Raw genomic sequence first — 72,089 nt, forward strand, 5'->3', positions numbered from 1 at the left:
GGACTATGTTAACTTTGAAAGAAATTGGCAAACTATCTTTTTAAATGGCTGTAGCACTTTGCATTCCATAAGCAATGAGAGTTCCTATTGCTCCACATCCTCACCAGCATTACTGTTGCCAGTGTTTTGAATATTACCTCTTCTAATAGGTATGTAGTTGTAGATCATGTTTTAATTTGCAACTCCCTAGTCACATGTGATGTTGAGCATCTTTTCATATACTTATTTGCCATCTGTATATCTTTGATTAAGTATCTGTTCAGAGCGATTTTTGCCCATGGTTTTTTTCCTTATAGTTGAGTTTTAAGATCTCTGTGTATATTTGAAATACAAACCCTCTATCAGATATGTGTTTTTGCAAATACTTTCTCTCAGAGTGTGGCTAGTCATTTTATTCTCTTAACAATGTTTTTCACATAAGTTTTTAATTTTCATGCAATCCATCATGTTAATATTTTTTGTTAATGGATTGCGCTTTTGTTATTGTGCCTAAAAAACCAAAGCTACCTAGATTTTCTCCTGTTACTTTCTAGAAGTTTTATAGTTTTGCATTTTGTGTTTAAGTCTATGATCCATTTAAGTTAATTTTTGCAAAAGGTGTAAGGTCTGTGTTTACACTTATGATTTTACATGTGGATATTCAGTTGCTCCAGTACCATTTATTGAAAAGATTATTATTTCTCCACTGAACTGCCTTTGTTTCATTGTCAAAGGTCATTTAACTATATTTATGTGGGCCTAGTTCTAGGCTCTCTGTCTCTTGCCAATAGCACACTTTATTACTATATTTTTGTAGTAAGTATATTTTCTTTATTTAGTATTGTATATCTTCTCTATTACTGTAGTTTTGTAGTAAGTTTTGAAGTTGGGTGGTGTCAGTCCTCTGACTTTGTTTTTCTTCTTCAATACTGTGTTGGCTATTCTGGGTCTTTTGCCTTGATACATAAATTTTAGAATCAGTTTGTTCTTAGCCACAAATAACTGGCTGGGATTTTGGCTGTGTTTGCATTGAATCTATAGATCAAGTTGGGAGGAACAGACATTCTAACAATATTGAGTCTAACTATCCATGAACATGGACTACCTCTCCATTTGTTTAGACCTTCTTTGATTTCCTTCATCAGAGTTTTGTAGTTTTCCTCATATAGCCTTTGTGAATATTTTGTTTATTCATACCTATTGTTTCTTATTTATATTTTTAAGTGATGATATAACTTTTTATTTCAAATTCCCATTGTTTGCTGGTGGTATATAGGAAAGCAACTGTCTCTTTAAGTATTATTCTTGTATCCACTAACCTTGCTGTAATCCAACCTCGCCATAATCAATTGTTGGTTCTATGAGTTTGTTGGAAGCACATCATTTTCTGTTTTTAAAAAAATCAGTAAAAACAGGAAGGAAAAGATCCATTAAAACTTCAAGCAAACTGAACAAATAAACCCACTTGTATTGTGCATGAGTAACATAGCTATCCAGGAGGACAAAAAATGAATTAATCAAGTAACTGCTGAACATGTCATTTAGCTATATATTCTTAGTTGAGGATCAGGGAAACAATGCAAACAATGCTGACTTCTTTTCAGGTTTGTGTATTGTAGTTGTACTGGTGAAGCAATCCGAAATGAGTTTTAAGTGTATGGTAGAGTTAGATACACAAATACGTGGAGGTTATTGTTGAGCCTTCTCCTACCACATCCATACAGATATAAAAAGGGGAAAAGCAAGAAAAAAGAACTCTGTGGAAGTGCATTGGAATTGAAGGCATCAGCATGAATTCATGATTCTAATACAATAGGAATCCTTTTGCCGTGTAAGACAAAGACAGGCTGAAGAGTTATACTGTATTTAGGGAGACTAAAGTAGCATGATGACTAGATACAATATGCGCTCTTGAGGTGGATCTGTACTAAAGAAAAAATATGCCACAAAAGACATTACTGGGTCATGTGACAAATCCGGAATACAGATGATACATGGCAATATTGCATCATTGTTAAATCTCCTCAAATTGCTAACTCTACTGATTATTTTGCGGAATCTTCTTGTTTTTAGGAAATATACTTTAAATTATTTAGAAATAATGGGGCATGACGTGCTATTTACTCTCAAGTGGTTCAGAAAAATCTGCATATATTACATATCTATTTGTGTGCCTGTGTCTTTATGCGCACACGACTCACCATAAATGCATACAATGCAGTAAATGGGGCAAAGGGTTAACAATTGTGAATCTGGGTAAAGGGTGCACAGGGTTTCTTTAAATTATTCTTGCCACTTTTCTATAGCATGAAATTCTTCCAAATAAAAGATTTCTAAAAGGTTAGTGTTAGGCATGCACACACAAAAATAAGGATAATTGAGGTGGACTTTTGAAAGCAGGAGGGAAGATAACATCAACTATTTTGAAGGACTGTCGTGGAAGGAGGTTTAAGACTTATAATTTGGTTAATGATATTTTGTGTCATTCTGCTTTGTGTAATATCATTACAGCAGAACCAAGTACTTATGGCTGAAATAAGAGACAGTAGGTTTAAAGTTTTATGGAGTCTTCAGTATAATTCAGTACAGAGAGGTGCAAAATCATGTGATTCTGAGGGTTCACTGGGTAGTATCAACGAGCGAAGGGGACTGGGTGCAGAAAAATGGAAAATGGTGGGAACTTGAGAGCAATATCTTTTCCAAAAGCTTTCAAATACTAAATACAAATCCAAAAAACACTGCGCAGTAATCCCACGCTGTGTCCAGCCTGTGAGTGGCCAGCCGTGACCCACAATCTTATCTAATCCTTTTGTCAGGTAAGGAAACAGGTACCAAACATCATAAAACACGGTGTGTAAGAGAATGAGAGGTGTAAGTGGGTGCATATATATTTTTAAAAAAACACAATTTTTAATGAAAGAAACTAATATCCACACATTTGTACTTATGTACAATTGGGGTAATATATAATTTTAAGCTGTTTACAAATAATATGTAATGCTTCAAATATTACATAAGGTTGATAATACATTTCTAGCAGAAATAAATATATTGCACTTAAAAAGAACTGCATTAGATGTTACTTCATAGTATTAGGCTTATAACTTCTTTTCTTCATAAAACATTTCCCATGCCCTTCCCCCACCCCCAGCACACACATTTCATTACAGTGACTGTTCTCACGCAATCCATAAGCAAATGAACACAGCAAACAACAGAACCGTGATGGTGTCTACTAACGAGGCTTTATCCAATTTTATACTGTAGGAAATAAAACAACTTCTTTCACGTTTCTGAAAAGAAGGGAGGAAAAAACCAACTAAACACAATATTTTAATGAACCAGAAGTAAAATACAAGTTGTATTTTTTGTCCATATGTATTTCACAAAAATGATTTTGCTTTCTTATTATCAAGATATTTCATTTGAAAAGGAGAGGGCAGTGAAATTATTTGAGAGCAGGACAGAGAAAAAAGGGCTAGAAAATACATATGAACTATTTACCTATCAAATATTTATAAATGGACCTTTCCATATTTAAGCATTCTGAAGAAAGATAAGTCTTGGAATATTATAATTGGCATAGAATATAAGTAGTAACGAAAGGATTTGATGGTTTTCTAAAATTTAAGAAGTTTGTAACCTTCCCTATGTGTGTTTACAAAGAAAATCTGTACATTCTAAAATAACATTAAAACTTGTATAAAACCCATCCTCCAGCCAGGCACAGCTCTTTAAAGGAGAAAGCTGAAAATCTTATGTTCTGTCCAGGGCATTGTCCAGATTTAGGGTAGAGTACTGCTTTGTTTGTAATAATTATCAGTTTACTACGTGTTCAATAATGACAACAGTTTTCCTTACTTAGTCATTGGAAGATTAACTTGTTTTTCTTGCAATTTGCTACTCTGCACATTACATAACTGGATTTTTTGAACTTTTTAGTTACTGAGTCATGGCTAAGCTTGACTGAGTATTTAATGGGGTGTAAAGTCATTTCATCCTCTTTATTTGAAAGTGATTTTTTCAATATAAGTCAGCTTATATAGGCAGGACAGCCTGAAAAGCTATTGTGAAATACAGAAATGGGGTAAATATCCTAACATCTCTTTGAAAAAGGCAGCATGGGATGAGGATGCTTTACATCTAAGAATATTTGTTCCTTGGCCTTTTAGAGAGTTTTCGTTTTCCTATTTGGTGGGGAGGGAGCAGCTGGAGAAGAAAGGGTGTTGTACTGGCCGGAGACGGAAAATAACAGAGACATGGATAAGGAGGGGAAACCTTGGAATGCCCCAGAAGTCAATGTAACTCCTACTATAATATAGCCCTACACGGTGCCTTTACTAGATGATGACTCACCAGGAACCTTCTTAAAGTCTCTTGCTCTGTCCCCAATGGCGGTAGGCCTTGGGACAAGTTACCATTGTTATTAACTCAAAAGGTCCAGCAATACAATATAAGTTCACTAATTTAGACCTTGTTAACTAATAATCTGTGATGTATTAGACAAGCTGGATATGTCTACCTATATATTGTCAAGAGTAGACAGAGGAGACAGGAAGACTGACGAAATTCTAAAAAAAATTGAATCTACTCAGAATTATTGATGTTTTAAAAACAAATCCCCATTGCAAACCCTATTAAGTTCTGAATTAATTCCTTGGGATTAGACAAAGCAGATGTGGCAGGACCTCTTTTTAGCAGCACTTCCCGTTAGCCAAGCTTTTTGACACCGTAATATACTCGGGGTTGGGGGAGACCCTGACTATATTCTAAATATATTAATTCATGTTCTTCATGATTCAATTGGCTTTCCCATTCAATATGTAGTTCTTGAAATTACTTTTGCTAGAATGGGCTTTGGAATTTTAAATACTAAACCCCCAAGGGTTTAATAAGAATCAACCACCAGGATACCTCAGAAAGGCCCAGGTAGGGAAAATTTCTACCCCTTGGTTTCCATGGCTCAAGTGACTAGGTTAAGCTCTATTTCACCTGTGCTTCTTTTCTCTGGCTTGAATAATACTTAAAAATATACATCCAATTTAGAATTTTAGGTCTGACTAGTCTTTGTTTTCTCTAAACATTCTTATTTGTAGTCTTGTATTGCTTAATTACAAAATAAAATTATAGAGTCAGGAAATACTAGTGTAAATCCATATTTAACAAAAACACACATCTCTTTGAGACACACAGATGGTAGAAACGTCAAAACAGTATGTGTTAAAACAACCTTTTCATCCTCTCTAAAAAGAAAATTCAGACACAGATTCACCTCAGTGGGCCAGAAATTTATCAGGGTTATTGAGTAGCATTATGTAAAACAACGTTTTTTGTTATTCCTTCTTTAAGCAGCAGTACTCTATATTCAAAGGAACACTGGCAATGGACCAGCTATTAAATATCAAACCCCCATCCTAGCTCTACAATAGTTAAACATTACTCACAACTGCTTTTTAAAAGAAATAAGCATCTGTACTTTGTTTGAAAACAAACTACCTGTGGATACTACAGCCTAACATGCAACAAGTTAAAAATCAGCCCACAGTGTTTCCTGTAGGATCGTGAGATGCTTCGTTAACATAGCCCGTGCTTTTCGGTAGGTGAACCGTGGAGTAGAGTGGACGACAGCGAGTGCAAATTCCAACAACAGCATGACCTACACAGGCTGTGCCATGATGCGTCATTTCACAGGCTGAAAGTGCCCAGGGAAGGCATGTGGTATGAAAGAGACCAACATTAAAACCATCAGATGAAATCCTCGGGAGTCTGATGTAATAAGTATATTGCATTTCCTCCCAAATACGCTTCTCCTGTCAATAGAAATAGTTCCCGTGTCTTTTAACAGATTCAATACTTTTGTAGCAAGAAGAGTAGAACAAATATTACATACAAAAATTAAATTAGAGTTTTGCAGAAATTTGCCAAGAGAACAGGTTACATCCTGTAGTTGAAGTGCATTAAATCTAAAGTCGAAAAACTATTAATTTCATTAAATCTCTGTTATTAGGGAAATAAACTGTTGCAAAATGCCAGATGTGTCACCCTGACTGTAAATGCTTATATATATGTTGTTCAAAAACAATACAGGTCCTATAGATACAGGTCATATAGAACTAAAATATAATTTGCTACTATTATAAAGATTAAAAGAAGCTTAAGAAGATAGCAAAAGCTGAAAATAAAGTGGAAGAATGCTTTAGTTTACTTATAAGAACTACCAAGATTTTAGTTATGGAGCCATTACGTTAACAAGCGGTTTAATATTACAGACCTGGCAAAGGGGTAACGGGTCACTGAATGTAACACAGTAAGAAAAAAGGCCACATTAGATGTATGGACACATTTCCACTCAGGGGTACAGGTTAAGTCATGGCCACCCGGCGTTTAGAATGGTCATTCTTTTTTTTTTTTTTTTTGAGACAGAGTTTCGCTCTTGTTACCCAGGCTGGAGTGCAATGGTGCGATCTCGGCTCACCGCAACCTCCGCCTCCTGGGTTCAGGCCATTCTCCTGCCTCAGCCTCCTGAGTAGCTGGGATTACAGGCACGCGCCACCGTGCCCAGCTAATTTTTTGTATTTTTAGTAGAGACGGGGTTTCACCATGTTGACCAGGATGGTCTCGATCTCTTGACCTCGTGATCCACCCGCCTCGGCCTCCCACAGTGCTGGGATTACAGGCTAGAATGGTCATTCTTAAATCCCTGTCACAACAAAGCAGATTTACTGAAAACGGGAATTTGTCTGGATGCATTTCGACATCCATAAGGTCTCCCAAAACCAAAGTGAAAATGAAGGGACCTCTGGCACCAATGGCAGAGAACTCCTTTTGGAAAAGAAGAACATCTTTCCGTCACAGCTGAAAGTGAAGGCAAGCCTCACATAACAACATGCCCAGGCTTTGGAGTGTTCCTCAGTGAATTAGTCAGTAGTGTGTTTAGAATGCAGCCCAGAAAAATCAAACTGCAGTTTTACCATGTAACAGAGAGGCTCTTGCTTCAAAACTGTATATGGAAGATTATTCCTCCATAACTCTAGCCCTAACCCTAACCCTGGTAAGTGTTTGCAATAAAGAGAAAGAGGAAGAAAGAAGACTGAAAACTGAGTTTGTTGGTTACTGGCCCTTCAATGTTACAAACAGAACTTTGTGAAGTCATTACCATGTATTCATCCACAAAACGGGATGCATTAGCATTACCTCAGCTCCTTCCCCAGCAGACTAACACAAAAGAAAACGAAACATGCTTATGCTACATCACTACAAATATTTTCTACTGGCTCCAATTTTCCACGGGGATAAACTGACTTCAGTTAGTCATGATGGTCAGTATGCTATATGGTATGGCCTCTTTGAAGAGTCTTTTATCCTGTGAAAAGCAGAATGAAACCTTATACACAACGATTTTATACATTACTGCATCAACACAGCATTTTAACCATGAGGAATAATGCACCTTAAGATTCATCAGCCTTGTATCATTAAACTCTCAAGCTGGCAGAGAACTTTACATGGATTCTCTCCGGAACCCAACAGCTGTCCCCAACTACAGATGAATCCTGGTCCATGGTGCGTTCCCTCAGTGGTAGGTTTTATTGTGAGTCCAGCTCTCCTCTTTGATAGGTCCCATGTCTCCTGGAAAGCCCCTGCTTCAATAGCCCCGTCCCACCCACCCAGCCCTGTCCTCTATTTCCATACCCATTTGCGCACTCTGGATCTGGATTCTCCCATTTTTAGAAGAGTCATACAAATGGCGTCATCACAGCAGAGGAATGGCGCAGTCCTTGAATGGCAGCATAGGGCCCCTGCTGAAAATAGTGATGGTATCGCGGCATGTGGAATGAAGGGAATGTGGGGCCACTCCCTTGCATGGAGCTGGCAATGGCCGATGGGGTCAGAGGCATTCCCAGTCGGCTATACGGAGGCAGAGAACCCTGGATGGGGTGAGGAATGGGTGTTGCTATGGATGCTGTGCTGGTGCCAAGAGCAGTCAGGGACTGTGGGTGCTGGAACCCAGGAAAACTGGAAGAAGATGATACCCAGGAACTTAGTGACAGATTATCAGATGTTGTAAAGGCTGACCCTGTAAGAAAAATACCCATTAGATTGTAAACACTGTCAATGTACAGATCCAGAATTAAATTATCTGTAAAGATCTATTTGTATTGAAGAATATTTAATATATCTGTCATTTAAAAGGACAAACACACATGAGATTTATCATGAGGCAAATCTACCTAGATAAGAAGATGATATTTACACCCTGCATGGAAGGAGAATTTACTAAACGGAAAAAGACAACTCATTGGATAGCCTGCACACTCCCACAGAGTGGCCGAAACATTCCTGCCCTGCCTGCAGGTAATGACCTGATTCTTTCAAAAGGAGCTGCAAATGCCTCATTTCTGTTCTGACTCTGTAGTGTCATAAGGAAGGCTGAATATTCTAAATCTCCACAAGCTGTCTGGTTTCCAAAACTGCTGTGAAATCTAAGAAAGTAAGTTTTCCTACATTGCAGCATCCAGAAATTTAGAATAGAGTTGACAGTGAATTTTCTGACTATACCGTTGACCCTTGAACAACAGGGGATAGAACTGCACAAGTCCACTTACATGCAGGTATTTTTCAATACAATTTGCACTGAGTGTGCCTGACCCTCTTGCCTCCCACCTCTTCAGCTTCCTCAATCTCCGAGACAGCAGGGCCAACCCCTCCTCTTCTTCCTCTACCTACTCAATGTGAAGATGAGGATGACAACCTTTATGATGATCCATTTCCACTTAAGGAATAGTAAATATATTTCCTTTCTCATTATTTTCTTAATAACTTTTTCTCTAGCTTGATGTATTATTAGAATACAGAATACAATACATGTAACACACAGAATATGCATGAATTGACCGCTTGTGTTACAGGTAAGGCTTCTGATCAACAGTAGGCTATCAGCAGTTAAGTTTTAGGAAGTCAAAGTTATAGACACATTTTAGACCACATGGGAGTTGGTGCCCCTAACCACTGTGTTGTTCAAGAGTCAACGGTAATACTAGTGGCTCACTTGGACTGAGTTACAAGAAATGTCCTACGTTTTCACAGATTATATACTTTCATATCGAGGACATAAAACAATGACAGAGGGCTCTCTCCCTGTGTGAACCTCCCCGTTCCCAGAATGGAGCACCTCTGGGCTCTTTTCTCTGGACTCTCTTCCCAGACGCAGGGAACTGCTCTCTGAGCCTTGGCAACAGAGAAACTTTGTTCAGTTCCAGCACTGGGGCCACTGCCTCTCTCTAATATCCTTCACTAGGACAGTCCTCCTTTAAAAGGATTTTCTAATTTGGTTTTTGATTCTACCAAGTTATTCCTGACACAGATGGAATAGATATATTCCCTGATTTTCAGATTATAAAACCGTGGTTCAGAAGGACTTGGGGACTGCTCCCAAAGTTCAATAGCTCTTACGTACTAAATCATGGACAAGTAACTCCTGATCCCTGACTCAAAGGCTCAATATTCTTTCACTGAAAAAAACCAAACCATAGGAAACGGGCAGGCAGCATCACAGCCTATGACTGAAAGGCGAAATAATGACATGTGTGAGGATCGGTGTCAGGGGCTATCCTTTCCCAGGGAGGCTCCTGAAATCCTTTTTGAGCATCATGTACTCTGAGGACTGGCCGTCTCATCAATGACCTGCCCCCATTCTCCTCTAGGTTTTCTGGCTCCTAGCAATTCCACGGCCTTGGAAGCTGCCTTACCTCGATTTGGAGTTGCCTGACTCTCATCCCCCAAGACATCCTCTTCTCCTCCATAGGTACGGATGGGTGAGCGCGCATAGGAATGCTTTTGAATCAGGCTCTCCACACTTTCCCTAGGTTAGAATGACATATCACAGGTTAACTAAAATGTAAAGGACTCAGAGATAGAGAGAGGTCTTGGAGGTAACTCACTAATCAGCAAAGCCACTTTCGCCGCCAAAATGCAGCCACTGCATGGAAAAATGAAATTCAAAACACGTGCATTTATTCTGTAGTACAGTGACTCCTGAGATGCATGACCTCAGGTGCATGACTGCAAGCAAACATGACTGACTAGGATAAGGACAACCCCTGAAATCCTATAAAATGAAGGGCAAAGGAGTGAATGAAGAACGGCGAAACCTGACCATAGGAATATGGAATTCTGCGATGTGAGAAATAATGAGTGAATGAATTTACCACAAGGAGCTGCAATGACGCTTCTTTTTTTTTTGAGACGGAGTCTTGATCTGTTGCCAGGTACCAGGCTGGAGTGCAATGGCGCGATCTCGGCTCACCGCAACCTCCACCTCCTGGGTTCAAGCAATTCTCCTGCCTCAGCCACCCGAGTAGCTGGGACTACAGGCCACCATGCCCAGCTAATTTTTCGTATTTTTTAGTAGAGATGGGGTTTCACCATGTTGGCCAGGATGGTCTCGATCTCTTGACCTCATGATCCACCTGCCCTGGCCTCCCAAAGTGCTGGGATTACAGGCGTGAGCCAGCGCTCCCGGATGACTCTTCTTACTGATTTTGACAGCTAAGAATACAAAACAGATACTCAGCTGATACAAATTCCCCTGATCCAACAACTGAGGAAATGTTGGCAAAACTTCAAATTATCATTAGTCATCAAAAGACTAATATTCACCAAGAAATCAAACAAATTCATAGACTGCAGTACCATATGGATAGTTTGAATAATGAACACTAAGATCCTTGTTGCTGTAAGACTGAAAACTACAAAAACCCGTGAAGAAAACAGAAATGGTCAACAAGGAGTTTCAGCCCCCAGGTAAACTTGTACGTTGTCTTGTAGATGGTCTTCCTCCTGCAACAGAGTCTATAAACCAAAGAGCGAGGTTAACTTTAAAACATAAAAAATTATTTTGGCATTGGACAATTCGACCTTCTGCTATAAAAAAAAAAAAAGCCAGTGAAATTTTAGCCAATTTCTTGCCAAAAGTGAGTACTAATAGCAGATTAGTCTGCATGGCACACATTTCTGGAATAGCTGTGGCCCGAAGACCAATGCCAAACTGACCGCCAGAGGCCAAAAGAGGACTTATAAAATAAGTATTGAAAGAGGAGTCCAACAAAACACCACATTTCACATTGAGGGAATAAGGAAAGCAAATAAAATGTCATCATAACTTTTCAAAATGTCATCACTTGTTAACATTGCATGTAAACATGCACATGTCAGCTGTGAAAAATTACTACCTACTTCATAGTAAGTTTGGTGTTGTAGAAAGCTTGTATACGCACATAGGAGAAGGTATTTTATCATAATGTACAGTATGACTATGAAGACTTAAGGATATGCCTAAAAGAAAAATTAATTCTGCAACGATTTAAGTTACGTTTTTATTCTCAAATGATTTTAAAGTAAGAATAAAGCACCACCTCATATGGTCAAAATAATTAAGGTCCAGATCTACTGCAGGAACACAGAGCTATCGAGAAGAATGAGGTCATTCCATATGAATAGATATGGAATAATTTTCAAGACACAGTAAGTGAAGGGGGTTAAAATACAGAATGATGTGTAAAGTACGCTACCATTTGTGAAATCAGAACAAGGGATATGTGTATTCATATATGTCTGCATGTGCATAGGATTTCCAGAAAGTTCCAGCTTCCAGAACAAGAAACTGCCCCCTGCTGCAGGGTGAAGCCAGGGACCTGAAGGACTGGAGTGGTGGTTCTTAAGTTTGTCTGTACATTTGAATCATCTAGGGATTTTGAAAAAAAATAAAAACAACTATATTGAGATATGAGTAAAATACAAAATGTGGCACATCTTTAAAGTATACGGGCTAGGTGCAGTGGCTCACACCTGTAATCCTAGCACTTTGGGAGGCCCAGGTAGGCGAATCACCCAAGGTCAGGAGTTTGAGACCAGCCTGGCCAATATGGCAAAACCCCGTCTCTATTAAAAATACAAAAATCAGCCAGGCGTGGTGGCAGGTGCTATAATCCCAGCTACTCAGGAGACTGAGGCAGGAGAACTGATTGAACCTGAAGGTGGAGGTTGCAGTGAGCCAAGATTGTGCCACTTCACTCCAGCCTGGACAAAAGAGAGAAACTCCCAACTCAAAAAATAATAATAACAAAGGGTACAGTTTGATCAGATTGGGCATATGTAGGCACTACTGACACCCTTGCCACAAGCAAAACAACAAAAATATCCAACACCTCCAAAAGCTTCCTCCAGCTCCTGTGCTCTCTGGTCACCATTCCAATAAACCTTTCCAAGGGAACCACTAATATAATTTTGGGTTCTTGCAGATTAGATGGAATCTCATCTAATGTATTCTTTTTTATCTGGCTTCTTTCACTCAGCGTATTTTAAGATTTATCACATTGGGGCATACATTAATATTTCTTGTTCTGAGTAGCATTCTGTTGCATGGATATATTGTGGTTTATTCACTTATTGATGAATATTTGGCTTGTTTCTAGTTTCTGAATGTTGCAAATGAAGCTACTACACACATTCATGCATACTTTTAAAAATTGGACATATACTTTATCTTGGAAAGACACCTAAGGATGAAATGACTAAATTGCATGGTTAGGCATATGCACAATTTTTAAGAAAACTGCCAAACTATTTGTCAAAGTGGTCATCCAATTAATCATTCCCACCGTCAGTGTATGGGAATTCCAGGTCTTCTGTACCCTCACTAACACCTGACGTTCTTTAACTTTAGCTATTGTAATATGCATGTGCTGATATTCCATTACACTTTTAAATGTGTTCTCCTAATGACTATAATGTTGAACATCTTTTTCTGTGCGTATTTGATTCTGTATTTCTAGCTGTTAATACTCTGTTCATTTTAAAAATTAGGTCATTTGTTTTCTGAGTTTTGAGACTTAGTTTTATATTCTGGGCACGAGTGTTTATAGAATATATGATTTACAAATATTTTCTTCTAGGCTGTGGTTTGTCTTTTCTCTTTCTTTTTAAAAGCAGAGTTTTTAATTTTGATAAAGTGCAATCTATCCATTTGTAATACTATGGATCATGCTTTTGGTGCCTTATTTAAAAATCTTTGCCTAATCCGAGACCACAAAAGTTTTCTCCTAAGTTTTTTCTGAAAGTGTTACAGTGTGAGGTTTTATGCTTGTATCTGTGATTCAGATTGAGTTAATTTTATATATGGATGATTTATGAATCATCTTGTGTTTATGGACATCCCATTATTTCTTGGTGAGAAGACTGTCCCTTCTCCATCGTGTACATGTAGGTCTATTCCTGGATTCTCTATTCTATAAATGTGTTTGCGGAACTTGACACCAAAACTAAAGTGTCTTGATTACTGCAGCTCAATAAAAGTCTTAGTACTTTGACATTAGGTAGTATTCGTACTGGTTTTTTTTTCCCCCAAACTTGTTTTGGCTATTCCAGTTCTTCACATTTCCATATGAAATTTAATATTATTTTGTCAATCTCTACAAAAAGGACTACTGTGATTTTTAGTATATATGCCTTGTATATCCTTTGACACAGTTATCCCTAAGTACTTTGCATTATAGCAAATCTTGATTTTTAGGTTCAATTTCTGATATTCATTTATACTAGACAGAAATACAACTTACTTTTTATATTAATCTTGTATTCTGTGATCTTTTCAAATACTTATTTGTTCTAGTGGGTTTTAGAGATTTGGATTTTCTGTAGAGTAATCATGATGTCTGCAAACAAAGATAGTTTTACTTCTTTCTTTCCAATCACAATGACTTTTGTTTATTTTTCCTGACTTACTGCAATGGCTAAAACTACCTGTACAATGTTAAATTAGCAGTGGTAAGAGTGGACACTGATAATTTGTTCTTTATCTTACAGAAGGCATTCAATTTTTCACCATTAGTTATAATACTCGTTCTAAGCTTTTTGTACATACAATTTATCAGACTGAAGGGTCCCTTCTATTCCTAGTTTGCTGAGAGTTTTCAAGAATAGATAGATGTTGAATTTTGTTAAATGCTTTTTCTGTTTGTTGAGATAATCATACAGTTTTTAGTTTCTCAGTATGATCATTATATTGATTGAATTTCAAATGTTAAATGGATCTTGCATTCCTGAACTAAGCTCTAGTTATTTATGACATATTATCCTTTTTCTCAATTTCCTAAAATTCTGTTTAGAACTTTTCCATGTATATTCATGCAGAATGTTGGCCTTTCGCCAGTTTTAGTATAAGGCTAGTCTCATAGAATTAATTAAAACTCTTCCCTCCTCTTCGATTTTCTAGAAGAGTTTGGGTAGAATTGTCATTATTTCTGTCTTAAATGTTTGGTATCATTCACCAGTGAAACCGTCTGGGCCTAGAGTTTTCTTTGTAAAAGGTTTTTAACTACAAATTCAAAAACTGTCAGAGTATCCATTTTCTCTTGAATGAGCTTTGGTAGATTCTGTCTACAAGAAACTTGTCCATTTTGTTTAAACTGTTAACATTTTAGGCATAAGTGTTCATAATATTCCGCTATTATCCTTTCTTTCAATACCAGTAGAATCTGTAGTGATATTGCTCCTTTCATTCTTGATGATGGCAGTTTATGTTTTCTCCCCTTTTTTTTCCTTGATCAGTTTGGCCAGAAAACAGTCAATTTTATTAATCTCTGCTTTTTGTTTCATTCATTTTCTCTACTGCTTCCCAGTTTTCTTTCTTTTCTTTTTTTAAAATTTATGTATTATACTTTAAGTTCTGGGGTACATGTGCAGATGGTGCAGGTTTGTTACACAGGTGTACATGTGCCCTGTGCAGATGGTGCAGGTTTGTTACACAGGTGTACATGTGCCCTGTGCAGATGGTGCAGGTTTGTTACACAGGTGTACATGTGCCCTGTGCAGATGGTGCAGGTTTGTTACACAGGTGTACATGTGCCCTGTGCAGATGGTGCAGGTTTGTTACACAGGTGTACATGTGCCCTGTGCAGATGGTGCAGGTTTGTTACACAGGTGTACATGTGCCCTGTGCAGATGGTGCAGGTTTGTTACACAGGTGTACATGTGCCCTGTGCAGATGGTGCAGGTTTGTTACACAGGTGTACATGTGCCCTGTGCAGATGGTGCAGGTTTGTTACACAGGTGTACATGTGACCTGTGCAGATGGCACAGGTTACACAGGTGTGCATGTGCCCTGTGCAGATGGCACAGGTTTGTTACACAGGTGTACATGTGCCCTGTGCAGATGGTGCAGGTTTGTTACACAGGTGTGCATGTGCCCTGTGCAGATGGTGCAGGTTTGTTACATAGGTACACATGTGCCCTGTGCAGATGGTGCAGGTTTGTTACATAGGTACACATGTGCCCTGTGCAGAAGGTGCAGGTTTGTTACATAGGTACACATGTGCCCTGTGCAGATGGCACAGGTTTGTTACATAGGTACACATGTGCCCTGTGCAGATGGTGCAGGTTTGTTACACAGGTACACATGTGCCCTGGTGGTGGTTTGCTGCACCCTGTTTTCAATTTCTACTCTGATATTTTATTTTTTTTCTTCTACTTGCTTTTGGTCTCATTCACTCTTCTTGTCCTAGTTTCTTAAAATGGAAGAAGAGGGCTTTCATTTCTAAAGGAGAGACATAGCACTACAAATTTCCTGGCAATAATGTTTCAGCAGCATCCTGCAGGTTTTATATGCTGTTTTTTCATTCTTATCTATTATTAGGTACATAAAGATGCAGGACTGAATATGACCTTGAAGAATGGAACCCTTTATTAGTATGAAATTATCTACTTTATCCCTGGTCAGAGTCTTTGCTCTGAATTCTACTTTGATATTAATACAACTCCAGTTTTTCAAAATTATTGTTAACATCCTACTTTTTTTCATTGCTTTACTCTCAACTAATGTCTTTACATAGAAAGCACATTTCTTGTAGGTAGCATCTAATCAGGTCTTACTTTTTAAATCAAACTGACAATCTCTGCCTTTCAATTGAGGTGTTTAGTGTATTTATATTTAATGTGATTATTGATATAGTTAAGTTAAAGTCTGGCTATTTGTTTTCTATTTGTCCCATCTCTTCTTTGTTATCTCTTCCCCCCCCCCTTTTTTTTTGCCTTCTTTGGGGTTTTCTTTAAATGATTTCATTTCATATCCTTTGTTGGTTCATTAGCTATACCTTTCTTTTGTTATTTTAGTAAAGGACTTAGAATTTATAGTAAATATCTTTAAGTTGCCACAATCTACCTTTGAGTGATATTAAATCTTTCAAATTAGTATAAGACCCTCACAATAATATATTTTCATTTTTCCCTTCCACTATTGTGACATTTTTGTGCAACATTTTATTTTTATATAAATTCCACTCTAATTGTTATATTTGTTTAAAAAGTTAACTATCTTATTTGTTTAAAAGGTTAACTATCTTTTTAAAATATTTAAATAATAAGAAAAAAAAACGTAATCTACCTATCCATGTAGCTCTCATTCCTGTGCTCTTCATGCCTTTGTTTAGATTCAAATTGACATCTGGTATAATTTCCTTTCTGAGAGACTTACTTTAACATTTGTAGGGCAGTTTGCTGGTGGTGAATCCTTTGCCTTTTTTATGTCTGAAAAAAATATTTATTTTGCTTTTGCTTTTTTTTAAAAGATATTTTTGCTGGGTAAAGAATTCTAGATGAACAGACTTGATTTTTCTTTCAGTACAGATGGTCCCCAACTTGCATTGGTTCAATTTACCATTTTTCAGCTTTGCAATGGTACAAAAGCAGTAGGTATTAAGTACAGTCCCCAGCTTAGGAAGGCATTATATCTGGACTTGGACACTTTTGACTCATATTTTCAATTTATGATGGGTTTATTCAGGCATAACCTCATTGTTAGTCAAACAGCTCCTGGAGGTTAAGGATGTTGCTTTGCTGCCTCCTCATTCACTTTGTTTCTGATGAGAAATCTGTTCTCACCTTTATCTTTCTTCCTCGTATGTAATAAATATATCTACTGTTCTCTGGCTGATTTCATATTTTCTTTATATTACTAGTTTTATGCAATTTGACTATGACATAATTTGGCACTATTTCTTCATGCTTTTTGAGCTTGGGTTTGTTGAGCTTCTTTGAATTGTGTTTACAATTGACATTAAATTTGGAAAATTTTTAGATATTATTTCTTTGGGTATATTTTTTGTCCTATCTTCCAACCAACCACCTTTCAGGGTTTCCAATTTTACAGATATTAGGCCACTTGAAATTTTCCCACAACTGATGCTCTCGTGTTTAAAAAATTTATCTTTGCTCTTTGAGTTTCATTTTGAATAGTTTCTATCACTCTATCTTCAAGTTCACTAATCTTTTCATCTGCAGTGTCTAATCTGCCATTAATCCCATCAAGTGTATTTTTCATTTTACACATTATAGTTTTCATCATTAGAATTATGATTTGAATTTTTTTGTAAATCTTCTACATCTCTCCTTAATTTTTGGAATGTATGGAATACAATGATAATAAGTGTGTAAACGTCTTTGTTATTAATTGGAATATCTATGTGAGTTCTGAGTTAGTTTCAACTGATTATCTCTTCATTATGGGTCTTACTTTTCTGCATCTTTGCCGTCCAGGAAACCTTTAGTTAGATGTCATGCATTGTGAATTTTGTCAGATGCTAAATATTTTTGTATTCTATCTATAAGGACATAAATATAAGACATGCCTTGAGCTTTCTGTTGGGATATAATTAAGTTACCTGGAAATAATCTGATCCTTTGGGAGTTTACTTCCAAGATATTTTAAGTAGGACTGGAACACTGTTTAGTTGAGGGCTAAATCTTCTTCACTACTGAGGCAAAACCCTTCTGAATCTTTTACTAAATGCCCTCTAAATCACAAGGTTTTCCAGTCCAGCTGATTAGAACAGGCATTATCCCTGGGCGAACACAAGGCATTGTTTGTTTCCCCCTAATCTTTTCAGGTGCTCTTCCCTGAAGCCTGTGGTAGTTTTATAGCATGCATTCCTTTGGCAAATCTCAGCTGAACATTCAAAAGGGATCCTCTATAAATCTTTGGAGTTCTTTAGGGATCCTCTGTAGATCTTTGAGTGCTTTTTCCCATGCAGCTTTCACCTCTCCTAATGTCTGTCCTATCTATGAATTCTCACTGTTTTGGTCTCTGCAAACTCAACTCAGGGAGTCTGGTGGGCTCTGCCTGTATTCTCCCTCCCTGCAGTGCTCTATACTCTCTCAGGAAATAAGCTCCATCAACACTCACCTCCTTTGTTTCCATCCCACAGAGATTATTGTCTTTTGTTGCCTGATATCCAGTGTCATAAAAAAACACTGTTTTGCATATTTTGTATGTTTCTTAGTTGTTTCAGGCAAGAGGGTATAGTTGGCCCCTGTGGCTTTACCTTTACTCAAAACAGTGTCTCTCCAGGGGATCGTCTACAAATTCCAAAGCCAAAGCCAACACCACTCTCCCATACCAATTAAATCACAATCTTTGGGAGTGGGACACAGGCTTCAGTAATTGTTAACGCTCCTCCAGGTGATTCCAATAAGCAGGCAAGTTTAGAAACGTGGATGTGTGGATAGGTGTGTGGATGGATACTTTTCACCATATAATCTTGTATAACTTGAATTTTTGATGTATTGTTTATTTAAAATTAATTTCACATTACAAAATGAGACTATGATAACCTACCAATGAACAAAAACAAAAGAACCTCTGGTCCAACATTGGTACTTTGGGAACCCATTGTAAGGAGTTGGTTAAAAATTATAATTATGCTGATTTTTATGTCAATGTAATTTATGTAAGGTAAGCAGTGCAATATATTGGAAATATCATGGGCTTTAACGTCATTCATCAAATGCATGAATGAATAGATGAGTAGGTAGATCATCTACAAACATTTTCACATTCTGGCTTTGTTACTTTCTCAACCTCTCCTCCTCTGTAAATTGGGGAGCATAACTTCTGCCTCACAGGGCCACTCATTCATCGAAAAAAATTTATAGAGTTACTAGTATGAACAAGGAATTGTAGAGATAGCCAAAAAAAATCCCTGTCTAATAAGTGAGGTGAGTAAAGGGAAAACTGGGAGTCAGCGTGAAAAGTGGGGAAGAGAGTAAGAAAAACATGTAGTATATTAGATGTTGATAATAGTGCTATGGAAAACAAAACTGAGAATAACAATAAGAAGCATTGCTAAAAGGATGAAATGAGAAAATGCATTTGAATTACCTAAAATAGTATCTAGCACATAGAAGATAGTAGATATAAGTGCTTTTAAAAGTATATCTAAAACAGGTAAAAATATTTTATCCTCTTAGATTTCTTTTTCCAATTTATCCTACCTGTCTGTATAATCCTAATTCAGAATAATGTGGTCCAAACGAGGATTTTTCTCAGTGACTGAATGTTAAAGTCAGTGGAGAAATTGACTAGAATATTATTTGCAGTTCTATTATAAAATAATATCTGACATCAAAGAGAATATTATTTGCATATTCTATTATAAAATAATATCTGACATCAAAGAGAAATGTTAAGCTTTAGTGAGTCCATTATCACTTGTTTAAAAGTGTAACCTATTTTTAAAAATCCCTTGAACAGATGTATTGAATCCCTTGAGTTAGGCTTGTTGAAGTGAAACCATTTTATCATTCACTGAGAGGTACTGGTGCAAAGCAAAAGTTAATGGGAAGGGTAATTTGGCATAACAGGGACCCTAATTAATTTACCAGCTGCCATTCATTTTAATCTTTATATACAAACACATGTTGAACCCCAGCAGTCTAAACAGCTGATGTTATTTACTCAAAGACTTAATTCACTAAAGTATTAGAGAGTGACTGTCCTTTGAGGTCATTAAGAAGAAAGTCAGGCGAGCTGAGCAATCCCTAATAAACAACTCTAACATACATTCAAGCTGATATCCTTCAGGTCTGAACCATGTTATACTAACAGTATTTTAAGTGAACATAGGAAAGAATTATTAGGTGGTTATTTTCACATGTAAAGGAACTTGTTTCAATATTTTGGAAAATATTTTTTTTGTACAGTTGTAAAGGATTTGCTCTCCCTAGGCCAAATTCTGGGCGGTGTTTTTCTAAGGTGTACTCCTATTCCGGTAAGTTGCCCATAACTGCTAAATTCATGCACCTACTTTTTTTTTTTTTTAAAGAGTGTAATAGTTACATTTCTGAAAAGCATACTTAATGAGATCATTTAAATATATTTCACATACACACACAAGAAAAAGAATTTCCCAAATAACACAATGAAACACTGTGAAACATTTTGCTTTTCTATAAGAATAGTATATTCATTTTGCCCTTGCTAGACCACTGGTATCATTACTTATGCTAGGCTCTAGGACGGGAAAAGAGGGATTTTATTGAAGTGATTTACTTGTGTCAGGCCTGGAAGTGAACTGAAAGCAATGGCAGTTCTTATATAAAGGATGGCATAATTGAATTATTGCCTTTTAAGTGATTGAAAACAGTGGTGCATATCAGGGCCATCTCTTCGAAGATGTTACAAAGAGTAGTCAGGCCATGTTGTTTACTTTATGTCTAATCCCTGTATCCAGCAGAACGAGAAGTGCAAAGAATTTGTTTAGCCTGGAAGCCCACTGTGAGAATTTCTAAAATGCTGTACCCTGAAAGATGAGGGTGACTCACCAAACAGGTGATTTAGGTTTTGTCACATCCCAATGCAAGAGACTGTAGTTTTAGAAGACTTGCTTCTGGATTTAGTAGGTAGAGAAAATGGGTACTGTTATTGAAGCTCAGTCTTTCTAACATCTAACGCTAAATATTTTTTCTAGGCAAAAAAAAAAAAAAGTGCATCATTACCTTACTGGGTCTTTAAAACATCTGTTCTGACTACATTGTTACCATCAATTTCAGAAATAGTACAGACACAGTCATGGCCAGAAAATGGGCAAAAAAGAGGATAACTGCAAGGATTATAGTGCTCTGCCAAAACATTCAGAACCACTTGAAGTCATTTGGACTATTTATTCAAGCTCTAGACAGGCAAAACCAGCACTCTACGAGTACTGACACTGGCTGCCCTTCTTCTGTCTTTGAAACTAAAGTGCAAATTTCTCTGTGCTCAAAAAGCAAAACTTTCCCTTCCCCTCACATTTTCCTTTGCAACACCACTGTTCCTAATACAGTCCTTTTTTACTGCAATTACTAGATTGACGGCAATTATATGTTTTCAGGTCTGTCTCCACTACTATGCTGCTGGCCCTTGAATGAAAATATTAGTAATGCTGGCCAGGCGCGGTGGCTCACGCCTATAATCCCAGCACTTTGGGAGGCCGAGGCAGGTCAAGAGATCGAGACCATCCTGGTCAACATGGTGAAACCCCATCTCTACTAAAAATACAAAAAATTAGCTGGGCATGGTGGCACATGCCTGTAATCCCACCTACTCAGGAGGCTGAGGCAGAAGAATTGCCTGAGCCCAGGAGGTGGAGGTTGTGGTGAGCCGAGATCATGCCATTACACTCCAGCCTGGGTAACAAAAGCGAAAATCCATCTCAAAAAAAAGAAGAAAATATTAATAATGCTTTCTTTATCGAGGCAAGGGTTCTCAGACTTTAGTGTGCACCAGAAGCACCTGGAGAGCTCATCAAAGCACATGTTGTCAAGCACCATCCCAGCATTTCTGACTCAGCATGTCTCAGATGTGGCCTGAGAAGGTGCTGTCCAATATATTCCAGGTTCTGCTGATGCGGCTGGCCTGGAGGCCACACCTGAGAACCACTGCCCTAGTGAAGTGGTTAGGGGCATGTTTGCAGGCGATCTTGAATCCTAGCTCAGCCACAGCTGTGTGCTCACGGGCAAATTACTTCACCTTTTCATGTCTCCCTTTTCTCATCTGTAAAATAAGGTATCAATATGATCAAGCTCTTAGGGTTATTAAGTGAATTAATACACAGAGAGTTTCATTGGTACCTGACACATAAGCGCTCAATAAATGTTTATAGATAACAAAATTAAGTTATCTTCCTTGTTATTATTGAGCATCAAGATCATGTGCTCCAGAAGCTGTGTACATGATCACAGTGGTTGCAGAGGACTTGAGACTACCAACCTCTAGAACTTGCTACGCTTTGCTTAAACCTTCCTACCTTATACATGTCAGATGTGAAATTAATATTAAATGTTATTGCAAGGTATGTTTTCATTTTCTCTCCTAAATATAGACCTGGTAAAACTGTGTTCAAGGAGGAAATGTCAAATCCATTAAAATCAAATATAATTTATAGGAAACAAAATATGTAAAGTTATTCTTGCTTATTAATTTGTTCATCTTTACGTCACTTCTTACTGAGTCTATAAATAACTTCTTGTGACATTTTTCTAAAGATTGATGCAGATATATTATAAATTGCTGGAAGACAATATATCAATATTGTAGCTTGCACGAAATACTTAATAAATGAAAACTTCAGACAATACAATTTGAGAGGTATTATAAATCATTAATTTTGAGAACTGAAATATATAACCCATTTCGGAAAAACAAAATGGCTCTAACTTAATCTTTTAAAAAGCTTTTAGGCTTTAGTTTATTTTTAATGATTTGACTTAATCCTATTGATTTTTCTTTTCAGTAGTAACATACATTTCTGGTTTTGTATTATCATTAGAAACGTAAATAAGTAAACTGTACCCACTGAAAACACCCAAAAGCTATTATGCTTAGTTTCCTACGTTGCATAGCTGTGACAACTGAGTAGAAAGTCTCTGACGAAGTACAGATGGCTCAGCCTAGAGACAAGCTTCAGTACACTGCGAGGCAGGCCACAAATATTCTTCATAGACAAATAGAAAGACACAAACAAGAAAAAAAAGGAGGATAATTTACACGTATAAGTCAACTGTGAATAACTACTCTATCAGATTGACTGGTCTGGCGCTTCCAGTTCACACAGTTTTGTAAAATAAACGCTCCCTCTAAAAAGCTGTGGATGGAGGACAGGCATTTTAAGTGTAGAATCACATCTTGCTAACTAAAAGAAATTTTTGGTGACTCGTTCTATAATTTGGAACAAAACTAGTTCTGTTAAGCACCATTCCTTCTTTCTTGCTGTTATCAACAGATTTTGATCTTATTAAATTAACATACTTTATTATGAAACACCCAGAAACTATTCACAAGCCATGAACTTTTTTAGCAACTCTGCCAAAATGTTTACTCCTTCATTACGTTAATGTAGATAAAACATCCACGAAGTCCCAGAATATTAGATTTGCAACTTGCTTTCCTAAAGTCTCCGTCCTCACCTAAACTAACAGAGGACACTTCAGCTCTGAGCAACAGGGGCCAAATCCCACTGGGCGTATGTTCAAACTGCGTTTGAAAGTTTTATTCAATGCAAGTGGTTTCAAAATCACTTTTGTAGAGACTCTTAGTATGAATTTTGGACCAATACGGTGATATAAATCTTTATGTTTAATTTCCTGCCCTACTAATATGAACAAGAAAACAAGAGAAACTCAGGAAATGAAGGAAGGTGCCGCCTATCTATTTAGATATTTCAGCCACATGCAGGTAAGGAGCAAGGGCAGCACCAGCCAGCATGCCATCCATCAGCGCACAAGGAAGAAAGATACCCAGGGTGGAAATAAACAAGGCTTCTGTTGGAGCTTCATCAAAACCCCAACTTGGGGCAAATGGGGCTAAAGATGAAAGCAGATCTTTGAGCAGATTTTTGGGGAACAGGCAGCCACACAGCTGGAGTCTAGGAGGAAGGAATCCCACGCCAACCCTCCCAGCCAGCACACAGTGTATTTGGCACACTGAACAGTGTGGGCCATCACCATGGCCAGCTCTAGAGGAGGGCTTGAGGCTGCTGTGCTGGGTGTGGGGACCAGCACGGCCTCAGCTGGTTTCTGGCTGCCAAGGCAGAGAGAGTAGTCACATTAATGCCAAGTCAACACTCTTTTTCAGAAACTGCTTCCTTATCTGTCTGCGACAACCTTCTAACTTAAACAGAATTTCCACATTGGCAAAATGATAATAAATATATTGTCCCCTTTTCAGTCCATACCTGGAAGATCTAAGAAAGCCTCAGGCTTTTACTCAGAATCAATTTCAGCTCCTGATATTAAACAGACGTTCTGTTCTACAGATGAGCTAGAGAAAAATGATTTGACATTACAAAATGTTCGACAGTTCAAAAGAAAAGTCATTTCACAGAGCAGAACAAATGACTTCTTTTGAAGCAGATGCATTGCAAGAAACAGGACACATTTTAAAATCTTTAATTTGTGCTTTTAAAATTTTAGTAAGATTTAAGAAGACCATGTATTAATAAAATAGGGACTAGCAGCCATGAAAAGGAAACAATCTGAGCATGTAAAATTATACTTAGAAATAACACGACAGTAATTCTCACATTTGAAAGGAACTCAGTAAAGACAGTAGACAGAATATTAGATGATACAGAAAACAGAATCAGGAAACTAGAAGATATAAGAAGTTCTCCCAAAATTCAGAGTAAAAATCTAAAGAGAGAAGATAAATGGGGACTAGATTAAGGAGATGCAACAAATGTTTGCATTAACATTAAGAAGAAAGTTTTCAAAAGATGATAAGAAAGGCCAATGAATAAAAATCTAATTTTAAGTCCCATATTATTTAAACAAAATTTTTGGTTGAGGGAGAAGTACAAAAATAAATCTCTATATCCTATTATCTCAGACAACAAAATATACACTTTCAGTCTTGGCCAAAAACAGAGAAATATCAAAAGAAAAAGAAAAGAAGAAAATTTTCCAGAGTTCAGTTAAGACTTGAATTTTCAATCTAAAAGGCTCAATTATATTTAAATGCTAATTTTAAAAAAACTAAATTAAACAGGTATTGGTACAATTTCTGAATTTCAAAGATTAAGGAAACTTTCTAGAAACATTTTATCCAGACACAGAAGAAACAAGTAAATTTCCAACAAAGAAAAGACAATGGGTTTGGCATTAGCTTTTATTCCATAATACTTCAAAGCCAGATGACAAGACTTAAAAGGAAGGTTGAAAGAATTCTAAGCAAAAGGACTGCGACTCTAGTCAGGTTCACACATAATGGCAATGGAGCCTCTTGGTTATGCAAGAACTCATAAAGAAGATGACCCACTTATCCTTCCTCAACCAATTACTCAATGTTTACCAACAACTGACAATAAAGTCAGAACATAATTCCAATAATTGAAGAGAGTACAGAAGAAATGAGCAGTAAACAACGAATATGCCTGCAATTAAATTAAAAATAATTGTGGCTAATCTATCACAATCCTGATGTTTATTAAGAAAATAATTTAAGACAGATGATAAGAGAGATCAAGGCTGAAAATCTGATTTTAAGTCCCAGATTATGCAAGCAAAAATTACTAGTTGAGGGAGTAGTACAAAACAAATCTCCATCTCTGTTTTTATAGGATAACATGATATATACTTTCATTCTTGACAAAAAGAAACAGAAATATCAATTTTACAATGATGTTAGAATTTAAAGGCAATAATTACTAAAAAGAAATGTAATGAACAATAGAGAGAATATTTTGGTTTCAGGTGAACTGGGTTTGAGTTTCAGCGATCACAAATCATGTTAATTTGGATAAAATATTATTATCTCTAGGCTTTCATGATTTCATCTACAAAATAAAAATAACTTCTTTGGTACATGATTATTTTGAAATAAAACATATACATAGCCCACTGTCTGACACATGACACATGTGGAGTGTTGGCCATTATTGTTAAGAAAAAGGGGAAAAGTTGATAAATATAACGAAAGACAGAAAAGGAAATTAAAAACTAAAGCAAATAACTATATTAAACCGAAAGCAGAAACGGTTCAAAGAAACACCACCAAACACATCAGTTATCATAATGCTTGGAAATGGGTTAAGTTCTTCTATTGAAAAATAAAGACACTTAAAAATACAGCTACTCTGTATGCTGTTTTTGTAAAGCATTTTCCTTTATGAAGAAGAATGCTTCTTTTCTTTCTTTAAATTTTCTTTAAATAATCTGGGACTTAAAATTAGACTTTTATTCATTGGCCTTTCTTATCATCTTTTTAAAAACTTTCTTCTTAATGTTAATGCAAACATTTGTTGCATCTCCTTAATCTAGTCCCCATTTATTTTCTCTCTTTCGATTTTTACTCTTTATTTTTCTATTGAAAAATAAAGACACTTACAAATACAGCTACTCTGTATGCTGTTTTTGTAAAGACACATGATTCATTCACTCAACAAACATTTGGGTGCTCACTGTGTGCCAGACACGATCTGGGATCTGGGGATATGGTCAGGAAACAAAATACAAAGGCTTTGACCATTCAGATATGGGGCACAGCACAATCTAGAAGGAAGGCTAAAGACCCTCAGGCTGGGACAGGCCTCACCACGTTCAAGAAGTGTTAGGCAGCCGGGCGCGGTGGCGCATGCCTGTAATCCCAGCACTTTGGGAGGCCGAGGCAGGTGGATCACGAGGTCAAGAGATCGAGACCATCCTGGTCAACATGGTGAAACCCCGTCTCTACTAAAAGTACAAAAAATTAGCTGGGCACGGTGGCACGTGCCTGTAATCCCAGCTACTCAGGAGGCTGAGGCAGGAGAACTGCCTGAACCCAGGAGGCGGAGGTTGTGGTGAGCCGAGATTGCGCCATTGCACTCCAGCCTGGGTAACAAGAGCGAGACTCTGTCTCAAAAAAAAAAAAAAAAGAAGTGTTAGGCAGATCTATGCAGTGAAGCGAGCAAGCAGGGAAGAGGAGGGGAAGAGAGTTCCGAGAGGTGACTGGGACAGGTGGGACAGATTCTGCAGAATGCCTGAGACCTTGTCTGGACTTTGGAATGTAGTCTAAATTAGAAGGTGAGGAATTGGAGGGCTCTGAGAATGAGTGATATGATCCAACTTCCTTTCTTTGGAAAGATTATTCTGATTGCTGTATTGAAGGAAAATAAGGCCAATATTGAATGAAGGCCAGTGAGAGTGGAGGCAGAGAGACCAGCTAGAAATTTAATGTAATAATCTAGGAAAGAAAGGACAGTGGCCTAGTTCGGAGTGGTGGCAGTGAAGACAGTAAGTGGCTGGGCTCCTCTGGACTAGAAGGATTAGTTGACAAGATGTGTTAATTGTTTGGGTGCGTAAAATATGAGAAAAAGAGGAATCAAAGATGACTCCAAGTCTTTTGGCCAGAACACTAGGAAGGATGCGGTTATGAGCAGCTATGGTGGGGACGGTAAGGACAGAGCAGGTGTGGAGGAGTGTAGTTAGGCAACCTGTTGTAGGTGTGTGAAATCTGAGGGGCTCTTAGGGGGACAGGGAAAAGGCAACCTGTTGTAGGTGTGTGAAATCTGAGGGGCCCTTAGGGGGACAGGGAAAAGGCAACCTGTTGTAGGTGTGTGAAATCTGAGGGGCCCTTAGGGGGACAGGGAAAAGGCAACCTGTTGTAGGTGTGTGAAATCTGAGGGGCCCTTAGGGGGACAGGGAAAAGTAAAAGTAAAAGCCAGGACAGGCCGGACCCAGAAATGTAAGTTCAATAGTCATCAGCATGTAATGGTACTTAAAGGCATGAAACTGAGCACCCAGAGACCAAACGTAGACGGAGAAGAGAAGTGGAAGGACAGGTCTGGAACACAGCATGTTTACAGACAGATGAGATGAGGAGGAGCCAACGAGGGACATACGGAAAGAATGGTAAATGGAAAGGAATAAAAAACGGAAGCCTGAGTGGTCTGGGAAGATCAGGAAGGAAAGAGAGGAGAATGAACAACTGTGCCAAGTGCTGCTGACAGGCCAGGGACTGAGAACCAACCACTGGGTTTAGCAATGAGGAGGTCACTGGCGACTTTGGCAAAGGTGGAGTAGGGGGTAGTGGGGATGAACATCTCAGAGGCAGAGCACAAGACAGAAAGGGAGAAAAGAAGCAGGAGAACATATAAAACTTTTTTCTGAGGAACTGTAAGAAGGAATAGAGAACTGGGAAAGTGAGTAATTCAAAAGACAAATGGGGTCAAGAGAGGGTCGTTTTCTCCTTAATGAAAATGACAGGATATTGAGAGAGAGAATATTGCTGTAGTCCAATATATATATATATATATTTTTTTTTGAGACAGAGTCTTGCTCCGACACCAGGCGCCAGGCTAGAGTGCAGTGGCACAATCTCAGCTCACTGCAACCTCCGCCTCCTGGGTTCAGGCAATTCTCCTGCCTCAGCCTCCCGAGTAGCTGGGATTACAGGCACGCGCCACCACACCCAGCTAAGTTTTGTATTTTTTAGTAGAGACGGGGTTTCACCATGTTGGCCAGGATGGTCTCAATCTCTTGACCTCATGATGCGCCCGCCTCAGCCTCCCAAAGTGTTGGGATTACAGGCATGAGCCACTGTGCCCAGTCAGTCCAATAGATTTTCAAAAATTAAAGGGTAAATAAAAGAAAGCAAAAATTTAAAAAGAGTAGCCATATAAGATTAGATAAAGTAGAACCTGAGGTAAACACAGTTAAGTGGGACAGACATTAACATATATTTGACTAATAAACAATTGAACAGTTGTTCAATTTTAAGAAAGTTGTTAAAATAGTATTCCCCAAAACAATATTGTACCCTGGTGAATTTATGTACAAGATTTATAAAATCTTCAGATAAACGATCATTTCCTTGCTATTCAAATTGATTCAGACAATAAAAGGAAGGAAAATATTTCAATTAATTTGAACAAATTAGCAGAACCCAATACCAAAAACTGACAAGAGAAGGTACAAAATCAAATAAGATTGATACAAAAGGTCCTAAATGAAATATAAGAAGTTTAAATCTAGTAATTTAAGAAAAACATATAAAATCCAGGCAGGAATACAAGGATGGTTCAACATAGACAATATGACTATATCATAATGTCATTTAAAAGTAAAAAAAAATTGAAATAATCTCAATAGATGTTAAAGAGTATTTACTATAAATTCAATTTATATTAAGATAAAAATTATTAAGTATGAAAGTATAATGAAGAATATTTGTCAGAAATCAATAGCCATCAAAAGCCATACATAATGAATCAAGAACAAGAGAAAAATGCCAACTATTATTATATTTCAATGGTGTCCCAGAAATTTTAATCAGTGTAATAAAACAAAAAAAAAGATATTTTAAAAAGTATAACTGTTAGAAAGGAAGAGATAAAATCTTCATTTGTGCAAATGATATAGCAATTTGCTGGAAAACACAACAGAATAAATGAAAATTTATTAAAACTGATTTTTTAAGTTCAGTAAAATGGCAGAATGCCAAAGACATATAGGAATCAAGAGCTTTTTGCAGAGTAGGCAGATTTCTACTTTAAAATTCTGTTTACAAAAGTAAGCACCTCCACGAAATTTCTCTAGTGTTTTCCAGTAAAAATGTAATGTGAGTCACATATGCAATTTTAGATAAGCCCAGTTGCCACATAAAAAACATTAAAAATATTTTTATATAACACAATAACCCAAAGTATTACTTCAATCTATCTAATTGATGTTTTTAAATGATTTTTTTCACACTGAGTATTCAAATTCTAGTGACTTTTCATAGTTAGTTAATCTGTTTGTGTGTTGGTACACTTCACAGTATATTTCACATCCTCACTGGCCACCCGTGGCCAACAGCTATGCATCAGACAGAGCAGCTCTCATAAGCCTAGATGTGTGCCTAAGAACATATGTGTAGAACTTACAAACTTGAAAATGGCAAAGTGCTACAGAATACAGGAGGTTTCAGTCAGAGGACAAACATATTACCCATTCATAGATGAGAATAGAAATACGTGTCTTTGAATACTGATACCACTGTAAAGATATCAGTTTTCTCTCCCGGGTTATTATAGAAATTCCACACAAGCCTAATCCAAATTCCCATAACATTTATGTAGAAGACCTGACAAAAAGATTTCAAAGACTGGAAGCATAAAGATCAAAGAATATCAAGAAAGTTTTAAAATGACAAGTAAAAAAGATTGGGATTTGCCATATCAGATATTTAAATATCAAATATTTATAATTTATGAAAACTACAAGAAGATGATACTGGCAGCTTGGGAAAGAGACTTTAAGAGAGAATTTGGTACAGCATATGACAAAGACAGAATGAAAAATAAGTGGGAAATGAATACATTCATAAATACATGTTTATAGTATTTAGGCCACTTGTAAAAAATAAATAGTTATATGTCTATTTTTTTTCTTTTTTTGCGACAGAGTTTTGCTCTTGTTACCCAGGCTGGAGTGCAATGGCGCGATCTCAGCTCATGGCAACCTCTGCCTCCTGGGTTCAAGCAATTCTTCTGCCTCAGCCTCTCGAGTAGCTGGGACTACAGACACGCGCCACCACGCCCAGCTAATTTTTGTATTTTTAGTAGAGACGGGGTTTCACCATGTTGACCAGATGGTCTCAATCTCTTGACCTGGTGATCCACCTGCCTCCGCCTCCCAAAGTGCTGGGATTACAGGCATGAGCCACCGCGCCCGGCCCTATATGTCTATTTTATAATGTTCACCAAAATAAGTACCATACAAGTCAAAGGTGTAAATGAAAAACTAAAAAGCAGTAAAGTGATTTAAAAGTCTATAGTGCACATTTGTATTATTTTGGAGTGAGAAAAGTTTTCTAGGATAGAAATCAAATAACGAGAACAACAGATTTGGTGAAAAAACCATCTATGTATCAAAAGCACAAATAAAAAGGCAATTTTCTAAGTGGCAAAATGATTCCAACATACATGAATAATAGAATACTAATACTCTTGATACATAAGTAGCTTTTACAGCTCATTTAGAGAACAAGGCGAATAATTAAAAAAAAAGAGAGAGAGAGAAAATGACCTCAGGACATAAACAGGCCAATTCCCAAGAGAAAATACAAATAAATGTTCACCTATCAAACTGGCAAAAATGAAAAGACAATGATCATGTCCGATAAACGTGCAAAGGAATGAGGAACTGCTGTGAACAACCTTTCCTGAAGGAAACTTGGCGGTATGCATGAAATGCCTTAAAAACGTATACAATCATGCACCACATAACATTTTAGCCCATGACATTCCGCATATACAATGGTGGTCCCCTGAGATCAGAATGGAGCTGAAAAATGTCTACCACCAGTGACATCGTAGCCATCATAATGCAGCAGCATAACACATCACTCACGTGTTTGCATAAAGTACATCATGCTTGATAATGATAATAAACAACCATGTTACTGGCTTGTATATGTACTAATACTATATTTTTTACAGTTGTTTCACGGTGGTGTACTCCTTACACTTATTTAAAAAAAACAAACCAAGTTAACTGTGAAACAGCCTCTGGCAGATCCTTTGGGAGGTATTTCAGAAGAAGGCATTATCATTAAAGGACACGTGTGTTATCGCCCCTGAAGACCTTCAGTGACAGAAGACGTGGAGGTGAAAGACAGTGATATTGATGATCCTGACCCTGGGTGGGCCTGATGTGTGTGACTATGTCTTAAGTGCCAACAAAAAGGTTTAAAAAAATTAAAAACAGAATAAAGATATAAAGAAAAAATGTTTTTGTACAGTGTACAATGTGTATGTTTTAAGCTAAGTGTTACAGAAGAGTCAAAAAGTCAAAAAAATTTAAAAGTGTAGAAAGTAAAAAAGTTACAATAAGCTAAGGTTAATTTATTCTTAAAGAAAAATATTCTTTATAAATTTAGTGTAGCCTACACTAAACTACACAGTGTTTATCAAGTCTACAGTAGTGTACAATAACGTCCTAGGCCTTCACATGTACTCACCACTCACCACTCACTCAGAGCAAATGCCAGACCTTCAACTCCATTCATGGCGAGTGCCCATACATGTGTACCATTTCTTCATTTTACACTGTATTTTTACTGTCCCTTTTTAATGTTTAGGTGCATAAATATCTACCCTGGCTTTACAGTTGCCTACAGTATTCAGTACAGTGACATGCAGCACAGTATGGCTTATAGTCTAGGATCAACAGGCCATACCTATGAATGTCGTAGGCTGTACCATCTGGGTTTGTGTAAATATACTCTATGATGTTTTCACAATGACAGAGTCTCCAAACAATGCATTTCTCAGAATGCAGCCCTGCTGTTAAGTGACTCATGACTACATATCTTTCCACTTATATGAGGTACCTCAACTAGATAAGTTCATAGATGCAGAAAGTAGAATACAGATTACCAGGGCCTCGAAGGGAGAGTAAATCAGAAGTCATTTTAATGGGTATGGAGTTTCTGTTTGGGATGATGAAAACATTCTGGAAATGGATAGCAGTGACGGTTATGTGACATCATGAATGTACTTAAAGTCACTGAATTGTCCACTTTAAAATAATTAAAATGGTCAATTTTATGTTATGTATATTTTACCACAACTTCTAAAACTTCCAATGTATGACTATAATGTCTATTAAACCATTCTCCTATCATTAAATATCTGGGTTCTTTTCCCAAATTTTTAAGCAATTAAAAATAATACTAAGATAAAAAAATATATCCTTTGACTCAACATTTTTACTTGTGGACATTTACCCTAGGTAATAATTAGGATGTGTAAGGATGTAGATATGTATTTTCCCCCTGGCATTATTTGTAATGCAAAAACTCAGAAATCTAAATAACTAAGCACCAAATGGAAAATTAGAAAGCCATGAAAAATGTGCTGCAGAGATATATCTATTTATATTAAGAGGGAAACGATTAAAAGTAATATGGTTGGCATGATGAACTTTAAAGGAAGTAAATGTTCATACGTGCATAAGAAAGTATCGGAAAGAATATATAATGGGGTTTTGCCAGCGGTTAGCTAAGAAAATGAGGTGTCACTGTTTTTTTATGCTCTATTTCTTACTTGTCCGTATTTTCTGATTTTTTGGCAATGAACACACACTCTTTTTGTAAAAAGAGAAAAATTAATAAAAGAAACTTAATTGTGAATAAAACATAAATAACTCCTCCCAGTTATTTTTCCTTTCTCAGAACTAACACTGTGCTTTTTTGTACTGGACAAAGTTAACCAACCCCCCCACCCAAAAAAAAAAGAAATCACAAAATACCAACTGAATGACTGTCTAAAGCTTTTTATTATGTGGAACCAGCCAACAATTTTTCCCCAATCTGAGAAACTACACAGTAGATTACACAAGGATATCCCTTTGGGCTTTTGGTTTGCTTCTTGGTTGACCATGGTAGGTACATGACACAGCAGTAATGAAAATATTTGATGTTTTTGCCAGTGAGGTGGGTTTTCTTTTAGAAATGAGGAAGATGATGCCCCTGAAGAGTGAGGCCACACAGAAAGTGAGACATTCAAGTATCTCAATGGAACCTAGTAAAATTAGAGCAAGAAAACAGAAACGCCTTTAAGAGTGTCCTAAAAGCTTGTGTAGCTGTAGAAGGATTAAAACTGTGAATTCAGAGGTGCAGGCAGACAGATCCAATCCTAAAGGCATTTTTGTTTGGGTGTCCTACACATTAAGTTGTAAATCTGAAACAGGAAACTTGAAATCATTAAGGTCACATATTTATAACATCATATCCAATTAGGTTAGAAAAGTGCAATATCTGTCATCATGTCATAAAAAGATGTGTTTTTCTCTCAGATCTCTCATAAAGAAAAGCTCCCTATATTGTTAAGGATAGGGCTGTTTCCAATCAGTTACAAGGAGCAATTCAATTACTAGATGGTTTAGTGTAGTAACTGACTCCAGACTAATTTAATTTCTTTAGGTCTCTAAAGATCAATTGATCTGATTTGTCCCATCCCCAAAGGCTGTTTATGAAAAATTCAGACTTAAATATCTGGAAATGAAATCCAAAACCTCAGCCAATTTCACACTACTTAGGTCATCTTGCAAACTTTCAGCGTCATGTACGAGTGCCGTTTTTGCCCTCAGACCATTGAAAGCTACTTAGCTTCATGTACATGTGAGTGCTCCCACATCAGGATGCTTATTCAAAAAGTAGAAAATGTGGCCGCGTGCATTATCAAATCTGCCGTTCTAAAGAGCAGCCAGACTGAGTACCTCCTATCTTGTAAACCCACGTGCAACTACAAGGCTATTTTTACTCTAGGAGTAGTTTATTAAGACTATGAAACACAGAGCTACATGGGATGAAACGCTCATAGAACAAGATGAAGGACTTGCAACTACTTTACATTTTTAGATTTATAAAACGCTGTCATAAATGCCAGCTTATCTTCGTCTCAGAATAAACCTCGGAGGTGGGCAGGGTTATATTCTCCATTTTCTAGATGAGGGAACAGACTCAGAAGCTGCTGACTTCTCCACCATCGCTCACCCAGGAAAAGGCAGAAGTGAGACTCTAACCCATAACTTTTTTTCTCCCAATATATCACGTGTACCCCCATGGTCTCAGACAGATAATACGACACACACTATAAAAACACATCACTACCACCCCACTGTGTCATTGTCTCCATTCTTACCTGCTTCCTGAATAAAACTGAGGAAAAGTTCACTTTTAAAAATCCCAACTGCATAAACCCAGTCTGCAGCAGGGATTCTGGCCCACGGAAAGAGGAAAGAAAGTCATGGCTAAATGAAGTTGCCTTTTGCAAGTAGTCCCCTTTGCTGCTCACACTGCTAGTACCACATTCTCACTGGCTTGTGTCCCACCTAATTTGAGAGTTTTCTCTCTGCACTTTACAATGGATTTTCAACCCCAAGCTCAAATTTCGTTTCCTGATCTCAACACCTCCAGCCACTTGTCAAGCTCTCCAACTATTTAATGTTTCTTTTCTGCTCAGATCCCATAGTTCCTGCTCAACATTCAGCCTCTCCTGCTAGCTCATTTGCTTCCCTGCTGAGCCTCTAAGTCTGTCCCCCCAAATCAAACCTCTGCCTCACATTCTACCATTTGGGAAGACTTCTGAAGGCTGAGAGAAGGGTTGCTAGAATGTATAATTATCTCTTAATTAGAAGTGTTGATGCCAGGCGATGTGGCTACGTAGGTGACAAAGACTGCCGCAGAAACGTGTAACAATTAGTAGGGAAATCACACAAAGGCCTAGAGATAAAAGTGATTCTAGTAGCTAGGGAACCTCCCCCGACAACAGAGACCCTGGGCCACATAAAAGAATTAGTGTGTTTAAGAAATACAAATAATCAATTAGGTTTAAAAATCTTCTGTTTGAAAAACAATTTTTAAAACTAATCGATCATGATAGAGATGAGAACAGCGGGAGGGGCACCGAGGGGGAGAAGGCAGGAGCCTATTGGAGTGCTGGAATGTTCTACATCCTGATCTGGGGGGTGGTGTGTGGTTACATACGTTCCTATGTAAACATCATTGAGCTGGACCTTTTATTGTATGAAAGTTATACCTCAATAAAAAGGAAGCAAGTACTAACCATAAAAAAAAAAGAAAAACAATTTTTGAAATTCATACTGGGGAAAGTATGTATCTCCACATATTCATTACCTATCACCTTCACGGTCTCAAACTGCATGAACCATTTTTTTTAATTGCATTTTAGGTTTTGGGGTACATGTGCAGAACATGCAAGATAGTTGCATAGGTACATTTTCATTGAGTAAAAAGTAGGGTAAGTTACAGGCACATAATTGTCACTTGTCTTCTTAGAGGTCCTGAGACCTGCCTGACGTCTCTCCTATTAAATATAAGCAGTCTACTATATTGGTAAAATTCTATGACCTTGAATTAAATTACATCTCCTTGTTTCCAAATTCCAAACTACCTTTACACTCTCTGTGTTAGCAAACATACCTGCTTGGGAAGGTAAAAGGCTATCCCAGTTCTGTTTCTCTACAGACTGCCACTCATTGAGACAAGAAGCTTAAGAATGGCAAGAGAACTAAGTCTTTAATAACAAAGCCCTATTTTTTTTAGACGGTGGAATAAATGTCCTGACCAAAGAAACCGTTTCACTCAGAAATTAAGCATGTAATAGATCCAGTCACAGTAGCTGTCAGACTAAGCAGTTGCATATGTACAACGAACGGGGTACAGAGAATAGAAGACTATATATAGTAAGGTTATGATTCTCTGGTGTCTAAAGGAGTGTGTTCTTATAAACTCCCTTGCATATGTACAACGAACGGGGTACAGAGAATAGAAGACTATATATAGTAAGGTTATGATTCTCTGGTGTCTAAAGGAGTGTGTTCTTATAAACTCCCTCTTCTCTTGATCTTATCTGAGCAAGAAAGTAAACAGAAAATTCTCATTACCTCTCAATGTCAGTGAGCCTGGAGGAGTCCCGGAATCCTTTGGCGAAAGGATTGCTATCTATTTTCAGCTTGGTGATCTGGAAAGAATGGGTACAAAACAGTATCATTTGTGAGGTCAAGGAAGTGAAATCAGAAATAGTTTGTCCATTCTCCATGGCACACCAAGAACACCGTAATGTCTCTCAGCGTCATGAGACAGGTGGAAAGTGCCACAGAAGTTCACAAGGGGGACAAATCCCAGGCAGGTGGGACGAGGGGAAAGGCCTCAGAGAGGAGGAGGTATTGAGGACAGACTAGAGGTTGACAGATAGATACAATTCGGGCTAGGAGCCTTTGAGGCAAAAGTAGACGTGAAATGGAGTGTGCAGTGTTTCATGTATTACACGATAGGTCAAAGGCCAAGGCTGAACAGAGGAATGTAAGAACTGCCTAAATACGAGTTATGCAGAATTCCAGCACTGACAGGGAATGGGGAACGAAAGTAAGAATGCTGTCTCATTTTTTGTTAGTACTGTGAGTACATATTCATACTGTAATAGATAAAAGATAAAATGGCCAGTAATAGCCTCATGTTCAATATGATACTGGTATATATGACTTAATACCTTCCGAATATAAATTTCCTCCTATCCCCCTTTCCATTTAACTAAATCAGAATCAAATTAGCCCATCTTATGTTATCCTTCCGGGCAACGTTATTTATAAACTCTATTTATATGGAAAAATACATTATAATAATAATCACAGTCTGAAACATTAAATAGCCATGTTGTGGTATTCAGAATTCCCAGAGTATTATTGTTAATGTAGAAAGATCCATTAAATTATATGTACAATGCCTCTGAAAAAGAATACATTAAGTTGCAATGAAAAAACAAAGGAAACACTGATTAAAAGATACTCAACATGGAAAATACCAGAACTGTTAGAGCTGAAAGAAGATCTAGCCCATGGTCTCATCCAACAGATAATCACAGAGACTCAAAGAGCACAAGGGCCAAGATGCAGCTGGTCAGTAACTGAATGAGAACTAAGGAAACCTTTAAGGAGTCACAGCTTCTCAGTATCAAAACTAGAACCCACGTTCATCTTTAGAGAGAAATGCATGCAAAAGATTCTTAAAGGGAAAAAAATTACAGGTATGTCTTCTTTTTCAGAGTAAGGAGTAATCAAAACAGACAGTTTGAAATACTCTTGCCCAAAAGCACTGTTTCCCCCAGTCAGAGTAAATCTACAGAACATTTTAAACAGTTGTGAAGAATTTTTTTCATTTCAAAAGAAATGTGTTTTTTTCTTTTCCCTGGTTTCTGAATGTGATCTAAACCAATGCACAAGCTGCAAAGAAGCTATTTACACCTCACTTAAAATAAAACCCCACGTACTAACCCAGCCAAGAGACTCCTCTATCAAAAACACTGGCAAATTATAGGATTAACTCTTTGATAATGCTAAGTTTTAAAAACATTTGACAGTGCCTCGGAAATGCTCATTTCTAGCCCATGAGCATTCACTGTGAAGCCTTTAAAGAAGATCTCTGAGCTATGAGCACTGGTCAACAGGGAAGCAAACATGCTACATAAATAAGAAACCCGTTCGCGTGGACAGCAGCAGCTACAGCGTGTACGTGAAGACACATACAGGAAAGACTCTGTAGAGAACATTCTCTCATCCACAGCTACACGCTCTGAATGGCCTTGTTTCACCCATTCATTCCAACTAGGGCTCATTTCTGAAGGGCTCAGTTTTGGGAGGGAAGGAGAAAAATTCTATTTGTTTGGAATAAATTATAAACATCATCTAAAGTCCAGGCAATCAATATAGTCTGCAATTACAAATACCGACAAGATTTTAAAATCCTCCAGGACACGAGCTATGTCTCTTAGTAATGAACAACAATGCTTAAAAGACGTTCTATTTCTGAAGTGCTTTATAGTTCCCTAACATGCTTTCTCAATAATTCATCAGTAAATAATGAGGATTAATCGCCACACACATGCACTGTGCTAGATGTCGGATGACACGTACAGCTAATCAGAGCCAGAGCTGGCTGTAATTGTCGCTAAAGAAGGTGACACCAACTCCAATGCATGGTTAGAGACATTAAGGGTAAATCAAACCCACATGAAAATTTCAAACTCAAACTGTGAGATGAAGCAATAAAGGTAAGGCTGCCTTCAAATAGCACATTTATAAAATTGAAAAGGAGGGCCGGGCGCGGTGGCTCATGCCTGTAATCCCAGCTACTCAGGAGGCTGAGGCGGGAGAATTGCCTGAACCCAGGAGGTGGAGGTTGCAGTGAGCCGAGGTCACTCCATTGCACTCCAGCCTGGGTAACAAGAGCGAAACTCCGTCTCAAAAAAAAAAAAAAAAACATTGAAAAGTAAACAGGCTTACCAAGGATGAAATTTTCTACAGACAACAACAGATAATACATCTGATGAAAAACTCATTTTGAAAGTTATTTTTATAGCCATCTCTCTAAGATATGAATCATATCAAGCTTTTTCTGAGTCTTTACTAACTAAAAAGGTAGAAAGTATTACCTATCTGTTCTAATGATTGAAGATGAACTTTTGACATACTTTATCTCTGAAAAGAATTTTGAAAATCAGATTTCCTGCTCTTTTTCCAAAAGATAAAAACTATTGTCTCAGAATTGGGAAGTTATCTTAATTTCTTCAGTGCTCTAAGACCACAGAAAATACACTCTCAAAACACGTGTTTCTCAATTAGTGTGTCACCATATCTAATAATATTGCCATACTTTGAGCAAAGAAGTAGCTTAAATTCAACATGAGTTTTCAGATTTCTTTGAATTTTCTCTCATTATGAGAGAAAATTATAATATCTTATAATATCATTTTGTTTTTAGTTTTTTGTTTTTTTTTGAGATGGAGTTTCGCTCTTGTGACCCAGGCTGGAGTGCAATGGCGCGATCTCGGCTCACCGCAACCTCCGCCTCCTGGGTTCAGGCAATTCTCCTGCCTCAGCCTCCTGAGTAGCTGGGATTACAGGCACACGCCACCATGCCCAGCTAATTTTTTGTATTTTGAGTAGAGACGGGGTTTCACCATGTCGACCAAGATGGTCTCGATCTCTTGACCTCGTGATCCACCCGCCTCGTCCTCCCAAATGCTGGGATTACAGGCTTGAGCCACCGCGCCCGGCCTATAATATCATTTTAATCCACCTTTCATAATCCCCAGGAGTATCAGTAGTAATTTCTTCACATTTTGATATAACTTCAAACTTCAGGAAAGTTGCAATAGTACAAGGTGCTCTTATACACCCAGATTTACCAATTGGCTAGAGCAATGATTTAATTTTAGTGCACTAATTAGAAAAAGAATTCAAAACAATTACCTTCTCTATTTCCATTTAATCTAATTCTAGGAAAAATCATCGCTTTTGCACATGAGAGCAGAAATAATCTGAATGGATCTATGATCACTAAAACTGTGTGGGAGCTCTGGGTTGAAGATACACATTCCTGAACAGCTTTCATGGGGTGTAATAAGCACAGAGACTGTGGAGTAAACTTCTTAGTGAGCAGCCCACTGTCACCACGCTCCGAACCTACCAGAGTGTCCACAGTCAGAACCCCACAAATGTTTGTTGAGCTTTACCTCAAGAACAAGCACAGTCAGAAATACGATCTTAACTTTTCACCAATTATGAACTAAATGAAACCATGAATTTACAGGAAAAGCACTTCATTTTTCAAATTTTAAGATAAAATAGTTTTTAAATAGCAATTTTTTTTTTTATTATTATTTTTGAGACGGAGTTTCGCTTCTTGTTACTCAGGCTGGAGTGCAATGGCACGATCTCGGCTCACCACAACCTCCGCCTCCTGGGTTCAAGCAATTCTCCTGCCTCAGCCTCTCGAGTAGCTGGGATTACAGGCACGCATCACCATGCCCAGCTAATTTTTTGTATTTTTAGTAGAGACGGGGTTTCACCTTGTTGACCAGGTTGGTCTCGATCTCTCGACCTCGTGATCCACCCGTCTTGGCCTCCCAAAGTGCTGGGATTACAGGCTTGAGCCACCGCGCCCGGCCTAAATAGCAAAATTTTAACATTCTAGGTAATCATACATTTTAAAAGATCAGACATAGAGTTTATGCCACAATATTTAAATTAAAAGCCAGTCGTTATAAAGAAATTCATTTCTGAAGGTGTAGTTTTACATCTCTTTATGAAATTTGGGATAACTGAAAAAATAACACACTTGAGAACTGACGAGGGAAAGAAGTTGGTTACAGACAGTGATTTCAGTTGGACACCATTTAATTCATGTCCGAGTACGGGATGCCTGCAGCTTGGAATGCTGTTGAACAAATCACCTTGATCAAAGGTAACCCTAAAAGAAGTACCAAAAACGAATCAACTGCCAAATATTGTATGTACAGAAACCAGAGGTATGGCGTCTTTATAACTCAAAAATTCTCAAAAGCAGCAACGTTTCTCCCTTTGTCAAGAGAAAACACTAACAAGTAAGGTTAGTAGCATGTGCTTCAGAAATGCTGCTGTTTAGTGTGTGTCTATGTATCTCCAAATGACTAATTCAGTCCAAACATAACCCTACTTTCTCGTGTATTTAAATAATACAGAATATAATGCAATTCCTAACCAGAATGTTCACTCTTTCAGCATCTCTATTATCTGTAAATAAATGCGGAGGGCAGGTTTTGATACTACCTGCAGTGCAAAAGAGAAGGAGACCTTTTGCAGTGGTTATTCTGTATAATACCACTGGACTCTGAATCCAGCTGGGGTTCCCAGCCACAGGGGAAAATTGGCCCTCAGAGACCATTTCTCCAATTATCAGGAAAAGATCTGACCAAAGGCATTTAGAAATGAAACCTGACCTACACTTCAACTCGACAGCAATGGTCTGCCTGCTCAAAAACAACGCATGACCTTTAAATCTTAAATTATAAAAGAGTTTGTTGAAAGTGTAACGTATTTAGCTTTCATCCAATAATGTAAAGAAATGCAATCATTCCCTGGCAAAAACCAGAGGAAGAAATAGCAAATGAAAGGTCCGATTTTCATTACTTATAAATGAAACTACAGGGCACGATAAATGAGGAATTTTTTCACCAATTGTTTTGGAAACTGTGACTTAAATTCTAATAGACATAAAAATAGCACTCATGTCCAACGTTTAAGATATATGAATGCGGTCCTAAATGTGAATTTTTAAGTCTTTCTCTCTTTTCTCCTCCCTCTTTGTTCTTTGTATGTGAAAAAAATCATAATACTATACTTAGTATATATTTACTTTATTTCCTATATATTTGTATATAAGTGATAGGCTGTTATATGCTGTAGGATATATTACTATATGCTTTAGGAAAATTACTACATAAACTTGGTAGAGCAGTGAAGTCACAGTAGATGGTAGAAGGCCCCGAAGGAGTCAAGGACAGCTTTAGAAAACTGCACAGGACTGATGAAAAGGCTGACCTGCAAATGTACTTGCTCACTTTGAGCACCTACAGGAGGTGTTTTGACTGGTCTTACGAGGTTTAGAAACCATTTGCAAAACTGTCCTGTTAGGATACCAAATCAAATTGTTGACTATTAACTGGACTTCTATTTTAAAGGCATATGGCTATGGGTTCGAAAAAGGATATAGAGAAATAAATTCAGACATAGCAGGATCTACGAGGAAATTAATTCTGAATTTAGTCATTTCCATTGTGGTCAGTCAGCAGTGAAATGACATGACCTACTAATCATATCAATATTTACACTAGATGCAAGAAAGAAGAGTTGGGCACTGATGGCTGGATTTTGATCCCATTTATGATATTAATTAGAAATAAACCTTTGAAAGGAGCGACTTGTGTTAGAATGTGTGGTTATTAGTATCTTCGCCAATCTTCATTAGCCATATTTTCAAATTCAGTGTTCGATGACACTGTCAGTGGTCACTTCCCTGGCCTTGCAATCTGTCATCATGCCACCAAAAAGGAGGATTTAAAACCCAGAAGATCAAAACCTCAGGCTGGCTCTGTCACTTACCAGATTTGTGACCTTGGGTGAATGTCTTAACCACTCTGACCTCAGTTTCTCATTCTACAAAATGGGACTTGTGGGGTGTTCTTCAAGGCCTCAGTGTCAGAATTAAATGGGATGTTCAGAAAAAAATGTAGAAAGATTTTTCTAAATTAAAAGTTATAAATCCAAACCATAAATTTCAGCTGGATCCTAATTTGGAGGGGGGTTGGGGCAGTTGGTCTATCCTGAAAATTTTAATATAAACAGAATATTAGGTTATATAAAGAACAAATTCTTATAAATGTTCTTGGCTGTGATGAAGATGTTGGGATTACAAGAATAACGTCCTGATTGTCAGAAGAGGCTCATAGAGCGTTTAGAAGTGTCACAAGGCAACCTAGTTTCAAAAGGGGAGGGAAGAAAATGGGAAGGGAGGAGGAAAGTCCACATGCAGACACAGAGGAAGTGGGAGGGACAGAAAATTTGGGGCAAAGGCAACTTTGGCAAAATGTTCATTGTTGAATCTGGGTGGAAGGCATGTGAGGTTCATGTTACTATTTGTCTAGTTTTTTACATGTCTGAAATCTGTTCTAAATTAAAAAATTGAGTGGAAAGACAAGAGTTAAATGAGAAAATGTTATTAAAGATGTGGCTCCAGCTGGATGCAGCAAATACTAGCAGATATTCTGACCTCCCATTTAGGATGATCATTATTGTGTTACACTCACTGATGTGTGGTGTGAGCAGAATATTTGTTTAAAAAAGAATGGGAGGCCAAGGGGCGTGGATCACGAGGTCAAGAGATCAAGACCATCCTGGTCAACATGGTGAAACCCCGTCTCTACTAAAAATACAAAAAATTAGCTGGGCACGGTGGCACGTGCCTGTAATCCCAGCTACTCAGGAGGCTGAGGCAGGAGAATTTCGTGAACCCAGGAGGCAGAGGTTGTGGTGAGCCGAGATCGCGCCATTGCACTCCAGCCTGGGTAACAAGAGCGAAACTCCGTCTCAAAATAAATAAATAAATAAAAAAGAAATGAGCATAAAGCGTTGATGCACTCTGAGAAGGATGTCTCAGTCTCAGAGTCTATCAGGGCCAAGAGCTGAGGGGAGGTGAAGTTCTGCTTCTTTGTGAACACCAGGCACTCACAGCTTAGAGGCTGAGGGCACTCCCTCTTGAAACTTAACCACCTGGATTCAAACCTGCAATGGGAGGAGCAAGGTCACTTCAGATGACTTATTTAACTAGTGCCTCAATTACCCCAACGGTATGATGCTGAATAAAAATACCATTGTTCCTGTCTCATGGTATTATTGACAAGATCAAATACGATTATGAATTGAAGTGGTGTCTTGCACACAGCAAGTACCCAGATGCTAGCTCTTATAATTTGTATTATGTAAACAGGACCCTGCTATTCCAGTGTACCATGCTTTGAGAAGTCCCACCAACATTTAGGCAGCCTTGCTGTCTCACCTGTTAAACCAAATCTCAGCCATTTTACTTTAAAGTTTACTAGAAACTTTAATTTTTGTTTGTCTCTATAATTTTCACTAAAAAAAAAAAAATAAAGAAGAAAAACAATTTACCTCTTCTTGCTTTGGCCGTCTTTAAAGAGAATTATGACAAAAGCAATGAGGTTTCCACATGACAAGTGTCTATGTCGTTCCCAAACATCAATAAGATTTCTTAACTTAACATAGATTTAAATATTTAAATTGTTATAATAGATTAGCATGGTATATATGATACGATCTGAAGAGAAACCAGAATATGCATGGTATATATTATAAAAGCTATAAAATTAATTAGTATGAAATGTGTCCAGAATCTCTTTGGAGCCCATGACATTTGCATTCCACATGCCCTCCAATAAATTAAAAACAGGATTGCTAGTTTCAGTGTTCCAGATTCTCAGAGAAACAGCACTAGCGCTTTAGGCCTTTATGGGCCTCCATCTACACGCCAACTTTTGGCTTGGGCATTCTCTGAATGTTTCCACTCCTATGTTATCAACTTGGAGATAACCAAAGGCTACAATACTTGCCTTTACTATAAGATGATTAGCATGATAATAATTATGCATTAATTTATCTATCTCATTAAGTAATACACCACTAAAATTTTAAAACCCAAATGGTGACAAATTCTCTTTTGACATTTCTGAGATAGCCCGATCATAGCCACATGCCTTATTTACAGAGCACCTGACAAGCTTCCAAAGGCTTGTTTGGAACAAGCCTACACAGACCACTGTATTCGATCTTCACAGCAATCCCCTAAAGTTGTCTGGTCAGCTCTTGGTCCTAATATATAGGTAAGGGAATGAGCAGCCACTGGCGAAATGAAATCTACTCAAAGTTGTACAGAAATCCTAGGAGAGTAAGCCTTACACAACCACTCTGGCCATCTGCCCACATCCCTTTTCCTGGCTTCTATTATCTCATTTGTGGGGGGCTACCTGTGATGTCAGTTTCATATTGCCTTTCCCGAGAGGTTCCACACAATCTCGCTTTCAGGTGACCAACCTCCTCTGGACCCTGAGCCATCTACCAGGCAGTATCTACAGCTAATCACTCAGAACCCAAAACCCCAAAACATCAGGACAAGAGGAGAGCAGTAGTCCTGGCTACCTATGACCACTGAAATAAATGCAAGATACAAAGACACAGAGTTTATGAACAACGGAATGTGTCAAGTAAACTGAGCATGTGACTTCCTTTCATACTGAAGTCTATGAAAAGGAATTCTACTTCTGATCCTTTCTGACGGAGAGAAGTAACTTACCCTCTCCTTCATTTCAGTTTCCTCACCTATGGAGTGTTAGTACTGCCACAGCCCTTCAAGCTTACGCTGGGCATAAAACAAGAAAATTCATGGGAAGTGTCTATCAGTACCTGGCCCTTAGTATGGCCTTGATAAATATTTACTAAGCTGGAATAAGTCTTATGGATGAAGAAATGCATTAATTTAATTAAAAAAAAACCTTTTTTTTTAGGTAGAGTCTCACTTTGTCCCCCAGGCTGGAGTCCAGTGGCGCCATCTCTGCTCACTGCAATCTCTGCCTCCCAGGTTCAAGGGATTCTCCTGCCTCAGCTTCCCATGTAGCTGGAATAACAAGCGCTTGCCACCACACCTGGCTGATTTTTGTCTTTTTAGTAGAGGCGGGGTTTCACGACGTTGGCCAAGCCAGTCTCGAACTCCTGACCTCAGGAGATCCATCCACCTTGGCCTCCCACAGTGCTGGGATTATAGGCATGAACCACCACACCTGGCCAGAAATGCATCAATTTTAAATGTGATGTCCAACAGACAGTAAAAAATACTCTCTGTTGAATATCCCTTATCTGAAATGCTTGGAAGCAAAAGTATTTTGGATCTCAGGTTTTTTCAGATTTGGGAATTTTCCATTATACTTACAGGTTAAGCATGCTTAATCCATAAATCTAATATCTGAAATGCTCCAACGAGCATCTCCTTTGCGTGTCATGTTAATGCTCAAAAACTTTCATATTTTGGAGCATTCAGATTTTGGGTTTTTGGATTAGGGATAATTATTCAACCTGCATATAACTCAATAACAAATTAGATACCTTGATGTTAAATATACAACACCTTACATATTGTAGTTTACTATCTAAAAAGACATTTAAAAATCATTTTACTAAAATTATCTCATCCTAAATTATAGCTGAATAAACCTCACAAAATATCTAAAGTATCAGCAGCTTGGGCAGTTGGATAGAATATGTGTGTTTAATTCAGCAGAGAAACTGAACTTTTAAATTTTATGAAGCAACAAGAACATGCTTATGTATGTTACCAGGAGAAGGAAGAAGAGGCAGGTAACTTTCTGAAGAAGAAAATGTGAGAAGGCAGACTGGTGAAGGTATGGGTGGGGAAGTGGGCAGTTAAAAATCTGACCCATCATATAAAGATTCTAGAAAATACAGTGTAATACACAGTCACTCAACACACTCTTAAAGGTCATAGCACTGAAACTCAATAGCTCTCTACAAAGTCAACATCCATTTTGAGTACTGGGATATCTCTTCTCTCCAAGAAAATGTAAGACCCTCCTAACTCCTTCTCTTATGCAGGAACTAAATTGTGAACCACACACTTACCAGTTGATTCTGGTAGGCTGTGACTGCCGTAAAAACTGTTTCTGGAAAGATAAAAGTTCTAAATTCTTCCGACTTCAGGTTAAGCAATGAGGCTGTGTGGTCTTTCTTCTTAATGATGTGTACCCTTGGCTGGTACTTATGCATTGAGTTCAAAATTATCTGCAACAGAAAGATAGGAAGTACTGAACTTTACGTACTTTTACACTGCTAAACCGGCCAAATTACAGGGAGACCAGAAAGAATCAAAGCATCTGCAATTTCAAAGTCAATTTTAAGATACAGATCTACCCTCTCCAGCCTCGAGGCAAATCATTTTCACAAGATATTGCAGAGTCATTGTTGTGAATCACATTTTGCCAAAACAACTGCAAATGACACAGGTTGTTTCAAGTGTCCTTTCTAAAATGATGGGGGAGGGGACATCTGAAGGATAAGTTTTTATTTATTTTTTAAATCAAGCCCTTTAAATACTTATAGTTTGCTAGTCTAGTTAGACCAAAGGACACATCTGAATTTTCTAAAATAAGAAATCATACATTCTAGGAGGCCAGATTATTATTTATGGAGAAAAATATAAAAGAGTTTAGAAAAGTAGTGTGGTGTTAGGCAAACTTGGGTTAAAATTTTGAATCTGTCAGTTCTAGTCCTTTAATCCTGGGCCATGTGATTTCGTCTCTCCAATTCCTGGTTTTCTCATATGCAAAAATGGTACTAACCTAATAAGGCTGGCACAGAGAAAACAGGAAGTGCTCAGTAAATCTCAACTGTATTATTAGTAGTAATAGAAGGAGTATTTATGACAGCTTCCTTGATTTCCAACTTCCAGTTATTGGACCAAATCTGAATCATGATAGCCATCTTCCATTCTGTAGCTAGTAAAAAAAAGTTGCCAAGTACTTCAAAACCATAAACACACCCTTGTTAACAAGGCAGCCAAGGATGGCATTTTTCACATATCTTTATATATATATATAATTGCGTTTTAGGTTTTGGGGTACATGTGAAGAACATGCAAGATTGTTGCATAGGTACATACATGGCAATGTGGTTTGCTGCCCTCCTCCCCATCACCTATATCTGGCATTTCTCCCCATGTTATCCCTCCCCAACTCCCCACCCCCCACTGTCCCTCCCCTAGTATCTGGGCAATAAAATTCAATTTCCAATGTAAAAGGTTTTCCACATCTCCCCTCCTGCCATTCAGATAGCCATCTAAGCCTGCAAAATGTGGGGGTATGTCTTTCTGGGGATAAAAGGGGTCACACTGTGTACCCTCCTCTCCAAGGAGCTGGTAGAGAGTGTGACTCTCAGGAGACATCCAATAAACAGCGTGGCAGGACCGATGGCACTCTATGCTGGTTGCTGCGGCTATTAATGCAGCTGACGGCTCCCTGGCTTTCTTGGCTAACCTGGGTGTGGGGCATGGGTGTTTCTGCCGATTGACTTCAGCAGAATTAAACACTAGTCACCGTGGGATAACTGGTATATAATCAGTCTCCCTCTGTGCTGAGATGCAAGCTGACCTGAACTTACGGGGTATTAACTGGGATTGAATTTTGAACATGCTGTCTAACTGAAATAAATGGTGTCTTTAAATAAATCAAAATAATATTTTAAAATGATAATATGATCTCTTTGTACAATGCATTTATTCCAAGGATTTCAAGCTATTGATACTCAGTCATAAAACTTGAATAAAGTTGAAGCAGTAAAAGCAAACATTTTCCTCCTGTCACTGATATAAGAAAAAAGTAACATTCATCATATATTCTACTGAGAAGACAAGAAGAATTTTCAAATACTCATCCACCCATATATACACATACCACAATGGAACAAGAAGTAAGCTTTAAATAAGCTGCTTCTTTCCCCACTTCCACCACCTGAAGGTTAATTTCCTTTGGGAAAGGTTACTGGACAGACTCAGACCCCAGACTCAGCCACTAAGACCCCAGGGCTCCCCGACTCTGCTCAAGCTCTCCTGCGACTTGAGGGCTAAAGAACACTAACGGAAATGTGGGCCCTGCCTCACTCAAGAAATAATTCTTGAGAATAACAAAGTTTCCTTTTCTGAAACTAAAAATGGGTCTGTAAGAGAGCCTTCTTCAGAATCTATGCAAAGAAGTTAGCTAAACAACACAGGTTCTAAAATCTTTCCTTGTATTAGCAGTTTTCAGAACACACTAATTCTGTTGACAAAGGGTTATATTAAATATCATTTTTTTTTTTTTTTGAGACAAGGTCTTGCTCTGTCGCCCAGGCTGAACTGCAGCCTTCACCTCCCAGGCTCAAGTGATCCTCCCACCTCAGCCTCCGGAGTAGCTGGGACTCTAAGTGCAGGCTACCATATCCAGCTAATTTTTTGTTTTATTTTTTTCATAGAGATGAGGTCTCCCTACGTTGCTCTGGCTGGTTTCAAACTCCTGGGTTCAAACAATCTCCCCACCTCGGCCTCTCAAAGTGCTGGAATTACAGATGTGAGCCACCATGCCTGGCCAATATAAAAGTTTTAAAGCTAAAATGCATATAAGCAACTGTCTAAGACTAATCAGTTTTTTAAGGTATAATCTTGGTATAATCAGGCTAGACCCTAGAACATCTGAAATCGAGTTTAGAGCTATTACTACCCAATGAAGCTGAGGCTAAACAAAAAGCATTTCAATTATGGGCAACTAATCTCACAATGAATGAACTCTCAAGTCTTCGTGGAAAGAGCCATATAATTCCTCTAAAAGCCTCATATATAAAAAATTCCAGAATCATAAAAGAATTTCATTTTTCCCTGCAAAAATTTTCATTAAAGCTCAATAAATTTTAATGTAAATGACATTAAGAATGATCATTGACATACAAAAAAAATCATTCCATACTTCATCAATTTTAACCTGAATAAAATTTGTCAGTAGAAGCATGTTTAAAAAAAAGAAAGAAAAATTATGCCAATAACCTTAAAGATCAATTGTCTTTCTTTTTCAATACACAAAAAACAGAAGCACATTAAGGTACTTCCAATATCCCAACAGCACCACACCAGAGTCATGAGCTAAGCCGCCACGCTGACTTCCTTGTAATAAACAGGGTCTCCTACAGGCAGAGGGATACTGCTAGCACCTGAAGCCATTTATTTGGTTCCAGGTTTAATCTCACCATTTGAAACCAAACCCAGAACTTTCTTATTATCTATTTATGACCATCTTTGTTGAGAAAGGTCTTCAAACAGTTTCTCTAAGTTACACAGATTTGATCCTCACACATTGTATATATGTATCAAAACATCACATGAACCCCGAAAATATGTACAGTTACTAAGTATCAATTAAAATTATTAAAAGAAGGCAAAAAGTTATGGAAGTCTCTCTGAAGTTTTCTTAGCATAAAATCTAACACAAAATTTTTATGTGAATCTTTATTTAGGAGCACGAAGTAACATCCCAGATAGTACCTTAAAAAGTCATTTTATCAAATATGTAAGGACCTGTATCAATGACTATTTGTTCTACTAAGCTACTGATAAGAACACAGAGTTAATTTCCCTTTTTTCCACATTTTAACAAACTTTATACTGACAAAAAAACCTAATTTTTGTTTTTAATTATGGGGCTTCTCTATGCTTTAATATTCATGAAACTCTCCAAAAGAATTTTTTAAAAAGGTTACATAATGAGGAAACAGCCTTTTCCCAAACCGATTTGGACATAAACCCCTTTGATTCTATTTCATCTCGCATACATGTATTCTACAGAACACACTTTGGGGAACCCCCATCAGAGGTCCTAGCCCTATCATCTTTAGGTTTTACTATCTGATATGCTGCTGACAGAAATTAGATGCTGAACCCAAGAACAGGCTGTAGTAGCCCCCAAAATGTATATTCCCTTAGTTTAGTTGGCTTGAGTGGTACAGCAATTTCAGAAGCCTTGGGAATTCCACGGGACAGAAGGTCCCTGACCTTCTTGTATAGAAATGGCACACAGCATCCCTGTAAATGACCTATTAACAAAATCAGTCAAGGTCCCCTGAAAAACAAGAAATGTTCCCATAAAATGACTCAGAGATAGAAGGTGGGAAGGAGAGAGGGAAAGCAAGAAGGGACTCAGGGAGAGGCAGTTTTGTGAGACTTGTCCATTCCCTCTCAGGGAACCTGCACAGTTCATGGCACAGTACTTACGTGGCCATGCTGATCCAGTTCATTGTTGGTGAGTTTCACCTTTTCAAAAGACACCATTTGTTTGAGTAGTTGCTCACCCGTAAAAGGAGAATCTGGGTGCACATAGAGCCTAAGAAAGACAGGAGAAAACTTTATGAAGACTTTCTAAAAAAATCTGTCTCTGTGGGTTATAAAATGTTCTGATTCTAAAGGAACACACAAACCATATGTAAGTGGTAAATGTTACTGCCCAATATACCTCAAATTTATTAATATTTCAATGTCAAAACAACTCCAAAATGTATAATGTTTTTCTTCATGTTTCAATGATCTAAAAGAGTTAATACCTAACAAATGTTCTGTTAAAGACTGATCAAGACATTTTTTAAAGGTTTTTCTTTTCATCTATCTAGTAAACTACTGGTCTGCTTCTATCAACTGCAAAATCTTGTTGAAGGTGCTTTCAAAAGAAAAACTAGGTTATACTAACTGTGTAAGAAGTTCCTATTACAAGCATCTCCAAAATAACAATGAAAACATAAATAACTTAAAAGAGAAAATAATTTTACAGCATCAATTTATGTAAACTTAAAGTTTTAAAATTTAAAGTCTGTATTCTTTGTAAATGCAAGATGGAGTCATTTTAATATAGGGACATGAAGAACTTCCAGTAGTCCAGAGATCAGGTGGGAGTCTGCTGTTCTTCCAGTTACGTTAAACACTACTGCTGTCAACATTGTCTGTTTATGTGCTCACTAAAAGTTAAAACAAGCTAGACACACTTCAAATTATTTATTTTTTTGTAAACAGCATAAGCCAAAAAAAAGTACTCACTTTGATGAGAAAAATTTGTTTATCATTTATTGATCAGTTGCTACATGCAGGGCAATCTTTTACTCCCTCACAGTTAAATGCAGGTCATTTTTTCTACCTGTGACAGTCACCTTAAGTGCAGCTCTTTGTAAGTCCCCATCCTAGTATCTTCTTGACATAAATCTTTCTGCAGTCAGATAGAGACCACAGCACTAATGAGGGGGAATGGAAATCCTTGATTTAATAGGACAGATTCCTCTATCCATGTAAAAGCTTATTTATACAAAAGTTTTATACAGGATCCTTATAACTATAACTAAACATAAATATTTTTATTAGGGCAAAAGCAAGGGATAAGAAGTCATAAAATCTTCCTTGCAATACTCACGTAAAGAACAAGAAATCTGTGCCATGGTTTGTCACACAGAGGACTAAGAACAGAAGAATTCTGTATCCATGCTGAAACTCACAAAGCCTACCAGGAGCAAGGCACAAAAAAGGCTGACAGCACCAAAGATTCTTACCAGAGCTACAGAGAAGCTCTAAAGGCTTCAGGCATTTGCCTGCCTGTTAATTCCACTGTTTTTGGGAGGAGTGCTCACAGTTGCCTTTCAGTTATGTTTTGAGAGCACAGCCACTTTCCAAGCACCAGGCTTCCAAGACTGTAGCTTTCTGTATGGGTGCAGTCGTTTTACTGCTCAGAATCACATTTCTCCCTCTAAAAAGGTCCAAAAGTACTTAAAGTTCTGAAAGTTGATGAAATGTTTCCTCTTTAAGGATCACATTCTCCACATGTAATAGCTAATATTAATGTATTTAAATATTAATTACGTACTTTAAAGAAAAGGAAATGCCCTATATGAAAATGTAACATTATTTTAGATCATAAATAATGTCTTGCCTATTACTATTATCAAGCAATACTGTCAAGCATTGTTTCTTCTGATTAGAAATGACTGACCAATGACCTTCAGTATGAAATAAAATGCTTCAAAGTCCTTAAACCATGGGAAATGTTTGCCATCAGTACAAAATTATCACCTCCTAAGTTCTTCGCTTTTCTCTTACAGAGACAGATAATATAGCAAACTATTTTTTTAACAATAATAATAAAGAATAGTTGCTATCACCTAGAATATTTTTATCCCATCTATAGCTAAACATTTGTATTTCATATCAATCTAAAAAAGCTGAACTAGGATGAATGAAAAAAATATACAGGAAGCCCCTCCTCTCAAGTCCCCCGGAGACTTAAAATTCCAGCAATAGCTTAAACATGCTTCAGTTAAGATAGTGTATTGGTATACACTTTTCTTCTCCAACCAGAACACATTAGTAACATAAACAAGGCATGTCGTATTTCCAAAGTCCTGCTGGCCTGCATCAGCTCCCCATACCTTCAGATAGGAAGAAAATGTATGTTTAATAAGAGTGATTAACTTCTTAGAGGAAAGACTGGAGGGAAAACAAGAAAAAGAGGGTTTGCTTGTAGTAAATGGTTAGGAATCTGCTAAAATACTCTCTCTCTCTCTGATTTAAAACAATATTGAAACATTTGGAAGGAAGCTCAAGAATAATAGTAAACTATTTAATAGTAAATAGACGAGAATACTACTTTTACTAATTTTAATATCTCTTATAAACGGTGACTCTTGTTCAACTAAAAAAAATGAGCAGCAATTGTTTTTTAGATTTTCCTAGTCTTGACTGTTATTTAATATACTGATATGGAAGGGCTGGGAAGACGACCTTTCCAGTCTCTTCCTAGAATGGAAAACTCTGAGAGATTGCTTTTAATCTCTTTCCTAGTGCACTTAGCATATGATAAGCTCAATAATATAATAAACTACTAATTAGGCCGAATATTTGATCTGAACCGTATGTGTCATTGCCTGTTGATGCTTTGCCTTCACTGTGACTCAGACTAGACACACGGTGCCAGCCGTAACTGAACAGTTCTTAAACCTGGACATTTAAATAAACTCTTCACTCTGATATGAACTTTCAATCAATTACAAAAAATGAGTCATTTGACAACTGAAAAGGTATAAGGCTGAGTTTTGGAACCCAAAACATAAAGTCAGCTAATATGCTTCGTTTTGTATTAAAATAGGCAGTTAGATTCCTGTAACTTCATCTATCATTCTTCATATAAGTAAATGCATGTTTTTCCTGTTAGAATACTCATTTGACTGAAGCAATAATAATAAATACTTGCGTGTGCCTTTTGAAGGATGGCACTCCTGGAAACACTGTATTAGCAATAGTACATACAACGATCCCTAATGTATTAATTGAAGAATGTTTCATGTAAAAGAACCTGTTGTTGAATTACATTCATCCACTAAAATTACAGAGGGAGAAAATAAGAGTTGGCTTTTATTTTTACTTTAAAATCTCTGAACCCTTTATTGGTCAAAAACAACTGAATTTTACCTAAATGGTGTTTATGATGTGGAGTTATAACCACATGATTAACAAACACCATAAGCAACCACTGTACTAAAATACACTCTTCTAAAAAGGATTTTAGGACAACCATTTCATCAGGAGGCTTATTCAGTCTCGTTTTAAGCAGCAACTAGAGAGGATGTCTATATTTATATTTATACAAAATGGGTCCACATTTCTAATGAATGTTCAAGCTGGAATTTAAGAAAAACTTTGAAATGAATTGCTGCCTAACAAAACAAACTCAACGACAGTGTTTTCTCTATGCACAAACTACCTTCCTCAGAGCCTAGCCCATATTCTGTATGGTCAATCCCGCAGTGTCCAGGCTGGGAACGCTCTCCTGCCAGAGCCCGCTGCTTTAAATACCCACTTGCTCAAAATTCACACAAGCCAGAAACACTCTGACAGAAGCACTAACAGTTTTCTCAGCAAAAAATCCAGAGGCACAAACCTGGCTGGCAACGGCGGGTCGGCCTTGCCAGCCACCAGCCAGGAGGACCGGTGGTAGGCGTAGCGGTACCTCTTGTTGTCCACAGGGACGATGTCCATCAAGACTATGTACTTGGCCTCAGGATCCACCCCGGAAAAGGACACCCGGATGGTGGGAAACATCCTCCTGACAGAGAGAGACAGAAAATGGACCCTGTTTACGCTAACAAACTGGCCCTAATTGGGAAGAGAGAAAGGAAGAGCGGGAAGGGGGGAGGGAGGGAAAGGGCCTGACTCTTGACTCCGGTCCATAAAACCCCTTTTTGCTTTGTTTAAAGCCTCAGAGAAGTGAATACAGAGACCCGGGTTTTCTTCCAAGCTTAGATAATCTCAAGTGTCACCTTTAAGTCAGTGTTAATTGCTAGGTGAGAAGGTGTGGGTGGGGGTGGGGGTATGTGTTAACACTAGAAATTCCGTGATTAAGGGGAAACCCTATGCGTTTTTTTTGTTTTTTGTTTTTTGTTTTTCTTTTTGAGCCGGAGTTTCTCTCTTGTTACCCAGGCTGGAGTGCAATGGTGCGATCTCGGCTCACCGCAACCTCCGCCTCCCGGGTTCGGGCAATTCTCCTGCCTCAGCCTCCCGAGTAGCTGGGATTACAGGCACGCACCACCATGCCCAGCTAATTTTTTTATATTTTTAGTACAGACGGGGTTTCACCATGTTGACCAGGATGGTCTCGATCTGTTGACCTCGTGATCCACCCGCCTCGTTCTCCCAAAGTGCTGGGAGTACAGGCTTGAGCCACGGCGCCCAGCCAACCCTATGCGTTTTAATGATCAATCGCACCTTAATCCTCAAAGGACCCGAAGTCCCTGGAGCTGACCCAGTCACACAACCCACCGGCATCCGAGCCAGAAAACTCTGCTCTTGCCAAAGAAAAGCCAAGGGCAGAAGTTTCCAGGAAGGATTTCTTAGAGACCCTGCAGGTATTTTCTGCAGTCCCCAGAGCTACAGCCACCAAGTTTTGCCGGCCTCTGCCCCATCCCAACCTCCCCCAGCCCTGCGGCTTCCTGCCTGGCCGGAGCCCACCCAGCTCTGGCGCCAAGAGGCCCCCAGCAGTGCTCCTTCGTACAGGGATTTTTATCGTTTCAAATTTCATTCTTCCTCCCAGGTTTTAATTTTAGTTTTTAACTGGAGTTGGCAGCTTTTGCAAATTGAGCCTGATAAAAGGGAAGCTACTCACCCACCTAGAAGCACCCAGCAGCTCGCCAGGCACCCCTGGCACAAATTCCTCCTCCTTCCAGATCCCGACCCCCTAGCCGCCAAAACCTTCTCCAGCTCCAGGGAGAGCAGACCACACCCTTCGGGGCTAGTGTGCCTCCCTGGTCCCTGTGCCCTTCTCAACAATCCAGAGAACGCAAATGACGAAGTCCTGTAGCTAGCTGGCAGGAAGGAAGCTGGTGGAAATAAGCTGCCCTGGAGCAAAGCTAGCTCTCCACTCTGTGACCAGCCAGCTCTCATCCAGTTCCAGGAAGCGCCCTCAGCTACTCAGGGAGTGCCCTGACTTTCCACACCCCCAGACCCCAAGGCCCAACTACCTGCCCGACTTGGTGATGATCATCTCGGTGCCCAGCTCATGGAATTTGTCCCAAAGCTCCTTGGTCTCCAGGCTGCAGGCGATTTTGGCCATTTCCTCACTGGGGATGATGGGGGTGGTGGGAATCAGCGGCTCAGTGCACAGAGAAGAGGAGGATGGGCTGCTGCCACCGCCTCCACCAAACTCCCCATGAGCATCCAGGCTGGTCAGCTCACCCAGGGGCTGGGCACAGGACGACTTCTCCACAAATTGCTCTGGAGGCAAAGAGAATGGTGAATGACAGCTGACACTGTCAAACAAGGAAAGATCTGGAAAGAACAGCATAACCACAATGGTCACTTGGATTTTACTCAGGAAAAGTTAAGGTCAGAAACTCCAGGCGGGGCTGTAGGGAGGACCCATCACTGTGTAAAATTACCTGGGATTCCCATAGGGTGACATGCCCAGTGTTTCCTGAACAAACTATTGAGTTCTAGAATGATGGCTTGTCACCACCAGTACTGCAGCCCACTCTGGGAAATAAAAATGTGAGCATGGAAGAAGGGAAAGATGATGATCATGAGGGATGAATAGCAAATATTTCTATTGTCACCCTCCCAAATTCTACACTTCACAGCTCATGAAACCGATACCAGTCCTGCCTCTTTGACAACCAGGAGGGATTCTCTCCATGGAGACCAAGACAGCAAAGAGATCAGCACCTTCCTCACTTGGAGAGGAACTTTCTCTTCCTTCCTGGAGTCCTCTCTCCATAAGAGAAAAGGAAAGGAAGATAGGAAGGTAAAAGAAAAATGGGGAACATGGTTTACAAAAAATCAGTCACTTCACCTCTGTGCCTGACTTTCAGTTTTCTAGGCTTTATGATGAGAGCTAGAACATTTTTATACTATTCCTCCCAGCCCAAGATCTTTTGAAAGATGCTACCAGACACCTTGCTAAATCACAAGATTTAGCAAGGCCATTTTCTGTGGGCCATTTTTCAGAATAGACGTGGAACAATTACTTGAGGGGTGATGTATAAAATTTTTCTTTCTCCCAAAAAAGGTCCTAGAAGTGAGGAAAACAACCTCCAACCCAGGCAGTGTATTAAAATGGGAAGAATGCTCTGCCATCCACCACCAGGTTGGAATACTGCTGCCTACGAACCAAACATTCTCCCCCACAGCTGATAAGGGCCTCGGACTACACCAGTCACTTTGATGGAATACAGGGAGACTTTTGTAATTGTCCCAATTATCTTCCATCTTAAAAAAGAAACTACTTGAATTTGCAATGTGAAGCTGATCTCTTATGTGCCCTCAAGAAATCAAAGCCAGTTCTAAATGTATGTGTGAGCATGTATATAATGCATGTGGGCATATGGGACATACACAGATCATAAGGTGTTTTATTTCCTACACGTCTGTGCATGAAGAAAACAGGAGACCGAATGTTTTTACTTTTACTTCTCAGGCAATGATAATCCAACCCATGGGAATGTTTTAACTTAAGAATAATCAAATTAACCGCCATCCTGATTTTTTTTCAGATTAAAGAAAGGAAACCATGCCATAACAAAATCTTCCTTTCTACTAATATTTTCAGAAACACATTCACATTCTCCCTCCCTTCGGAGGGAGGTAAAAAGTAGTCTTAATGATTTTTTTTTTTTTTCTGACAATCGAAAGCGGCAAACTCCCTAAGCCCCAGACTGACCAGTGCATCCGGATGAAATAGAAATGCTTCAGTGGACTGAAAGTGTTCTTTTAAATAGACTTCAGACGTTTAAATGGGCAGTCCTGGGAGACACTGGAATCCTCCTCCCACTCTACAGTTTGCTTCAACAAAAGTCTCACATTCTCTCTTAACAGAACTTTTAGGTGTTTCTCCTGCTGGAGTCCGTGGCTTGCAGTCACCTCTGTTGAACTGGCCAGTGTAAGGGACAAGAACGCCTGCTAGTTCTGTTTGAGCCCATCTCAAAAGCCAGGAGAGGGAAACTCGTTTTATAGACGAGTGTCTGTTCATGGGTGGGGGCTTCGGGGTGGTGTTGGAGTTGTGAGCTAGGAATGGCTTTAATGTTCAAGATTTAGAAATTTTGATAAAAGCTGGTTTTTCTCAGAAAAATAAAGAGAGAAGGAAGTAATGTTGAAATGACAGGGCAGCTGGGGCTGGCATGTTTCCCAATTTGCTGTCTACACTTCTGTCAGGAATTTTAATGTGAAATCCTCTGTTCCTGCGATGTAATAAACTGAGATATGTACAAAGCATTCAGCAATTATGCATGCTAAACAGCGATGCACAATGTTCAGAGTCCGCAATAAAACTTTGAAACTGTTAGTTCTATTTTTCTCAACAATTGGGGTTTGTTTGATTGATTGTTTCCATTTCTTTGCCAGGTTTAGATTGAGATGGGAGGTTGGTGGGAAGAACCAGGGTAAGGGAGGGAAAACTTAGAGGAGAGGTGGGTTTTTTTTCTTTTTTGACATTCTGTTTTCTAGAGATCCACTAGTTACTTTTCCCTCTGTTCCAAGTAGCTACAGGAATTTTACTTCTCTGTCTTTATGCCTGAGCACCTCATTTTAGATCTCGAACGCTTCCTTTTTTTCTTGTTATTATTTTGGATATGATATGTTAAAGTGTTGGAAAGGCCAGAGAGAGGAAAAGAAAACTTGGGGAGGGTTAAAAAAGAAAATTTCCACATTTTAGGGATACCAGATGATCAGGACGTACGGTAATTATTTCCTGGGGACCCACAAGGCAATGATGAGACCGGTTCTGTCTCTCTCAGTTGTAAAGGGATTTTTAAATATTTACCTTGGGCTGGTTCTTTTCCATGTAATTCACTAGTGAGAAAGAGAACATAATTCTTATTCTCCCTTTCCTCCTAGCCTGGTGTCTTCTATAAATGGTAAAGGTTGTTAAACAAACAATGTAACTGAAAGTAGAGGAATTTGAGAAATGGTTACTGGTTAGTGTTTTTGCCAACCTCAAATGAAAATGTCGACAGTTATAAAATGATGTCTTGGTGATGAATCTGTAGCTTCAGTGAATAAAACGGTTCGTGCGGGGAGAACTGGCTTATTCTACTTCGCAGTGGTTTCAAAGAGCTCGCTCTGTATAGTCTATTCAACTCAGCAGAAAACGAAAACTGAACTGGTTTCCTGTGAAGTCGTTTAGCGTCCCCTTGGTTTCAAACGCACAAGCAGGTGTTAAACGCACAGCAAATTAAAAGGGATTGTATTATTATTTTTCTCCGAATGTTTTTATCCTAACATACACACACAACATATGTCCGGTGTGATATATGGATTCTAGACAACTGCGGAGACCGACGGGCCCAGGTACAAGATGCACAGCCCATCGCATTCAACAGACTAAAGCCTCCAAAGAAAACTTCGACCCAAAAGAAAAAAAAAAAATCTCACCTGCGATGTATGGCTCATGGCTTGAGCGTCAGAAGCTGCTTCGAGCAGCCTGCGGCCAGGGGACAGGGGGACAGAGGATGCGCACCACCCCCGTCCTCGGCGGAGAGCCCTGTAGCCTGCCTGACTTACCCAGGGGTTTGATGGTGTTCTCCGTCGCCTCCTTCTCCTTGGAGCCGCCGCTCGACATGAGCGCGGCAATGGAGAAGGCGTTGGCCCGGGAGGAGAGCTGGGGCTTGGGTGACGCCGTGAACTCCATGGTCCCCACCACGCGGTCCTGGCCAGGGACGGTGTCGGCCGAACTGCCGTCCAGCTTCCCCAAGGGAGACAAAGACCCGAAACACAGCGCAAAGTTTCCGAGAGCAGTCACAGCGGGGCCAGAGACTCCAGAAGAGTCAGCTCCAACCTCTCAGAGCTCCGCGCTGGCCTCTATCACCCACCGCAGAGCCACGGAGCCGCAGGGACTGCGAAGCAGCCGGAGAGGAGAGGACCCGCCGGGCACTCCAGCGGGTGCGCACGCCCCGGGACGCTCGGCAGGACGACAGGCTGCACAATCCGAAGGCGGAAATGAGCATCAGCTGCACAAAGCCCTGGGGTCCCGGAGCATCCCGTCAGCGCCTTTCCTCTCTCCGGGGCTGGGGACAGCCGGGACGTCCCAGGCTGCGGTGGCCACCAGCCGAGCGCCGCTGCTGGGGCGCGGGCGTGCGGAGCGCGGCGCAGAGCCAGGAACACTGCGCCCCGGCGCTCGCTGCCCTGAGCCTTAATTTGCTGGCGGCGGCGATCCCGGCGACCCGCAGCCAGTCAGCGCCGCACCACGTCACCGCTTCCTGATTCCGCCGCCGGGGGCGGGGCCGCGGGCCGGGCGCTCAGGGCGCGCCTAAGGCGCGGCGCCCGCGTGGCCTGGCGCCCGGGCTGTACGGTAGCCCAGCGCAGGATCAGGGAAAAGGGTGCCCACTAGGCTGACGCAGCTGCCGTGGACACCCTCGCCTGGTCTCACAGTCCCGAGCGGGAGGGCGGTGCGCGCTGTCGGGAGAGGGTACATCATCGCGGCCTAACGCCCGAGATCCCGGCAGGGCCCACTTGGGAAACCTATGACCAGATCAGAGGAAGCTCGGGAGTTCTTTTTCTTAACTGCGCTCAAAGTTCCAAAACCTGCGCCTCTGAGCCGGCGCCAACAGATCAGGTCCCTACTCCGGGCAGATCCTAGGGCTGGGACTCTCATTCGAGGTCCCAAATTTAATCTCTTTGACACTGGGGCTCAACAAATGCAGCCCTGAAAAGATAAGCTTAGAGAGAATTACGGGCATTTGGCAAGGGATGCTGCTCTCAGAAGCATGGCTTCTGCTCCTCACCAGTGCCCCTCTAGTCTGGGGCTCCCTTTCCCAACCCCAGAGGGACTCCGAACAATGGGGCGGCTGCGGAAGGAAAGGCGGAGGTCAGGGCGCGGAGCCCTAACGGTGACCACGCGACGCGCAGTGGGAGAGTGCGAACCTCACGGTAGCGCCCGGGCTAAGCAGACACCGACCGCTCTGGATTTGCAAAGGCGGTTGTGACCCGGACTTCCCACGGCCTTGTTGGAGGGCGTCCTGTTAGCCCTACTCGGCCTGAATATCTCAAATTCTCTGAATTCGCAGGGTAATCCGCTTCGATTGGAGCCATGTAAACTCAGGCTGACATACACACTCACATGTAAATATTTGTTCTCTTTTCCAGCCAGTCGGTCTGGCTATTAGAAGCCTCTTCGTGGGTCTTAAAATTAAAAAAAAATAAATTTTAAAACTCCAATTTTTCATTGCACCACCCACTACTCCTGAAACAAATTTATTGGGGGAAACTGCAAGTTAAAATAGCTGTCGCAAACGTTTGTGTGAACAAAATGATGACATCTGGAAGAGTCGCGACGTCAGCCTGTCTTGGTCATCGTGTGTCAATAGGTTTTAACAAGGTGCTGCAAGGTGACTAAAAAACGCGTTCTGATATGACTATCGAAGTTCAAAGTGTCGATTTATAAGTGTTTGGGGAAATTTGTAAAACCATAGGCTTTGGTGCTGGAAGGAATTTACGCTGTCGCCTAGCCCGTCTCCACGTGCGTTTGAGAGAGAAAAACAGGGCCCTGCGTGGCAGAGCGGCCATCTCCCGCCAGTCCACCCCAGCGGCTAGAAGCAGATGGAGGGCAGGACTTACACTCCGGGCCCCGACCCTGATCAGCCCCGAGCCCTGCAGCCACGGCTGGGCTGTTAGCTGAAGAGCCAAAGTAGAGTTAATACAGGCTGGCAAGCCGAGGGCTTTCAGATTAAACCGCAGGATGCTCTGAGGATCCGTTTCCATTCTTAAATTTTGTGCTGGTTTTGGATAACCCAAACTCAATCCAGATCCCTGTTTTGGTTATTAAAGCCCCCTATGCCAACCCATCTCTCCCCACACACAACACCTTCTCAATATACGTGACATTTCTTTGTATTGAGTGGAAGGCCCACAGTGGTTCCTTTCCTGAATCAAATGCTTAGAATTTGTCTAGAAAGTAAGATGTCTCTCAAGAAGTGGACATTTTCGGGGTTCGGGGGATGTCATTATTAGTCTAGACCTTGATATATGTATGCTTCAACAGGGTGTGGCAAATCTTGTTAGCTGAATTTAGTTTTCAAGCACTTGCCTCGAAATTATACTTCATTAAAAAAAAAAAAAAACCTTGCGGTTGCTTTTCTACATAGAGGAAGACTGTGTCCTTTCTTAATTACCTTAATGATTCAAAGTGGAATCTGAATAATATTACAAGAGGAACATTTTCAGAAAAACTGATGGAGCAAGGGGAAAACTGAATTGCCACAAATTTTGTTTCCGCCTCCTTTCCCGGCCTTAGCCCAGCTCTGTCTCTTGTGTGCAGGAACCCCCGACTGTTCATCCTTCTACAGGTAAAATACTATACAAGAAAGGATGAGTGATCGGTAGGAGGCAGGCGGCAAACCAGAGCTATTGAAAAGGCCACTTTAAACAAAGCCGGGTGACCCATTTGGGGATCCCTAGGCTATGCATCTTGTTGGTGTTGAAACCGCGGCAGTAAAAACATATGCTGCAACATTATTATCGGGGGCACACTGTCCCTCCTCCTAGATTTATTGCCTTTGCAGATCAATATGATGCCATAAAAATGGGGAACCAGTCTGGAAAGAGAGGTGCTGTCAAAAGATGATTCAAAGCCTTCCCAAAGCGGAGAGTGCAGGAGGTGCGTTCGAAACCCCACTGATAGCGCAGGTTAATAGGTAAAACCACCCGGGGGCTGGAACAAAACAATCACATTAACACATCTCTCTAGGCCCTTCTCAGGCTGACCGCTGGCAGCGGAGGCAGCGGTAGTCTGAACATTAACTTGAACACGCATTACCCCGGAGACCGAGAGGTTACCTAAACCTCTCAAAGCTTCAGTTTCTTCAGCTACGTTAGAATAGGGCCAATAATTTATGGCTACCTGGAAGATAACTGTTTGGATTAACGCCCTAATATGCATAAAATGCCTAACATATAACACAATCAACCCAACGTAAGTAAAGCATAATATAGAGTTTTAATCATATTTAATTTCGAACACCAAATTCTCGATTGGAGAGACATGTCTCTCGGGTGCTCATATATAAAGTAATGGTTTTGGATTGTACACAGAGCATTGGAGCCACAGAAGGGTATTGGGCTGCTATTTACATCCCGTTTAAACTTTGGAGCCGAAGAATGTAAAATTTTGTTAGACATCTGAGTTTGGTCAAATGGAATTTGATTATATGGAGGACTGGAAGATGTCTCCTCATGTACGCCACTCTCTCAAATTCCCATTTGTAGCTCCCGGAACTCAGAAGACAGTCGACCCCAAAACTGCCCAGAAGGTAATCGGTTTCCGGCTTTTGGACAAGAGTCCCTCGCTTAACGAATGCTAACGAATGCTCCCTTTGCTGGGAGCTGCGGGACCAGGCCCCGCAGGTCTAACCAGTCCTCCGCAGGCGCAGTGGTCAGGAGCGGGGCCGAGACGGTGGGGCGGGTGCCAAGCGGAGGGCGCAGCCTGGCAGCCTCCGTGGGCGGAGAAAGAGAAGCGGAGAAGGGAGATCCTCTTCTTAGCACAAGGGCCTCTATCTACTCCCGAACATGGCCGGAGATTTCCGTCCGCAGCCACCCTCCAGCTCTTTCTGGTAGATGCTTTAAAAGCGACAGTAACTGGCTTCGGTGCCGTTGGATCCCTAAATTCGATTTATGGAACAGAAAGACTTCTGAAGCTTAGTGGGCAGAGGAGCTGCAACCCCTCCAAGGCCACTACGGCGCGTTCCCGGGGCTTGCCGAGAGCAGCGCGCGGCCCCGTGCCCGATGGGGAGCGAGCTGCGCGGCCTCGGATTTCACTGCGAGGCGGGAGGGGTGGACCGAGACCTTCCTCCGAAGATCCTTCCGACGCACGCCCGGCGGGTTTTAGTTTCTCCAGCCAAAGTGGTCCCGGAGAATCGCTCCCTCGCAGCCTAGCTGCAAGAAGTGGCTGGGACGTCCGGGCCTCGGGCCGACCCAGGAGGCCCGTAGACCAAAAGCTGGACCAGAGGCGCCCTTGCCCAAGCCTTGCTCTAAAGGCAAAGCAAAGATCCAGCTCCCCTGTGTGTCACCGAAGTTCCTGGGTGGGATGTGCGGGGCGCTTTCCGCCCGAGACCTCAGTCGCGCCCAGCTGTAGCGCAGACAAAGGGATGTCGTGTGGGCATAAGGCGGATCGCGCCTCTCTCCAAGGCCCGTGTGGTCAGGAGGTGAGGGGAAATGTCCTTCCGGCAGAAGCCCGCGGTGCTGCGACGTTAACCCGCCTGGCCTCGGGCTGGGGACGGCGGGCAGCCTAGGGCGCACGTAGTTTCAGCAGCCCCGCTACCTGGGCGCGGGACCCCAGGCCTCACCGTGTCCGCCCTGGGCCGCCTCTGGTACCCACTACGCGGCGCCTCCGGGCTTCGCAGCTTCCTCCCGGGGTCCCCACGCGCCAGGCCCCGAAGCACGCCCTCGGGGCTTCGACACCCTCACTCCTCCCCGCAGCCATTCGCTCCCCGCTCAACCCCCAAGAACTCGCAACCACCGGGACCGCCCTCAGAGCCCGGGCCTCCTGCCGGCCGTGGATGAATCAGCGCGTTAGTGTTGGGTGCAAAACTCGCAGCGTGATTAAGAACTGCAAAAGCAAAAGAAAACATCTGAGCCTGCGGGCTTGGAAGCCAGACTTACTCTCCTTGCACCCTGCGCCCTCCTTTCTCCTCCTTCTCCTCCTCCATGCGTGCTCCTACCTTCCTTCTGCAACTCTCCTCTTGGCCGCCTTCCCTGTCCCAAAGGCCAGGCTGTTGACGTATGCTATTTATTTTTACATCATGATTTTTGTATGAATTTTGACTTCTAAAATTATTGCATTAAAATATTACTTTCTCGACTACTGAGTTGGTTAGCGTCTAAATTGTGGGCTCACCCCGGTCCTGGGCCTGTCAGGAAGGTTAAGAATTTCATCGAAATGACACGAACCATACGTAGTAGAACCGGGCTTCCAAAGGAAATCTGTGGCTTTGAAAGTGTCGCTCCTACCATTACATTGCTCATGGGACTATTACCCTGGAATCCCCATGTAGGGAGAAAAGCAGACACGGGACACGTTTCCTGCTTCGGGATGAAGGTCCTTTTGGCTGGGTGCCCTGGCCTGCCCTGGCGGTCGCGTGGGGCTTGCGTGGATGGTGCAAGCTGCAGCCAAACCGGCTGCCCGAGGGCGCTTCCTGAGCGGCAGTTGCTCCGTTGTTTAAAAACAAACTTCAACTAACTGAGAGTTTCACTACCGAATAGCTTCACGTGGGAAAATGATCCAGCCTCCCACCAGGAACTGTGCACAGTCCCCTCCGGTGACTGCTAGAACGTCTCCACACATCCTGCAGTCACCTCTCACCTCTGCTTTTCAGGAGCAAGAGTCAGCTGTTTTTGTAAGGAGGTTTGAGAGATCAAGGTGTGGAGGACCCAAGCAGGAAGCAGCCCTCAATGTCTCTGCTGCCAGCTCCCACAGTAAGTCGTTTCAGAAGCAGTTGACTGAGCCTCATCTTACTCCCAACAGTGGCAAAATGCATACTGTAACCGCCTGGATGCCTATTCCCAAATGTCAGTGTGCTCCAGACCACTTGAGACATGTATAATACAAGGGAAAAAAAGATATATGCATGTAGTAAAAGATAACGAATGCAGAGGAGTTGTCCATTCATCCAGGATGGCACAGCACCTACTCTGAGCTGGGTACTGTACGAGGTCGGGGAATCCAACAGAATAGTGATCAGCATCCTAAAATTCCTGCATTGTGCAGCTCACAGTCTGGTAGGAAACACTGATAATAAACATATAAACAAATAGGAGGAGTACAAATTCCGATGAAGACCTGAGGAAAATCAGAACAGACATAAAGAATTCACATTTGTTGGCATTCATTCATTACAGGCCAGGCACTGGCTTGTTAGGGTGGGGACAGAGTTGGACAACTTGCTTATGATCCATGCCCTCAAGTGTTCAAAGCCTAGCTGGGAGATGCATTAAAAACAGTGTCCTCATGGCAAACGTACATTACATTCCCGTCTACATTTTGCTAAAGAACTCTTAGACTGTAGGGGTGTAATGGCTTAATGGAAACAAACAACTTTAGTGAAAGTCCTTGTGGAGAAAGATGTTGAAGTCTGGCACCGGGCTATGCTGCCTCTTTTTACATCTGTAAAATATGTTTGCTGACAGTCATATGTCCTTACATCACAGGGTTTGTTGTAAAGATTAAATGACACGAAGGCTGTGTGAGGGCAAAGGACATTACTATCTGTCAACCCGGGAACTGGGGGAAGCCTCTTTTTGATTTAGGGATGATATAAATTCGATTTGACCAAGGATGTGTGTTCAAGAGCCACAGTGTCAGTCCTGCACTCAAGAAGTTTGAGAAGCAGCCTTCTCTGGGGTGTGTACATGGGTCTCTGAGGCTCTGCAGTGGGGAAAGGCAAACCATGGGCAGCCAATTAGAAGAGCAGCTTTATGCAGATGCACAGAAAGTGGGGCTGGTCTCTGTGAATGCCCTGGCTGGAACTGCTGGAGGCTCACAACAGGCTTCACGGCTGGATTTTCCTTGTTTAACTCATCTACTTTGAGGGTGTCCATTTGAAGTCCTGATGCCAGCTTTTCAGTGCATTACAGAGAGCTTTGAGCCATGCTTAGCATGTGCCAGGCGCTGCACTAGAGGCTTTCCGTGAAATATATAATGCTGGCAATAATCTAATTCGGGTAGCATTACTGTGTGCATTTTTAAGTTGCAGAAAATGAGGCTCAGAAGGCTAAGGAACTCACTTGCTCAGAAGGGCACACGGATAGACAGTTTCAGGGTGGAGCAGAAAGCGACCCTGCTCTGTGTGACCCAAGCCTGTTTGCTCCTCAGTCTTTACCTCCATTTTCTGTCTTAGCCTCAATTAATCCAATTCTCTGTTTCTAGCACTAACTTAGTCAGATTTCTGTTCTAGACGAAGCTGTTCGGAGGAAAGGGCTGGATTTTCCTGGTGTGTTTGTAAATATTATTACAGCCCCAGAGCCCAGAAACACGAGCATTTCTTTGTTGTTGGCCCACAGGGACCCTGGACTTTAGAAGAACACGGGCTGCTGCAACCCGCAAGTCCCGCGTTCTCTCCCGGCGAGCAAAGCGGAAGAAGAAGGCAGGCCAAGTAGAGGTCTTTCCCTGCCGCACGTGGACAGCGGGCCCGGGCGGCCTGGGCAATGTGCTTTCTGCTTTTCTGAAGACAATTACCCAGTATTCTGCATGTCCCTCTGGCGCAACGGAGACTGCCACGGGGCTGGGGAGAAGGTGGTGAGGGCGATCGCGCAGCGCTCGGCGCGGGACTGTGCTTTCACTTGCCCTGCGCTCAGATCAGGGCGCCCCTTTCGCATCGCTCACGGCCTCCGGGTTACTCGCAAATTTTGTAGGCAGACTGACTGTCAGGGCTTGAAGCCAGCTCTGTCCTCTGCAAGCCGTGTGACCCTATGCCATCTGGGCTGCTAGGAGCCTTAGTTTCCCTGGTTGGGAGGACGAAGGGGGCGACCTCGGCCCGGAGCTTTCCGAATGACTGCAGATTGCGCGGTTGCGGGATACGGAGCGCGTCTTCCATGGTGAAAGGCGCCGGCAGAGCGCTCGGTGCGGGCTGCTCCAGTTAGGTACATGCGATGGCTGGAGGCAGACACTCTCCTCCGCAATGGAGAGACGCCGACATCCCGAGCCCGAAGGCTTGCAAGGCGTGCTGTAGCCCCTGGTGTCGGGGACTGTGGGTTCTCTCTGCCGCTTACCCACTCCATCCACGGCAACGGTCGTCGGTCCCAGACCTCTACCTTGGAGATGCCAGGGGACTCCGGCGCCGTACGCCATAATCCAGAAGTGGATTATGACTTCTCAAGACCCCTCCCAGGCAACAGTATCAGGGTCCCTGCAAGCGGTTGACTGTGGGGGAGGCAGAACCAGACCCTCTTCTCTACCCGCGGCTCTCCGGCCTCTCTCCCAGGACCGTACTCTGGCCTCCAGCCGCCGCAGTCCCTGGGGTCGGGACACAGACGCCGAGTTAGAGGCCCCGCCGCTGCTGGTCCCTGCTTGGTCGGCGCGGTGACGGTGTCGCTGGCGGCGGCGGGGGCCTTCCTTTGGCTGCCCCGCCATTTAATCAGAGCTATTATCAGACTGGGCTTGCAGGATGGCGCCGGCCGAGCTTTACCCCCATTAGCACAGGGCAGGCTGGGGGCTGGGTCCCGAGGCCACCGCCGGTCCCGGCCAGCTGCAGTTTCTGGGGAGCTATGAGAAAGACAGGCCAGGCGGCTCCAGCCTTCTCTACCCCGTCACTCTCAGGCTGACATGTTATTAGAATTTTATTTTCTAGCTTCCTGTCTGACTCTGACCAACTCTGGGCCCTTGGAGCAAATCACTGAGCTTCTCTGAATTTCGGTTTCCTCATCTACAAAATTGGTCTGGATAGATACATAGCTCAGGATTGTAGAGATTAAATAAAATGAGGCATCTGAAGTGTAATGCCGGGGACCTGGCGTGCTAAATGGTGCTACTACTCCAAGTACACTAGAATCGTGTCTGTTTTTTTTTTTTTAAGCCCCCTTTTTAAGTAAAAAAAGAAGAGAAAGACCGTGGTCAAACGTTTCAAAGAGGTCCAGTGGTTAAGGATTTGCAGGGTTTCCCCACGACTGGCTGGGTTCAAGTTTTACCCCCAGCATCCACTGCCTGTGTAACTTTGGCCAAGTCATTTCCAAGGATGAGCACTAAAACTTCATCGGACTCTCGTGCACTGTTCACGAGTGTGCAGTAGAATACTGAGCAGAGTGGGTTCTCCGTGTGTCATTAGCAAAATGTTTATACAAACCACAAACATCAGACTTTTTTCCTCTAAGACGGAGTCTCACTCTGTCGCCGACTGTAGTGCAGTGGCACAACCTCTCGACTACCGCCTCCACCTCCCGGGTTCAAGCTATTCTCTTGCCTCAGCCTCCCGAGTAGCTGGGATTACAGGCGCACACCACCACGCCAGCCTAATTTTTGTATTTTTAATACAGATTGTGTTTCACCAAGTTAGCCAGGTGGTCTTGAACTAACCTCAAGTGATCCACCCACCTCAGCCTCCAAAAGTGCTGGAACTAGGCATGAGCCACCGAGCCCAGCCACCATCAGGCTTTTTAAAAGATCTACAAGCGGACAACTTGTCCCCTAATCCTAAAGTTTATTTACGTGGGAAAGGGGAGATCGCCCAGATTTAGGCTCAAGGGAAAAGGGGTGAGATTCATCAACAGCATCTTCTGACCCCCATTTTTCCCTTTGCATTTCCAGCCCAATGCCCTATTGATGTCCCACTTAAAGATAAAAGCCCAGCATTAAAAAGAATCATCATTATTTTCAGACATGTGAAAAGAAAGAAAAAGAAAGAAATGAATTAAGAAAAAACACTCAGGACAACCCCAGTATTGTCAGCATAGCTTCTAATCAGTAAAGTGTAATTAGCAAAGCAGGGCTAATTATTAAAGTGACTTTCTAAGTAGCGAATGTTTGTGAATGGTTGTTAAGTGGGATGTGCTGGGCACGGGGCCCAACCCTATGAACTGCCTGGGAATTCTTTTCATGCTCACTTGAGCCAGGACTGGCTCCAGCTCTCCAGTGTCCCCCAAAGCCTAGCCCTGTGTTTGGATTGACTCTCTCCCTGTGACATGTAAAGCAAATGACATATAATAACAAGCGCTTGTATGTGTCCGGAAGTACCCTAAGCACCTAATCCGTATTATCTCATCTCATCCTCCCCATTTTGTGGATGAGGAAACTAAAGCACAGAGAGGTCACGTAACTTACTGTAAACGACACAGCAAATGTGTGGCGGACTGAAAGTAATGTCTGCCTTTCTCCCAAGGCTCTTATGCTCCTACCCCCCAGCTCTATTAGTCCCTACTCTTCTGCACCCCGAAAATACTTTGAAACTAATGGCAACTCAACTACTCGAGAGGAAAACAGACAGAAAAAAAACTCAGAACATTCCTCTGCATCTAACAAGAGACCTAGGGGTGGAGGCTACAGTGCCTGGTAGGGCTGAGGGTATTTGCCAGTCAGAATGACTTCTTGTCATTTACCTTTGGGTCACTTCTTATGTTGTATAACTGTTAAATATATCACATAACTAACATTTGGTGAGACATAATATATATCAAAGCCTGTAGGAGGGGTTTTTATATAAATCATTTCATTTTCAAATAAATTTTATTTTATAATAAATACTCTACTTTGCAAGGATGATCCAATGAGCCACATATTTGTAAGTATTTAGAACAAAATTTATTAGAAATGACTATTGTTTATTCTTAAAATTCTGAAGAGATATATTTCTTAGGACAGTGATTTTTCAATGTGTGTTTCAAGGTCTATCTGAATCCAAAGCACCTTAGAATTTTGTGTATTTCTTGGCTCCACCCAGAGCCTCCTGGACTCTGTGCCCTAGGAGGTGAAGTGAAGAGTGGTGGGAATTTACATCGAACCAAGCACCCCTAAGAGGCTGCTGAACACTGGTCAGGTGCAGTGGTTCACACATGTAATCCCAGCACTTTGGGAGGTTGAGGCGGGCAGATCATCTGAGGTCAGGAGTTCAAGGCCAGCCTGGTCAGCATGGTGAAACCCCATCTTTACTAAAAATACAAAAAAATTAGCCAGGTGCTGTGGTGAGCACTTGTAACCCCAGCTACTTGGGAGGCTGAGGTAGGGGAATCACTTGAACAACCCAAGAGGTGGAGGCTGCAGTGAGCAGAGATTGTGTCACTACACTCCAGCCTGGGCAACAGAGCAAGACTCCATCTCAAAAAAAAAAAAAAAAAAAAAAGAGGCTGCTAAACTCTTAGTCTTTCTTACGGTACTGTAGTTTTCCTACTGGCCACATTTAGCTTTGTACTTGACTAGAGAAAAAGAGAAATAGGGACTTCCCATCTCTGCTGAGAAGCTTTTGGGATGACTTAGAAAATACCTCATTGAAACCTGTAGCTTTCATCCTTTCCCATCACACCATTAACCCAAAAGGGTGGCTTCTAGTTCTGATATGTCTGTTGTTTCTCTCAAGAATGGATACTGTAGGAGCATGAATGAGGCAGAAAAGCCACCAACAGCACTCCCCTCCCCGCCCCAATGCACACTCCACATAGAGTGCGCTGTTGAGGTGACTATCCTTAGCTTGTCTTGCTACAGAGCAGGGGCCAAGACATTTCAGAATGTTTGAAAAGACCAGAAGGGTCACTAAAATCCACCCCACCTCTCATCTTATGGATGAGGAAACTGCACACTGAAGCCAAGTCATGATGTGACAAGCCCAAAGTCACACTGTTGGTCAGATCTTTGAACCCGACTTCAAATTAATGCTTGACATAAGCCCTTCTACATGAGCTCTCCTTGGGAAAAGCAGAAAGCTCTCTCATCATCTAACTCTGGTCTCCCAATTTATGCAACTATACCTCTCCTGTGTGGTGGCCCACACATACTGGGCTTTTTAGTGATGCTCCTGAAGACGAAAAGCTGCTCTAAGAACTGAAACTGAATTTTGCACCGTGGTTTCATTTGATCTTGAAATTTGGTCTTTCATTGGATCTGAAACTGAATTTTGCACCGTGGTTTCATTTGATCTTGAAATTTGATCTTTCATTGGATCTGAAACTGAATTTTGCACCGTGGTTTCATTTGAGCAGGGAAGAAAATGTGGAGTGTTGTCCTTGTTTGCCTTCAGGGATTCAACTTCTAGAAGAGCTTCTTGTTATCTGGGTTGCACCAAAGCCATCTTTTGATTTTAAGTTTGACATTACTCCCCTGGGAATTCATTCTTTTGGAGGAGAGGAAATAGGGCAACATTTACATATGATCAGATAAAATGGAAGGTAAGTATTTGAAACGAACCTTTTAAGGAAGAGGGGTGAGTTGAAATATATCAATTAGGATTCTATATTATAAACAATGAGAAATTATTTTCAATCTGCTTTGGATAATAAAGTAAATTTGTTGCCCCATCCACTTAAATAGTTTAAAGAAAGCTTCAGGTGAAAGGTGATCCAAGGCTGAAAGGAAATGCTCTTTATTTCTCATCTCTGGTTTCTTGGAGTTGGTGCTATTTTTAGTCAGGCTTTTCTCTGGGGTGACAAGATGGCTTCAGCAGGTCTCATGGCCACATTTCTCCTTGTTTGTACCCATTAGAAAATAGTTCTCCCTCACAGAAGCCCATGCAGAAAAAGGAGTCCAAGAACTATCTCTTTACATCTTATTGATCCTGATTTGGGATCAAATCAGATCAGTGCCCACTTCTAGAATCTGGGGTGGAGGAAGCCTTCCAAAGCCACAGGACTGAGACCA

At 40.5% G+C, this 72,089-nt stretch overlaps 1 protein-coding gene across 6 annotated transcripts; it reads right to left on the reverse strand.

The window, feature by feature from the left end:
* Positions 1–2,869: 2,869 nt before the first annotated feature.
* On the reverse strand, positions 2,870–59,929 carry TBX20 (T-box transcription factor 20). Of its 6 annotated transcripts, XM_002751324.7 has the most exons (8): positions 59,327–59,929; positions 55,795–56,047; positions 54,219–54,383; positions 50,522–50,630; positions 46,354–46,512; positions 36,217–36,293; positions 9,729–9,841; positions 2,870–8,056 (listed from the first exon to the last, which is right to left on the reverse strand). In XM_002751324.7, the coding sequence occupies exons 1-8, from the start codon at positions 59,451–59,453 to the stop codon at positions 7,716–7,718; spliced, it is 1,344 nt and encodes a 447-aa protein (XP_002751370.1). In that variant the 5' UTR covers positions 59,454–59,929; the 3' UTR covers positions 2,870–7,715. The 6 variants fall into 6 exon arrangements, with proteins under 6 accessions (XP_002751370.1, XP_017830606.1, XP_078198323.1 ...); XM_017975117.4 differs by lacking the exon at positions 54,219–54,383; XM_078342197.1 differs by lacking the exon at positions 9,729–9,841 and having other exon boundaries at positions 2,870–3,272.
* Positions 59,930–72,089: the final 12,160 nt, after the last annotated feature.

This window comes from Callithrix jacchus, chromosome 11 (genome assembly GCF_049354715.1).
Source record: "Callithrix jacchus isolate 240 chromosome 11, calJac240_pri, whole genome shotgun sequence".
NCBI classification, from domain to species: Eukaryota; Metazoa; Chordata; class Mammalia; order Primates; family Cebidae; genus Callithrix; species Callithrix jacchus.

Coding starts and splice junctions, on each gene's coding strand:
- TBX20 (XM_002751324.7), bottom strand. CDS start 59,453: ATGGAGTTCACGGCGTCACCCAAGCCCCAGCTCTCCTCCCGGGCCAAC. Junction 50,631..54,218: donor GACCCGCCGTTGCCAGCCAG/GTTTGTGCCTCT, acceptor TGTCTTTCTTAG/GCTCTATGTGCACCCAGATT. Junction 46,513..50,521: donor AACTGGATCAGCATGGCCAC/GTAAGTACTGTG, acceptor TTTCTGTTGCAG/ATAATTTTGAACTCAATGCA.